Source organism: Xiphophorus maculatus, chromosome 16 (assembly GCF_002775205.1).
Source record: "Xiphophorus maculatus strain JP 163 A chromosome 16, X_maculatus-5.0-male, whole genome shotgun sequence".
NCBI lineage: Eukaryota > Metazoa > Chordata > Actinopteri > Cyprinodontiformes > Poeciliidae > Xiphophorus > Xiphophorus maculatus.
This window is the reverse complement of record NC_036458.1, coordinates 17,570,403-17,631,350: the sequence shown is the minus strand read 5'-3', so window position 1 is coordinate 17,631,350 and position 60,948 is coordinate 17,570,403. Positions and strand designations below refer to the sequence as shown.

The window sequence follows — 60,948 nt, the reverse complement described above, 5'->3', positions numbered from 1 at the left end:
ACTACTAATAAGACCTGCTAGATTTTCAGAACAGGACAAAAAACAGGTTCATATGTTTTTCAGATGTTTATCTGAGTAGCTTAAATTCAGGGAAGCCGTCTGAGCATCTGTATTTTGCGGAATCCATAGGATTTCATCTAGAGAATGACACTTGATTAGTAGTAATATATTTTAAATCCATTTTTCTTGTCATAAAGAAAATGTTGCTTTCGTAGTCTTGCAAATTTGTATGTTTCTCTTCATTTAAAAATCTAAAGTTTCATTTAGCTGTACTGAGGAAAAAGGGTCTTTTGGCTTCCTATCGGTGCATACTCCAGTCCAGTAGGTGGCGTCCACACATTGCGCGGTTGATTTGCCAGCGGCCATTGAACGTAAATAGAATAAGAAGAAAACCCGGAAAAAATCTGAGAGACGAAGCTCAGAGGTGTTGTTGAGGTATTGTTACAGTTAGTAAATTATTTGACTAATAATTTGAATGTTTTTGAAATACAGGTACTTAAGGTAGAACGAGCAACTTTGAAGCTGTTGTACTTTTCTAGAAGCATCTTCTCCACCGTATCGGAAATGTATGAATAGAAGGAAAACTGTTGCTCTATAATGTTATTTTGTGCCATCATCTTCTAACACGTACAAGTTTGAAGCATCATTATTTTACCCATTGAAGTGAAACGAGAGATTCGACTGTAAGTGAATGTGTTTGTTATGCTTCAAAACGTTTCTTTAAGGACGTCTGTGAAAAGCAAAGATATATTTCTAAAACTGTTGTTCTGGAAAGCTCCTTCTCCATCTTGCAAGTCCCCATGTACTGCCTGACTAATAATGTCTTTCTTATTGAATCTTAAAGCCTGCCTTTATTGATTGAAAATATTTTAATGGCGAATCAGGTAGTCATCAGAACAACAACAAAAACAAGAACTCAAAACGTCTGAGATACATCAGTGTTATGATTATAAATGAATTTCAGTTTTTGAATTGAATCACACTGGGCTGCATAATGGCACTGTTTCCTTGCAGCAAGAAAGTCCTGGGTTCAAATCCTGGCCCAGGGTCCTTCTGCATGAAGCTTCCATGTTCTCTCCCTGTGCATGCTCGGGTTCTCTCCGGGTACTCTGGCTTCCTCCTACTGTCCAAAAACATGACTGTTAGGTTGATTTATTGCCCTGCGATGGATGGACTGGCGATTTGTCTAGGGTGCAACCCGCCTCTCGCCTGTTGATGGGCTGGAGATAGGCACCAGCATTTGTTGTAACCTCACTAGGGATATTGGACATATACGACTTTACTGAGATGCCCCTTTACGCTTTGTGCCTGATGTTATGGGCTTCTGTTTCCACAGTACACCAGAGACTTAACCCAGCATGTCATCCACACCAAATCAAAGCCCAGCTTTCACTTGCTCTAGCGAACCTGCTGGTCTGTCAGCTAAACGTAAGAGAATGAAACATTTCTCCAAAAAGCAGTTGAACAGCTTACGGAGAGATTGTCGAATAAACATTGGCGGGGCCTTTCAAAGTTGGCGCGACCTCAAAGATTCACATGGATTCAGGTCTGATGCAGAGGTGGCCTTGCATCTTCTTAATGAGTAAGTTATCTGTGTGAAAAGCTTCCTTAGCTGTAGTGCAAGCTAAACTGCAAACATCGCAGCTTGCAGTGTGACGTGCATACATACCATTCTAGCTTGCACTTTCGCAGAGATTGTCTCTTTTGCTTTCTTTGTCTTTATTGATGTCTGCACATCTCTATTTTTGGGCTGTAAAGAGAGCTTTGACTGTACTGCTCTGCTTGGATAGAAAATATACCAAAGAAAAGTGGTATTGCTCCTTTATAAGAGCTTTTTCTCTTTCACTTACCAAAGTAATGGTTTCCTGGGAATTGTTAAACCTCTTCTCATAGAAGAGATGTTTGGGTCAGTCTTGGTCACAAGAGCTTTATTAGTGTATTTCTGAGTAGCTTTGCTGCTGACGTGATATTTTGTGTCTTAAGTTATTGTCAACAATTGTTGCCATGCTAACCTTCACTCTTCTTATGATTAAAAGATGAATGAAAGATTGCATTCCTTTCAAGCATTCATTCAAGACAGTAGAAGACACTTGAAAGAACATATGCTCAAAATATTTTATTTATATTTGTTTACTAAAGTTTTTTACTGACTTCCTCTTATTCAGGTTTGTGACAGACATTTACCTCCAGCGTTACAGGCAGGAAGTAAAGAGGTCTGGTCATGTGACCTTTCACACTAGATACATGAAATTTATATTGCTTAGAGTAGACACATTACTATTTTATTTTAAAACTTCAATTAGTTGCCAAAAGTCAAAACAATTCTTTTAGAGCTTCTGGAAGTTAGAAAAAATGTCTGGCAATAATTGTTGCAGGTGGGATTGAATGAGTGAAGAACCAAATCTGTAGTTAAAAAAATTTTAGTGGAAATCTTATGTTTATTAAGAACAGACCTCAAGTTCAACATTAGACAACAAGATGGGACTAGGGAGGGATCCTTGGGGAATGCCGTGTCTAAGAAAAAGACAGACAAATTGAACTTTTTATGTTGCACTGCAGTCTGAAAAAGGGTTTGAAAACATTTCTCTTTTTTTATCAACCTGTTCTTAATTCCTCTACTGTTTGTCAGTTCTTCAATGTCGTATGTTGCCCATCTTGCTTTCTGGTGCTTGACTTTCTCTCACAGTGATGTCTGCTCGACGCAATAATTCTTGCTTTATAGTTTTTGTTGGTAAATACAGATAAAGGCAAACTTTGCTAATCTCTAATTGTTTCTCTTTACCTTTTGTTTCCTTGAGAAGAACAGAGACATTTCCTCCTGTGTCTGGACCTGCTCAAGCCGGCAACATGAGGCTAAAGATCTCCCAATCAGAAGTAAGAAAATACTTGATATTTTGAGGTTAATATTAATTTAAGAATGCAATTAATAAAAAAAAAAGCTTAAGCCAAAGCTTTTAAAACTATGAGTGCAATTGATTCCTTTGGACATATCTCTCTAGACATTGCATGTGCAAGATATTTGAAAATGTCCAAATGCAAATGCAATGAATTTGTATTCTTAATGACATTCTGTGTTTCCACAGGTGCAAGCTCTGATAGAGCAGGAGGTCCATAAAGCTGTGGGAAATAAAGAAAGGCAGATTGAGAGCATTATACAACACATTCAAGACACAAATGATGAAGCCAGCTTCGTAACGTCCATTCAGAGACTAGAGGTGGGGGGGAAATGTTTTGTGTTTTTGTTGTACACATCTGTACCGTCGGCAGTCAGGCCAGAGAGAAGGTTAGACATCTGGAATGATGCTCTTCACATGAATGAGTCTAAAATTATTTTACACAAGAACAGAGAGCATACGTGGCATAAACAAAGTACAGCATTCTAGGAAAATAACCTCTTACCAGTAGCGAAGGAAGATGGTCGGGGTATCATGGCTTGATTATGCAGCAGGATGACACAGTGTATCGGAGGGTGTTAAAGTAACTGAGACTTGGGGTTGCTGTGGCGGCACAGGGCAAAGCACGACCCATATATTGAGGCCATAATTCTCGTGGTAATGGTGGCAGGTTCGATTCCTGGCCTCCAGACATTTGCCGCATGTCTTCCCCCTTTCTCATTACCCTCTTTTCTGTCTAACTACTTTCAAATAAAGGCCACTAGAGCCAACAAAACCTTTAAAAAATAAAAAGTTAATGAGACATTTGCAAAAAAAGGAGCTGTTTTTACTGAACGCCTTTTTCTTTCTTTATTAGAGTCGAGTCGATGCCATAACGAGGAGAGCGGAGGTGGCTCTCTCCCACTTAGCAAGTATTCAGGGACAGGTTGGTACAATCTCATAGTCTCCACTCGTAGTCTCCTCTGTTTATGGGTAAATTTGATCTTAATCTTAATATTTTAACAATAATTCCAATATATCCCAAATTTGAATCTTAATTTTCAACATCCTTGTAGAGTTCTGCGGCCTCCACTGGTAACACTGACATCCTCGGGTACGTTCAGCTCATTTAATTCTTCATCAGAAAAAGACCCTGAATTTGTTTTCTTTGAATAAAGGTGGAAATAATGAGGTTTGTTGTGAACTTTGTAGGAAAGGCCCAGAGCACGACCCTCTGGAAGCCTCGTCACGGAGTAAGAGCTCATTCAGCAAAATTGCTTTGGTATCCAAATTTACATTGCATTTGTTTTTATTTTTGTGTGCTTGTTTCCTTTTAACCACAGTAGACTCAATCAGAACAAATTGTGAAGCAAAAAGTGGGGAGCTTCTCAAAATGATGGTAAATATGGAACAATTTATTCCTTATTAGTAAATCAGTCTGTTTAGTCTTGAACTATTTAATGCACAGTTTCCAAGAAGGATAAGTGCATCAGCTCAGATTTGCTTTACAAAACCTGCACGTTGGGGTACAAATAAAATATTTTGCAATATATGTTTTTTTTTATTGCAATGACAATAACATTGTTGGTGTAAAAGGTATTAATATTTCGTCTTTTTAGCCATAACTCAACCAGTTTAATCATTTGAATTCTAACAAAGTGGAGAACATCTTCAGCGTGAAACATGTACATTATCCAATAGGCTACACTGTTACATTAAGTGCTGCTATTTTACTGCTAAATCGCATTAAGTGAATTCACATTTTGAAACACATAGGCAGCATTTACTGACAGTCTCAGAAGGAAAAATGTTTTCTAAAACACATATTTGATTGTGACTTCTTCTGTTCATAAAACGAATTTACATATTTTTCTCAATAGATACTAAAAAAATACACTAATACCCATATTTGCTGTAAAACTTAATTCCTCTCTTTGCCCAAATTATTATAGTTTGATATTAAAATTAGTTTGATTACACACTGTAAAAATATAATTCCAGCAGCTGTGATTGCCAGAATTATACAATTTTTATATGATAAAATTAGAGATGTAAATTCCTGTAAATTAGAGACTTTTCTTTTTTGACAGTGCAGGCAGCAAATAGCCAGATATCATTTTGTCTAATAATTGCTGTTTGACTCATAATAAAGCAGATTTGTATTGGTTTGTTTTGTTAAGGACACAACAAGAAACGCACTGAAGAATATTCGTGCTGACAATGAGGGTAAGTTCATGTCACAGCAGCAAATATTTTAGTCTTTAAGGTAAAAATTGATTTCTGGTATTTGGTTTATAGAATAAAATATGGCTTACATGTATTTTTAACTATTCAAAAATATCTACAAATATAATATTATATTTATTAATTATAATCTTTTCATTTTGCGTACTGTCTCTTCTGATTTGTGCGAAGTGTTGACCACTGCCTTGGCAGATTTAGATGACCCTCCTCCTGTTCTGACGCCTCTGTGTTCTCCTGTTTCTAAGGTAAAATGATATTTTTGCTTGTTTAAACATATTGATTTGAGTATTTTTTTAACCATTTAGAAATTCATTTCAATAAACAGTGTAGGCTTTGTGTGGTCAGAAGTGATGCATTGTGAGTTAATCTCTTAATTTATAATGCATGATTATAAAATGTTTGTGTACAAGCAATTTTATACAGCAGATCATAGTGTGGCTAACAATGCAGAAGCTGAAACAACTTCTTTTTAAGTATGACATAAATATACCCTCTGACGTCTAAGTAGATATATTTTCCTTCATAGGAAAGAAAAGTGGGACAAAACAATCAGTGGTCAAGTAATGAAGGTAAGCTGCTGTGCAGATATTTGACTACACCAGATAAATACATTTTTATGACTGCACATGTATGCTGTGTGATTCTCACACAAATCCACACATACTCCCTGGCACTGATTTGATATATCACAACATGTCCCAACATTTACAGTTTATCCATGTTTCTTTTACGCCAGCATCTTGTATTTCTAACGGATTAGCTGGAATACAGTGTAAAACAAATACTAAACAACAGGCACACAGTAGATCCTCCTATCCTGAGTCACATACACAGTGGCTTTCGAAAGTATTCTGTCAGGTTTGACACCTATTAAAGACAAATTGAACAAACACAGAAAAGACAAGAGAGTTAGATCCTTTTGATCTCGCGAGGAGAACGGACAGAAATGTGTTTACAGTTACAAATCTCCAACCGCTCTGAAAACACATGTGTCCGCTCCTCTCTTTTTATTACTTTCAGAGTCCCTATCACAGAGAACACTGCAACTCTAAGGGGTGGGGGCAAAACATTTCATCACTTAGTTGCAGTGCTAATGGCAATCACTAACTAAACACATGTTATCTTGCACTAGATTATTCGGTTCCAGACACAGGGTAAAACAGAGCAAGTTGTACATCTTCAAGGCGACGGTTTTATAGCTATCTAACAGCTCAAAGGAAGAAGACGTTCCTACTGAGTAATAAACCCTGTGAGCACGGTTGTCACTGCTTTTCTTCAGGGAGGGCCTCTTGTAAAAAGGAAACAAAGTAAATCAACAACACAGAAACATTCTTTATGCTGAAAGGAAAGAAAACAATAAAGGCATATAAGACAGAACATCATATAAGCAACACTATTAGGATAAATGAAACAACAAATATTTGATAATATATATATATACATTTCATCTAACATATTCACACCCCTTTTTCATATGTTGTCACATTAAACCATAAACATAAATACGTACGTCTCATTTGAATTTAATGTGAAAGACCAACACAAAGTGGTATACGAGAGTGAATTACGGTAGAAGGAAAATTACACAATTCAAAGCTTTTGTTTTACAAATAAAAAACTGAAAAGTGCAGTGTGCAAAAGTTTTCCAATTGATTAGATTCAATTGAATCAATCTGCATTTGAATAGAAACTAAGCTGTTTGTTGTTATTCCCTCCTGTTTATCTGTGACTGGGCAGATTTATGTGAGAGGCCGCCGCCACCGTGTCTTAGTCCCTGTGACTCTCCAGAACTTAAGGTAGGATTAGAGTCTGCTTACTTGTTAACACTTACTTTCTTATATGCTGTTTTAAAAAAAAAATACTTAGACTTCTTTATCATAAAATTGAAAGAAGATTAAATTTCATCACCCATTGCTATTGTTCTTATGTCACCCCGTTGGTTTTTCTGGATGCACTGATGATCAACTTCAGTGATTTTGCAGAACAAGTTAGTGCATGTAAATGGAAAACAAGAATAATTCGGATGATTTAATTTTGAACGTAGAGGAACTCTCAGTCCTTAGCTTGAAACCCTTCCTAAGTTCCTGCAGGGTGAAAATACAAGGAACATAACATAAATCTAGCTACAACTGCAAGAAGCAAAGTTAATACCTTTTTTTTTCAGGTCATACAAGCAATGTATCTTTGCGTTTTTCTGATATTAAAACAAGTAATGATACTTGTCCATGTGGACTATTTCAATTTCCACAAGTTTGAAAATGTCAATTTTGAAGTGGGCCGTATTTCTTGGTCAGTTTTTCAACACCCTGAATGATTTGCTTTCACTGAAGGGTATCATTTTGAATCACACAATGAAAACCTGGGCACAGTTAGTGTTGCAGCATAGAGCCCTGAAACTCATCAAAACTAGTGGTGGAATAGGAATAGCAGCGTGGTGTTGAGCTGTTAGAACGCCCTCCTCAAAGCCCTGTTAAAAGATGTGGACTATGTTTAGATTTTGGATAAAACTTCCAGGAAAAGTCGCTGCGTGTTCAACGCAAATTTTGCCGTAAGCTTATCTGTGGATATGCAAAGGGTGAGCCTGAGATGCAAGTTGGTAGCAGCCATTTAAATGTGTAGATCTGTTTTTATATTACTGTGTACAGTATACATAATTCTGCCCATATGGGCTTAAAGCAGAAAATAAATTTAAATCTGCACACCGAATTCTTTTATGGTTCTGTTTAAAAAAGAAAAAAATATTGAACATGTTTGTGTCAGTATCACTTTAATACTTGAGTAACACAGGAATTGTAAGCATCTTGCCGACACTGTAAATGTTAATGCAACTGAGAAATCAACCACACATTTTCCATAAGATTTTATTTTGTTTTTGTTGTTTTTTTTCCCTTTTGGTTTGTCAAATTCAGAAGATTGCCAGTATAAAAACAGAAGCAACAGGTTCCCGCAACGAAGACCGCGATAATGAGAATCAAGACCATTTCGACGAGCCCATGGCTAAATGGTTAAAAAAAGAAGCTTCCTCTCCTCACCACAGTAGGAGTCCCACATCCAATGATTTGGAAGGCATAGAGTCGATGAACAATGCGGAGGTATTTCAGATGCTCCACAATGGAAGACAAATAACTTTTTGCAATTCTCATCACATCTCTTTAACCCCCACCCCTTAGGACATGCTCATGTGTCCACCTCTTCCCGACATCCCCTTCCCAGCCGTCCTGAAGAAGGAAGCAGCTTCGTACAAGATGCCTCCGAGAGTAGACGTAAATCTGGCCTTCATCAGGAATCCGACTCGAGTCTCCGTCCTCTGGAACGTGGAGGACAAAGACCCCAATTTGCCACCGATGGAAAGCTACACGTAAGAGACGGCACTGAAAAAATAACCCTGTTGTGAGGAGGGAGATAGTTGCTATTATTAAAATATATTGAAAATATTGTGAAGGAGAAGAGTTTAATGCCGCACGTTTCCTCTCTCTCCCTGCTGCAGCATCCTGCTGACGATGGAGACCTCTAAAGGGAGCGGCGTCTTCCTCAAGTGGGATACTTATGATAAACTGCAGGCCAAGTCTCTGCCCATGTGCGCTCTGATCAATAAGTTCAAGCGTGGGCACAAGCTGTGTGCTGTTGTGGTGGGCAAAGACATATTTGGTCGCTACGGACCCTATAGTAAAGTTGTTACGGCGATCCTACCGGACTAATTCAGAAGAGGATGCAGGCAGGACGACTTTGAAACCTAAAAGCTTTCATTTGTTGCAGAACTATTTGTAAGTAAAACAATATGCACTCAAATGCCTGTAAAATTAATTAAACACTGTAGCCTTAGAAAGAGGTCTCTTAAAAGTTTTAGTCAGGTTCTAGTTTTTTAAAATAATTGCAGGCAATCAAGATTTTAACAAAATGTTGGATTTTGTTTATTTGCTAATAAAGTTCACTTTTAAATGTTACTTTTCATCAGCTGTTACATTTTTTCCGTTGTAAAGTCAAAACGATTTAACATATTTTAGCATAAATTTTGTTGAATAAAATCTTTGTTACATTTTACTTGGATAATTTACTGGCGTTTTTTGAATCTTATGAACGCTAAATGTAATTTGTAGCACAACATCAGCGAGTGCCTTTCTGTGTGCTTAAAAGGTCAACCTGTTCATTTCCTTGTTTTAAACCAGTTAGAACATTTGCATTTCGGGTTTCTACACTAACGTCATTGTGCTGAGCAACAGCCTCTGCTTTGTTTGCTCGTGTTTGAGTTTCGGGCTTTCAGCCTCTGCTGAATCCAAAAGATGACATCCATTTTTCTCAGTCAGGTCATGTTTTTATTCAAATTTGATTTAGAGAAATCCGATCTGACTAAATTGATGACATTTTTGTGACATTATCAGTTCATTTACGTTAATTAATTCTCATCCAAATAAAGGTTTTAGGAGAAAAAAAATTGTTTTCTAACAGAGAATATTAATTAAATGTTACAAACTTGGATTTCTGTAAATTGAATAATAAACACTGATAAGGGTAAGTACATGTAAATTGAACATTACATCTTCATTGTGCAAAATTCAGGGCATGAACCTCCGTTTTTTCGAACACCTCGTATGCAGGGATGTCTCTCGTCAGAGTCCAACACTAATCAATAATCATGACTGCATCCCAAACTAATATGTAGCTTAGTTCAGAAAGTTGACCTGATTGAGAAAAACCAATGTGATTTTTAGATTCAGCACATCAAAATCACCCTAAAACAGCTGAAAAACTCCAGACAATTACTTGACTGTTGACCAGTGGAGTTTTTACCTGTTAACCCAAAAATCTGTTTACAAACTTTGTAGATTTAAACACCTATAACATCCAGAGCTCATACGGATCTTTTTCACATCTTTCACATTGCAACCACAATATATTTAAATACTTCAATGTATTTTATTTGGATTTTATGTCACAGACCAAGACACAAAAAAAGCATGATTGGCAATTAAATGAAAGGTTTGCTTTCTTCCTTTTCAAATGGAATTAATAAAATGTAAATATGTTTTCCCTTCTTACATTTCCCAAGTGGTTTCCAAGAAATACTAGCCAGGCGTTCAACAGCTTGCCATACGAGGAAAGCAAAGTTATCATGTACTAGTTTGTATCAGTAACACATTGAGTGAGCAATTATAAAGAAATAGAAAGTGTTGGGCCTGAGTGTCGCCTAGTGTGAAATGTTTTTCCTAAAAAAATAAAAATCGAATAATAAAACAGTACCTGTTTGATTAAATTCTTCATATTTTGACATATGAGGGACAGATAAGATCTCCAGCTAGCAACATGACTAGCAGCAGCTCTGTGTTTGCAGTAAATACATCCATAGTAACAAAAAAAGAAAAGAAAAAAAAGCGCTTCTTTGAGTACAAGGAAGTACAGTATGAGGTCATGTATCTGGCTCAGATTTCATTACATACAAACATCCTTTTTTGTGTAAATACTGACCAGGATACAAACCTGTACCCTCTCCTCCCATTGGGTTGACTAAGTGGCCAATCGTAAATGGTACCATCTGCTGTTCTGTCCTGTAGTGTTTGCATTAGGTCATTGATGAGTAACCAACTTTTCAGGCTGCAAAGATGTTAGATCCGTTATTGGGACTGATTTCAGGTGAGTAAAATATTTAATTTAGAATAATGTATTATTAAAATGTTCAATATAGGAAAATTGTAGAATGAACGAATGAATGTGTTTTTGCTCTAGTTTTTCTGAATTAAGACAAAAGTAACTTATAATGAGTTTTTCAGCAAGACAGTGGAGCTTATTGATTAAAAAAAAAGTCCAAGTTCCACTGGCAGATTGTTTCACTTATGTAAAGCACGTCTTGTAATAAGTAAAATTATCTGCCAAAGGAAATGGTACTTTTTGATCAATATTAAGGAATTACTGACTTAAAACAAGCTTTAGTTTTATTTTATTTCAAGTGCACCGAGATGCAGTAGAAACTAGACCAAAAACACTTGGTAAGATTTTGTGCTTTTGCTGTTTAGTTGGACCAAATATTTGACTGGAAGGATTGTTCTTTAGATTGTAATACTGAACAATAGACATAATGAGCAATAAATTGTGGTTTGAATAAACGAAATTTATTGGATATTTTGGACTTGGACTTTTTTAACAAATAAAAAACTGCAAAAGTGCGGCGTGCAATATTATCTGGCCCCTTTACTTTCAGTGCAGCAAACTCATTACAGAAGTTCAGTGAGGATCTCTGAATGATCCAATGTTGTCCTAAATGACTGATGATGATAAATGGAATCCACCTGTGTGTAATCAAATCCCCGTATTAATGCACCTGCTCTGTGATAGTCTTAGGGTTGTGTTTAAAGCGCAGAGAGCGTCATGAAGACCAAGGAACACATGTTTTGTTGTTATTTTCTAAATGTTCTGTTGAGAGAAGGGAATTAGTTTGTCTGTTACAAGAAAATATATTACAGTTAAATATACAAGATATTTTGGACAAAATTTCTACTTCTAAATATTTTTGTTATTTAATAAATTAGCTTAAGAAAACTAAACTGATAGAAAGGATATAAGTTTTATTTATTTAATTAATTAATTTATTTATTTTAATTTTTTTTTTTGGGGGGGGTTGAGGGGGGAATATATATGTAGCATCCCGATTCACACTCCATTCCAGTTGATGGCGGTAATGCACATCAATAAGTTGCTTGCCAACCGCCATAAAAAAAGAAGACCAAGGAACACACCAGGCAGATCCGAGATACCGTTGTGGAGATGTTTAAAGCCGGATTTGGATTCAAAAAGATTTCCCAAACTTTAAACAACTTAAGGAGCATTGTGCAAGCGATCATATTGACATGGAAGGAGTCTCAGACCACTGCAAATCTACCAAGACCCGGCCGTCCCTCTAAACTTTCATCTCGAACAAGGAGAAGACTGATCAGAGATGCAGCCAAGAAAACTTGTTGGGGTCTGCAAAAGACCTGAGACTGGGAGGGAGATTTATCTTCCAACAAGACAATGATCCCAGACATAAAAACAAAATCTACAATGGAATGATTCATAAATAAACGTATCCGGGTGTTAGAATGGCCAAGTCAAAGTCCAGACCTGAATCCAATCGACAATCTGTGGAAAGAGCTGAAACCTGCTGTTCACAAGCGCTCTCCATCCAACCTCACTGAGCTCGAGCTGTGCAAAACTGATAGAGACATACTCCAAGCGATTAGCAGCTGTAATCACAGCAAAAGGTGGCGCTACAAAGTATTAACTCAATATTATATTATCTGAACAGAAATATTATTTCTCTTCGGATAATATTGCACGCCCCACTTTGCGGGTTTTTATTTGTTAAACTTTAAAATATCCATTAAATTTCGTTTAACCTCACGATTGTGTCCCACTTGTCATTGATTCTTCACAAAATAATAAAAAGTTTAGATCTTTATGTTTGAAGAATGAAAAGCGGCAAAAGGTTGAAAAGTTCAAGGGGGCCGAATACTTTCGCAAGGCACTGTAGCTGTGAACTGTGATTTTATTATGGTAATAATGTATGTTGAAGAGCAGTCATTGTATATCTTGAAAGATGCTGACATGTGAAGAACTCGTCAGAAAAGATATACCAAAAACATGGCCAGTAAATGCTCTGGATTTATCAGAATCTTTATCAAAAATAGTATTTTTTTATGTTTTCAAAGCTTTCCTGGTGTTTTATTACTTTGTTCTCACACGACCAAGTGTTTTTTTCTCTCTCTCTACTACAGTTTCTGTTCTCCTGTGCCTATCTTCAGCTGCTGCAGGTCAGTCAATATCGCCAACTTTTGTAGTTATTGTTTGTATAATACTTATTTTTTAAGTGATTATTTATTGTTTATTTTGTTTCAGGCAACGTTGTCAGATTGGTTGGTTCGAGGTCAGATGGGTATTGCACTGGAAGAGTTGAAATCTACCACAATGGAGAATGGGGAACAGTCTGTGATGATGGCTGGGAATATTATGATGCTAATGTAGTCTGTAAACAGTTAGGCTGTGGTCCACCATTCACTGTTCATGCATCCGCTTACTTTGGTGAAGGCACAGGAAAAATCTGGCTGGATGATGTTGGCTGTTCAGGAAACGAAAAGTCTCTTTCTGAATGCTACCACAGAGGATTTGGAACCCACAACTGTGAGCATGTCGAGGATGCAGGCGTCACTTGTTACCGTAAGTGTATATACTGTAGAAATCCAATGTTTTAGGTAACACACAGTACTCAGGATTTCTGATAAAGTCAGTTCAGTCCTGTCATAGTGATGGATGTGAGATTAGCTGTATTGAGAATAGTAGCCAACTCACAGTTCTCTTTCGTTAAAGTGATGTAGTTATTCAGAAGTGTCTTTCTTAAACAAATATGGCTTGTTCCTGCTTCTTGTTGTAGCCACACCTATGTATACTGCTGTAAAGTCAATAAAACAGCATATGCTTATTTCTTTTTATCTTCTTATAGCTCAACAGATCTTGCCATTTCAATCATGCAATGGATATGTCCACTTATACCACAATTGGGGATGGAGCGTACTCAGTTATAACGGCTTTGACATGAATGCTGCAAATGTGGCCTGCAGACAGATGGGCTGTGGTCCAGCAATCTCTCACTCAGGCTACTCTTCAGGCAGCGCATTGCTGCCTGATTTGAGCTGTTCAGGAAGTGAATTTTCTCTAATGGAATGTCAGCACAGTTATTCTTGGACATACCAATATGGTTACTATGCTTATGTCTACTGTTCAGGTCTGGCTCAGTTTCTTTGTACTTTCCATAATTTATTATTAATTTCTTCATGATTATTATACATCAACAGTTGAATCTTATGCACTTGATAGATTATCCAGTCCGTTTAACGGGGCCGTCTCGGTGTGCTGGACGAGTTGAAATCTACTATAATGCTGCCTGGCAAACAGTGTGTGATGATGGCTGGGACTTGAATGATGCTCAGGTGGTCTGCAGTCAGTTGAACTGTGGCGTAGCCGTGGCTGCTCCTCACTCGGCGTACTTTGGAAAAGGAGGAGATAAAATCCTGCTTGACGATGTGGCCTGTATGGGGAATGAAACACATCTGACTCGGTGCTCACACAGAGGATACTTAGATCATAACTGCAGTCATAGTCAGGATGCTGGTGTGATCTGCTCAGGTGAGAAAATGTTCATCACTGCTCTCTAAATGTAGTTTTAGTTCAAAACCAACATGGAAACATGAATTCTAGTAGAACAGCTTTGTTCTCTGGCTTGTCTTTCTAATACGAGCTTCTATTAGAGAAAAGACTTAATGCAGCAGCTCATCATTTGTTTTGTAATAAACCAGTGACCATCCTTTAAACTGCTCATATATACATTTTACCAAATATTTTCCTTTCAAAAACTGTCTTTGTTCCTATTTTAAATAGCATGTTGGATGAAGGTTGAAAATATGCAAATATTTGGGGATGTAAAGGTTTTCCACAAACTCAGAGGCCAGCTTCCTGTTCAGATGTTTTACTGTGATAAGCAAAATTTTGCTATTTGTTTTGAATAGAGAGCATATTTATTAAACTAATACTCAGTTTGAGCTACTTTTGATTAGTCTCCAGTCATCTTTAGCCCCTTTATTGTCGAATTTTCCTAAAATGTGTTCATTTGCGTCATTTTGGTAAAGATCTACTTTTTAGACACATTTCAGAACAATGCCATTAAACAAAAGAATCAGTCAAATTGCTTGTATTTGTTTTATTACGTCCTGTTTTTCCCATTCAGCATTTGCCTATTAATTGTGCCTCATGCTTTCATAGCCGGCCTGAGCAGGTTAATTGGGCCAAGTAGATGCTCTGGAAGAGTTGAAATCTTCAACAATGGATCCTGGGGAACCGTCTGCAATAACAGCTGGGACATAAATGAAGCTCGAGTGATTTGCAGACAGCTGGGATGTGGCACATCTCTGAGTGTCCTTCACTTTGGAGAGGGAATAGGAGAAATTAATGAAGTGACTTGCACAGGGAGCGAAAGATATCTGCCTGAGTGTTCGTACAGTAGAGATGGAGCTCAGAACTGTAATCACAGTCAGGATGCTGGTGTCATCTGTTCAGGTAATGTATTTTTTCTACTAAACGTATTGGTAAAAACTTACAGTAGTTGAACCTAATTTAAATCCTCATTGGGAAAAAGTTCTACTGTAGTCATTATTTTATGAATTCAAATGTTTTGCAACCCTTCAAAAAATCCCTACCAATGTAAGTGACAATGAATTACACATTGACTGTACCTCTCCATAATTCTGGGACTGATTTAAAAAGATATAAGCAGTATTTCGGGAAATAAATAAAGCACTTTAAGTAACTTTAAGGGAAAACTTAATGCAATATTTTGTATATTACATCCAGAAACAGTGCAGTAAGTGCATCCATTGTGTAATAAGTCAATCACAAGCCTTTTGTTGACAAAGAAATGTATAAAAGTGCCGAAATTAATACAAGAAAATAGAATTTGTGTTGTTATTGTAAAGAAATGATGCCAAATATGAAGCTTGTCAGTCCTTTATGAAATGTATTTACGATGTTATGGTGACACTATGTGACTCTGACACTATATATTGTGTTTTTTGACAGGCCCTATAAGGCCCACTATTGGACTTACTCCTCAAGGTGACATCACCTTGGGTCATAATGTTAGCATCAGTTGTTCAGTCACTGATGCACAAGTAAGAGGGATATTTGTCTTGACGAAGACCACAGGCTCATTCAGCCAGGCCGTGAACTCAAGCAGCAGCTCTGCTACTTTCTATATCCTTCAGGCCACTTTCATTGATCAGGGTTGGTACAAGTGTCAGCTTCAAATCATACTTCCCAATGAAAACTTCACCACTCTCTTTAGTGACACAGTCCAGCTAAGAGGTATTACTTTATTTCATCCATTTACTCTTAAAACTCTAAATAAATGTGCCAAGACAATAACAACTGTGTCATTTCTTTAGTGATCTTTCCAGCACCCACGATCAGCATTGAACCCTCTGGAGTGATTACTCTCGATCAGGATGTTAGAATGGTTTGTTCAGTCACTAATGAACAAGGAGGAGGGTCATTTATCTTCAGGAAGTCTTCAGGAAGTTTCAGTGAGACTGTGAACTCAAGCAGCAACTCTGCTACTCTAAATATCCCTAAAATTACCTTTACCGATGAGGGAGACTACAAGTGTCAGTTTAAAATGAGGATTTCTAATGAAGACTTCAGCACCAACTTCAGCAGCAATGTCTCACTCTATATAAAAGGTGTGTTTTTATTTTTATTTTGCAGATTAACTGAGCTTACTATAGGGTTGAAAGGATTATAACAGGTGACCAATCTTTGCATAATTTTTCAGGTGAAATTCCAAAACCCAACATCACCTTGCAGCCTACCGGTCTGGTTTCCTGGGGTCAGAGTATCAGCATCGTATGTAACGTTATGGATGGATTGAATGGATCATTTACGTTCACAAACCCTCCTGGTTCTGTCATGCAGACTGTAAACTCAAGCAACAACTCAGCTACTTTCCATATCGGGCAAGTCACTTTGGGAAATGAGGGATTGTACCAGTGTCAGTTTCAAAGAACGGTCTCTGGTGAAGTGTTTCACACCAACTTTAGTGACCCTGTCTGGCTAACTGGTAATTATTTTTTAATAGCTTTAGCCATTTGATTAAACATAGGAAAGACATGATATTTTTGTTGCTTTTTAGTGAACCTTTCACAGCCGACCATCACCTTGGATTATGCCGGTGGGGTGATGTGGGGTCAGGATGCCACTCTCACCTGTTCAGTCATCGAGGGACGGGTAGGAGGATTATTTGTCTTCAGGAGAATGCCTGGTAATTTCATCCAAACTGTAAGCTCGAGTAGCAACACAGTTAGCTTCCATATCACTCAAGCTAACTTGAGAGATGAAGGATTATACCAGTGTCTGTTTCAAAGGAGAGTTTCTGATCAAGACTTCAACACCAGCTTCAGTGATTCTCTCCAACTAACTGGTATTTATGTATTAATTTACATTTGCCACTTCTTATGAGATCTCTAAAATTTACTGTGACATCCCCTCACTGTGAATTATGACAAAAGTCTTGGGGCTGTAAAGTTTTTTTCTTGTTTTTTTATTTTTTTTCAGTATTTCTTCCAAAGCCCAGCATCACTTTGTATCCTGCTGGTGTGGCTTCTTTTGGTCAGACTGTCAACATCACTTGCTCAGTCTCTGAGGGTCAAGTAGGAGGATCATTTATCTTTAAGAAAACATCAGGACCAATCATTCATGTTGTAAATACAAGCAGCAGCTCGGCTTCATTTCAAATCAATCAAGTCAGCTTGGTGGATCGTGGATCATACCAGTGTCAGTTTCAAAGAAGGTCTTTTAATCAAGACTTGAGCACCAACTTGAGTGATTCTGTCCAACTAAATGGTAATTTCACCCTCTTATGTTTGTGGATTGTTTATAAATAGAAAACTAGCCTTTAGGTGCATGTGTGTGGATTGAAAGGATTATAACAGGTTTCTAACTTCAGTTATTTTCTGTTTTGATCATTTCTTTTATTCATTTTCTTGTCTTTACTTTTTCTTTGTGTTCAGTTAGGCTCATTGTTTTGTTCCTTTAAACTGGTGTGTCCTGTTCACTGTTATTAGCTGAAATATTTGTTCCCCTTTTTTCATTCTCTTACTTTGTTTATTTTTCATTTCACTCTCTTTCTACCTGCTCCCCTTTCCAGCTGTTATTGATTTTCTCATCTACTAGCTGGATCCACTGTCCTATTATTAACTTATTTGATTCTTTTGTCATATTCACTTTCCAATCAGTATATGATCACTTTTCTCCACTTGTTCCTCCTGGATTACTCCATTTCCATTTATTGTTTCCTAAATCCTCTATTGTCAGCATTATTTTTAACCTGTTGCTACCTATCTGGCTATGTCAGTATTTTTTTTGTTATTTATGTCCATGTGACTCTTTAGTCTGAGCTTTGGTGCTCTTTTAAATCTTCCTAATTTAACATTGTGTTATTTTTCAGTGAGCCTACCAAAGACCAACATCATCATCCAGCCCATTGGTGTGTTTATGTGGGGCCAGGATGTCCACATTACTTGTTCTATCACTGGAGGGGAAGTAATAGGATCATTCATCTTCACAAAGACCCAAGGTTATTTCACCCAGACTGTGAACTCAAGCAGCAACTCGGCTACTTTGTATATCCCTAAAATTACCTTTACCGATGAGGGAGACTACAAGTGTCAGTTCAAAGTGAGGATTTCTAATGAAGACTTCAGCACTAACTTCAGCAGTGATGTCTCACTCTATATAAAAGGTGTGTTTTCATGTTTATTTTGCAGATTAACTGAGCTTACTATAGGGTTAAAATGATTATAACAGGTGACCAATCTTTGCATAATTTTTCAGGTGAAATTCCAAAACCCAACATCACCTTGCAGCCTACCGGTCTGGTTTCCTGGGGTCAGAGTATCAGCATCGTATGTAACGTTATGGATGGATTGAATGGATCATTTACGTTCACAAAGCCTCCCGGTTCTGTCATTCAGACTGTAAACTCAAGCAGCAACATGGCTACTTTAGATATCTCGCAAGTTCGTTTGGGAAATGAGGGATTGTACCAGTGTCAGTTTCAAAGAACGGTCTCTGGTGAAGTGTTTCACACCAACTTTAGTGACCCTGTCTGGCTAACTGGTAATTATTTTTTAATAGCTTTAGCCATTTGATTAAACATAGAAAAGACATGATATTTTTGTTGCTTTTTAGTGAACCTTTCACAGCCGACCATCACCTTGGATTCTGCCGGTGGGGTGATGTGGGGTCAGGATGCCACTCTCACCTGTTCAGTCATCGAGGGACGGGTAGGAGGATTTTTTGTCTTTAGGAGAATGCCTGGTAATTTCATCCAAACTGTAAGCTCGAGTAGCAACACAACTACCTTCCATATCACTCAAGCTAACTTTAGAGATGAAGGATTATACCAGTGTCAGTTTCAAAGGACAGTTTCTGATCATGACTTCAACACCAGCTTCAGTGATTCTCTCCAACTAACTGGTATTTAATTTACATTTGCCACTTCTTATGAGATCTCTAAAATTTGCTGTGACTTCCCCTCACTGTGAATTATGACAGAAGTCTTTGGGCTGTAAAGCTTTTTTCTTGTGTTTTTTTTTTCAGTATTTCTTCCAAAGCCCAGCATCTCTTTGTATCCTGCTGGTGTGGCTTCTATTGGTCAGACTGTCAACATCACTTGCTCAGTCTCTGAGGGTCAAGTAGGAGGATCATTTATCTTCAAGAATAATTCAGGAACAATCATTCATGTTGTAAATTCAAGCAGCAGCTCGGCTTCATTTCAAATCAATCAAGTCAGCTTGGTGGATCGTGGATGGTACCAGTGTCAGTTTCAAAGAAGGTCTTTTAATCAAGACTTGAGCACCAACTTGAGTGATTCTGTCCAACTAAATGGTAATTTCTGCTCTTTATGTTTTAGATTGTTTTTCACTTTCACAGAGTATATTTAAGTTGTTTTTTCTCCACTGTCTCTTTCTGGTTTACTGCATTGTCATTCCTTGTTTCCTGGATCCTCCATTGTCAGCATTATTTTGTTCTGCTTCGACCTATGTCAATAAATTATTTATGTCCATGTGAGTCTCCAGTCCGCACTCTGGTCCTCTTTTAAATCTTTCTAATTTGACATTGTGTTATTTTTCAGTGAGCCTACCAAAGCCCAACATCACCATCCAGCCCACTGGTGTGGTTATGTGGGGCCAGGATGTCCACATTACTTGTTCTATCACTGGAGTGGAAGTAATAGGATCATTCATCTTCACAAAGACCCCAGGTCCTTTCACCCAGACTGTGGACTCAAGCAGCAACTCGGCTATTTTACATATTCATCAAGTGAACTTTACAAATGAGGGATCGTACCAGTGTCAGTTTCAAAGAAGAGATTTTAGCTCTGTTTTTAGTGATAATGTCAACCTGAATGTGACAGGTAAGTGTTTGTGATATTAGTTTAATCAAATAGTTCAAAATGACATAAATAACATTCTCATTATGTTTTTAGTGATTCTTCCAAAACCAAGCATCACCATGGAGCCTGCAGGCGTGGTTACTTTTGGTGACCTCATTGCCATCAATTGTTCTGTCTCCACTCAATATTTAGGCGGCTCATTCACCTTGCAGAAGACCTCTGGATCATTCAATAAGACCCAACAATCAAGTACCAACTCCTCTACGTTCAGATTTCTTGAAGCCAATAATAATCATGAGGGAGATTTCCGCTGTTATTATGAAAAACTTGTGGAATATAAAACTTTCACCTCCCCTCTAAGTGACAATGTCACAGTTTCTGTTACTAATAACTGAAGTTCATGTGTGTGACCCTTCCTCAATCTCCTATTATATGACTATCCTAGACTAATGTAATCTAATGAATGTTGCATGACGTGAGTGTGTAAGTTGTCACTTTGTAATCAGTAACATAAATCATAGTGCTGATGCAAAGAGCATGTAATTATTTACATAACTGTTGAGATGAAAGAGCACAAAATAACTCGCATATAAACTTCTATGAGGGAGAAACGGCAGATAGGTTACCGGGTGTAATGAAAAAAAAAGGATAAGAAAAAGTTTTAAAAGTTAGTTGAATAAACTAGAGGCTTTCCCATGACTTTGTTGAAGCATTTCTGTAGTTAGTGCTATCAAGTACCAACTCCTCTACGTTTAGATTTCTTGAAGTCAGTATAACCATGAGGAAGATTACCGTTGTTGTTATTATCAGCAGACTGTGGACCATCAAACTTTGGCCTTGCCTAATAGTGACAGTGTCACAGTTTCTGTTTCTGACAACTTAAGTTATGGTGGAATTAGTAACCTTCCTTCCTCAGTTAACATGTGCCTTTTCTTCAAGTTAACTATTTTTACCAATGGCTTCCCTAAACTAATCTAATCTAATTCGTGTTGTATGAGACAAGTGTGTAAGTTTTCACCTGTTTTATCAGCAAAATAAATGTTGGTGCTTATCCAGAGCAGAGGCGGTAGGTGCTATTCTGTAAATAGAAGCAAATAACTGTTTTACAAAATTGATGAGATTAGAATACATAACATAATCCACATTGAAACCTTTATGAGGAACAAACTTTGTGTCTACATCATTGGCCTCAAAAAAATGTGTTCCATATTATAAAAAAAACAAAGCAAAAATCAACAACAAGCACAACACTCGGTTTAAATGTATTTTTGTAATTATGGTAGATAACCCAATGAGAGCAAAAATAAAAAGAAAATTTGTTGCATAGTGAGTTCAAAAAATCTCCTGACTTGAACTTTTCCTGTGACTTTGTTCAATCATTTCTGCAGCCATTGATACTTAGAATTTTTCTTCATAATTCATTTCATGTAAAATCTTCTATGTGTTAAGATATGATTGTTTCATTTTTAGATTTTGAGCCTGTTTATATTTCTGACTTCATAATGTAATTACCATTGGTCTGTATTTGATGGCGTTCTTGTCTGGTGGTTAATTTTAATAAATTACATATGTAGCCCAAAATATGGTTGATATTGATTCTGACATTTAAATACTTGTAAGTGTCAACCCTCTAACTTCCTTAAGGTAACAAACAGAGTAGAACCGGATGAGTAGGAATGTACAGTACACTTCAAAAATGAGCATATCTGACTTTATGCGAGTTATTTTTAGTTATTTTGGGGGTATGTCTTCACATCATACCAAAACTAATACCTTTCCCAATTTTTACAAACTAACTCAAACTCATTCAGATGGGACACAGAGAGTCTGTGAACATTCATTTTCAAGTCTTGCCACATATTTACAATGAATTGTGGGGCTTTAATTATGAATCTGATTGCATGAATCGAGGCTTAATTAAGTCGGGATATGTGGAAAATCCCAACTCAATCTGCTATCCCAGTTTTGCAAAACACCCCTCTGATTTTGTTCTGGTTAGCCATCGTTTCTGACATGTGTGGGAGACGGTCTATACTGCCATCTTGTGGAGAGAGTGGGCAAGCTAAAATAACGGAAGGAGTTTGGTTCTCTTTACCAGTGGTTTCCACTGGTACATAAGTATATTCATTTCCTTTTTATTTTACACGTATAATCAAAAGGTCTCAGCACATATAAGCAGGGTTGGAGTGAGGTTAGTCTGTTAATGTTATTTTTAATCCAATATTATGATTAAACCCTCAACTGTAGTGATATTTGTGTTTGCATCCTTTATTGCATAAGTGCTACATTTTTTAAGTCAGTTTCTGCACGTCTCTGAACACAACAAAACAATAAAAAATGGTGATAGTCTGAAATCTTAAAATGTAGCCTGAGAGACATGAGAAGCCAGAGCAGATATCTTAATATAAGATTTACGCAAGCTTTTTTCTATTGTCCTTATTGACAAACGTTCTGTTAAAACCTGTTGTGGCAGAACAGTTACAGGAATAGTTCTTATTATGACACGAATTTATGTGGATAGCCTGAAACATCCCCTCCTCCCACCACACACACACACACACACGCACACACACACACACACACGCACACACGCCCCCCCACACACACCCACACACACACAGTCTTACAGCTGGGTTTTCACTCTGTGAGTGACTATTTCCTGTCTCCGGAAAAAATAACTGCTCTCAGGCTTACAAAGACTAAACAGGTTATTTGACGCCCAGATTTTCTGCTCTTGCTTACTAGATGATCTCAAGGTAAAGTATTTTACCACATGTCTCAAATGATACATTGATGTTAATTATTAACAGCTAAAATAAAACAAGAAGTATGGTAAATTATTTATCTTCACTTGTAAAACATGAGACGATCAGAGATCAGAAAACAAGACTTCTACTTTCACTTTTAAAGAGCTTGTTTAAGCCCTTTGTAAACCTTGATGAACAGCATGTAAAGTTTCTTTGTTTGGATTGGTTTTTGCTTTAAAATATTTCATACCTGACAGAGTCACTGTGGTGAAGAAATAACATGGGGAACAAGTGCTGTGCCACCACGAGGGATAAGGAAGTGACAACAGGAATCCGTAAAACTGATAAAAGGAATGACGACTCTGACAAAGAGAAACAAGGAGACACTTCCTCAGCTGCACAGCCATCGCATTTAGAGGACGTGAGAGATGAAACGCAAACATTGATGGGAGAGACTTTATCTAGTCAAGCAGAACATATTTCTTTTGAGACAAGGGACTCTACTGAGAACTTTATCAGTTTGGCAAATGATGCATCTCATGAACTTCCCAATCCAAGGTAAGCTTTATTATATATTTTTTATCCTGCTAAGGATTATTCAAGGTGCATTTATCATTATACATGCAGGGCAAGGGTTTCCAAGTCCAGTTTTTGAGAGCTGCCTACCTACCAAATACCTACATTCCTTTCCCAACACATCTAAATCAGATGAGCTGCTCATACCATGACTGCTGCTGGTGAGGGAATTCAGCTATTTCATGTGTGGGAGCAGGAATGCATTTAAAATCTGCAGGATGGCGCCTCTTGAGGACTGGATTTAGACACCCCCGACAAAGGGTGCGACTACACATCCAGCTGTATAACTGAAAAAATGCACAACATTATAGATTAACAAAACTCAAACAAGGTGTTATACAGGATTTTCTAAAAAACAACAACAAAAGAACAATTATTTCAATTTGCTGCTTTATTATGCGCTGCAAGACACTCACTTGGATTTGATTCAGAGGCGGCTTTGTTCTTTGTCATTTAATTTATTAAAACTACTGAACTAGATCGATAGGCAGATCTATATAAAAATATTATGTTTCTGTCTCATATTTTTATGACTTTTAGGGAACTACCTGCACTTATTTGTTCCACTTAAAGCACTGCAATAAAACTAGCTTGAAGCATCTCTAATTTCTATATAGTTAAGTTGCTCTTGTCTTTTGTCAGCTCATCCAAACTTGTATCAGCTGAGGAGAAAGGTAAGTAAATAAGATGAAAAGTCTAAATACATTCTCCTAATGCAGAATTACATAATATAATTGATTTGTTGCTATGTTGTGCAATAATCTTTTTTTTTTTTTTTTATTAAAACAAGCAACTTGGGTGGACAGTAACATGCCGGAGCTTATTCAGAGTGTAGTTCCAGTGATGACCATAGCTGACCATATTCTCAAGTTGAAGATAATCCACCAGGAGACGTATGACCAAATCGAAGCCTCCTCTGTGAACCAGGATCGAATGAGAAAACTCTTTAGAGCACTTAATTATCCAAAGGCAAAAGCAGCTTTCTACGATATCCTTTGGAAAATTCAACCTGAGACTTGTGAAAGTATGTTATGTTTACTTCATGTCTATAATTTTTTTAATAGTTATGATGTTTGCCAAAGGTAGCTGTTACACTGTCACATATATGACTTCTTTAACTTTTTTTTTTTTTAACAAAAATATATAAACACCATTCCTGGTTTATGCACTGATTCCAATAGCAGCACATGTAAATCCATTCCTAGCTAAGTCAAGCTTCCACAAAGTAAAATGCTTTTATATCTATGTCCCACAAGTTCCCAAAGTTAGGACAGACGTGGCTAAGTGAGAATTGAAATATGCTGCCCTCAGTGATTGAAATGATTTTTCTCAAGACTATAAATTGACACAGCAGGTGACATTAAAAGCACTGCTGAAGGACCGTGAAGAAGTGAGTTTTGTTAAATGCCATTGTTGTTGATAGTCATGTTTTTATTAGATGTTTTTATTATTTTATGTTTTGATGCTTTTAAAGCTAAAATAATGTAATTCTATGAATATAAATGGTGATAATCTCTACAATACTTTTTATCTGGTCAAATGAAGGTTATTATTTCTATTATTATGAGAAATCTTGTGCTGTGCACATCGCAACTAATCTCTTGTTATGCTATACAGATGCTTTGCTGGCACAATTAATTACATACTTTGGGATGCTGTACTGACACTCAGTTTAACCCAAGTATTTTTTAATTGTGCTAAAAATTTGACCACATGTGGGCACTTTTTAAATGTGCAAACAGGAGAGACCTGGCTTACCTGAACTTTCACCCCAAGATGATCACACAATAGAATACAATGTGCAGTGTATAGTAGGGGCAAAATTTTAGCATAAATACTGTGCAGCTTATAGCGTACTCTGCTCAAAAGGAATGTGCGACTGTGTAAGTTCATCTAGAAGAATTATCAAAATGTACACGAGTAAATAACATGCTTAAAAATAAAGTAATGATACAATGTAAAAATAAAACTTAACATTTTTTCACTGTTTTTCCCACAGCTGAAGATATCATTAAAGACGTCATCAAAAATAACAAAGAATACTTGAGGAAAAAGTGCGCATGGGAGTTGGAAGGCACCGAAAAAGATAATAAAGAAATAAAATTATTGGATCAGATTTATACGGAGCTTCACATTGTTCAAGGAGAAAATGAACATGTCAATAAGCAGCATGAGATTTGGGAGATTGAAGACAAGTATAGAACTCAAGCAACAGAAGGAATTAAGATAAACTGCAACAATATCTTTCAAAGCACACCAGAAATGAGAGCTATTAGAACAGTGATGACCAAGGGGATTGCTGGAATCGGTAAAACTGTGTCTGTAAAAAAATTCATTCTTGACTGGGCAGACGGAAAAGCAAATCCAGACCTGGACTTCATCTTCATGATTCCATTCAGGGAGCTTAATTTGGTCAAAGACGATGAGTTCAGTCTTGAGACTCTTGTTAAAGAATTTCATCCTGTACTCAAGAACATAGCAGTTGCTAAAAATGTTGCTAATTACAAAGTTTTGTTCATTTTTGATGGCCTTGATGAAAGTCAGCTTAAACTGAACTTTCAAACAACTAAAAGATTGACAGACCCAACAAAGGAATCATCTGTAGACATCCTGGTGACTAATCTCATTAGGGAACATCTTCTGCCCTCTGCGCTTGTCTGGATAACTTCAAGACCAGGAGCTGTTCAGCGCATCCCCAAAGAATATGTCTATCAATGGACAGAAGTCAGAGGTTTCGATGATCCACAGAAAATACAGTACTTCAGGAATAGAGTTCAGAACACTATGATCGCTGAAAAAATAATTGATCATATTAAGAACTCACGGAGCTTATTTATCATGTGTCACATACCCATCTTCTGTTGGATTGCCTCAAAGGTTTTTGAGTACTTGCTTTTAAAAATGGAAAGCAGCCGAGAGAAAACCACTAAGATACCCACAACTCTTATTGAAATGTACACACACTTCTTTTGTATTCAGATAAGGATCGCTGTTGAGAAATACGACAAGGAAAACGAGTTAGAGATCACTGAAATCTTCAGATTGAATGAAGATTTCATCTTCAAACTGGGCAGAATGGCATTTGAAAAACTGAACAAAGGGGAAATTATATTCAGCAGTGATGATCTAAAAAGTTATGGCATTGACACAAAGAAAGCTGGAGTCGACTGTGGGTTGTGTACCACAATATTCAAGGAAGAGAGCATCTTTCACTCAAAGAAGCTTTACTGCTTTGTGCATTTGACAATTCAGGAGTACTTTGCTGCTCTCTTTGTGTACAGGAGTTTTGCAAGTAAAACAATTGACTCTCAAAGCCTTAGAGATTTCCTTCTGATAGGATCTGAGGACGAGCTGAAGACAATCTTGGATGTTCACCCAGTTGATCTCCCTTTGGATGAGCTAATGGAAATTTCAATAGCTAATTCAACTTCGAGAAAGACAGGAGAACTGGACATGTTTCTTAGGTTCCTCATTGGCATGTCCTTAGAGTCGACACAAAAACAGCTTCAAGGGCTCATTCAGCAAACAGAGGACCACTCTGAAGTTGTTGAGAAGATCAGGACAAGTATAACAGAAATTGATCTTTTGGACTGCTCTCCAGACAGGTGTTTGAACCTTGTTCACTGTATGACTGAACTGAAAGATGATTCCCTGTACGACAGCGTGAGACAGTTTCTGAATCCAAATCAGTACCCAGAAACACAGCTCACCCCTGTTCAGTGTTCAGCTTTGGCTGACTTAATGCTAATGTCAGCTACACCTATTGAGGAATTTGACCTGGCGAAATACACAACAAAAGTAAAGGGCATTTTCAGGATTGTCCCAGCTGTGAGAAACTGTAGAAAGGCCAGGTGAGTTATCGTTTGGTTTTTGGTTAGTGATACTATTAATTGATTAGGGTTAAATATGAATTGTTTAAAATGTATTTAAAAGTAACTTTCCAATGAAAGTATGTGTGGAAGTATTTGAACTGCTTTGTAATATTACAGTGTGGGTTTGCTGGGTTTCAGTTAAAAAAGGACTGCAGTGATCAGAATCATTTATATTGGTCAAGATTGTGAGCAAAAAAAGGAACTTGACTTTTTTTTCACACACTCACAGGGTAAAAACTACAAAGTGTGCATATGTAAACTTCAGAGCAAATTAATTGAATGATAGAAGAACTATGTGTTTCAGCCAGTAATAACTTACTTAGCTCAATAAAATTATTAATAAAAATTTTAGATTTAAATCTGTCACCACAAAACTTAAATAACTTAATAAATAAATAAACATTGTACCTGTGCGAGTTGGTATAATCAACCAAAACTGGTCAATACAGCAATATATCATGTTGGACTTTATTATATACTGTATTTAAACAAAAGATGCATGGATAACAAATTATAGCTCTTCTAGAATAGGTTTTTAAGGCAGTGTCCTGAAACTCTAGTGCTCAAGGGCAGGTGTCCTGCAACCTTTAGATGTCTTTATGTGTCAGCACACTTGGCTCAACTATGAACTCATTAGCAGATCTCTGTAGAGTTTGACTGCATGCTATCGAGGCAGTTTCACCATTTAATTCAAGTGGACAAGTCTAAAAGTTGCAGGAATCAAGAACTGCAGTTAGAGACTGCTGTTTTAAAGGTAAATCATAAAAAAGTACAATTTTAATTTACTTTCTTGGGTAATCATGGAACCACATGCCAGTTTTACTCATGCAAACCAACAAAGAGCATCAGAAACAAATGTTTACTCAAAGCTTGAAGTCATAACAGGGGACCAAGGACTAGGTCTCTCAGATGAGCAGATTCTTTAAGGTAGTGATCAACTATAACCACTTCATAGAACCCCATGTTTCCTTTTAAGTGGCATATTACTTCTTTGTCTGTAAAACATAATTCCACTTTAAAGGCTTGTCTCATTTTTGCAGAATATCAGGTGCAGATCTTGACCTCTGGATTTGTGAAACTATTTCTTCGGCTCTGTGGAGTCCACGCTCTCCACTAACTGAACTACATCTTGTACATAACACTTTTTATGATAAAGGTATTACTGTACTGATTGATGGACTGAAAAACTCTCCATGTAAACTGGAGGCTCTCAGGTCAGTGAAAGTTATATTTTTATTGTTGTTTTTCTTTTTTTTTTACTGATATAGAACAAAGTACAAAAGAAACAAAATTATGACTTTAAATGCATTGTTCTGACTGTTACTATAAAGTAGGTGAGGTGTCAGAGACATCTGATGCAAGCTGATAAAGGCTAAATTAGTTGCATTAAAGGTGTCCGAGAAAGAACAACTCAAATACTTTAAATGTTGAAGGTAACTTTCCATAACTTATTAGAAATATTGCTAAGGCAAGAAAAAGGTTCCAAAGCTTGAAAAAAGAGATAATTCCACTGTCTGGGTTTTGGCTAAATAACACTTTGCACAAGTTGCTCCCCTAATAGTTGTTAATAATTTTGACACTGCAGGAGCCATTATTTTGCCAATAAACCTTATGTGGAATAGGAGTCGATTATTACAAATGGAAGTGTTTACTGAGTAAATTGTATACTGTTGCCAGTGGTTATATTTAATTAACTTTTTGAAAAAAAAAAATTACAAAAACAAAAAAACACTCTACTCTAACTTGAGGATATATTGGGCTACCCTACTATTGTAAGTCACTTCACCGAATGAAGACCAAGCATGTTTTAACCAAAAATGCTCCACACACAGGCTTGCACCTCTAAGGATTTCTTTTTCTTTTTTCTAAAAGAGACTTCATTGATATGATGTTTTCTGTCTGCTTATGCAGCATGACATATCAAAACAAATGAGGAGCAGTCTTAGGGGTTTGAGGCTTTTATGGCTGTTGTCACCTTGTTTTTGTGTAGAAGGCGCCAGTTAAATAATGAATAGTTCAAATTGATCCAAACATATTGTGTTTATTCAACAGATTTGTCTTAGTTTTGCTCAATGTGTTGTGCAGTCTTTCAGGAAACGGACACTCAATGTCAGTGACAGAAGAGTTGGCCTCGGCTGTAACATCAGTAATCTCCAACATAAGAGAACTGGAACTGAGTGAAAACGTGCTGGGAAAATCACTACTGCCGGTGATCTCTGAGGCGCTTCAGTGCCAGAAATTGGAGAAGCTCAGGTCAGTGTTGAAAATGTGTTTTACTGGACATAGTTCCCTATGAATTTCTCCATATGGTAAAAAAACAGATTTATCCTTTGTAGACTGATGTCTTCAAAGCTTTATTATTGCAAGTAATGTTCACGCTGCATCAAAATTACTTAAATTTTATCATCCACTATATAATTATCTTAGATTATCATGTTGGTATTACCTGTCTGTACATTAAATCATGACTTTTATTTTCCATTTCAAGGCTAAGGCTGAACAGAAATGGTGAGATTAGAAAAATCTGCAATGAGATAGGGAAGGCATTCACAACCAACTCGACAAATCTGAGAGAACTAGAACTGAATTACCTCAATTTTGCCGACTCAGAACTTGAGATCCTATCATCGTCATTGATGAGCACAAGCTGTGCACTGGAGACCCTGAGGTAATATCAAAAATAAACTGCATACTTTTCTTTACTCTAGCACACAGGTGAAAGACAGATTCTCTCCAGCAACTGTGGGATCTACTGAAAAGCGTACTTCTTACCACAACATACAGTCTCAATTTCAACATTATTGATGTTTGCAATGTTATAAATTAATCAGTGAATTGCAAAACAGTGCATTGTTTCTCCTTTGAAATGTTTTAATGACTACTCAGTTTGATGAGATTTACTTTTTATTCAGACTCAGTCACAACAAGTTGACTGCGAGAGGTTGTGAGACCCTGGCTTTGGCACTCAGTTCCAGACCTACACCTTTAAGAGAGCTGGACTTGAGCTACAATGACCTGCATGATTCTGGAGTAGAGAAACTCTGTAGCGCACTGACAAGTTCACATTGTGGTTTAGAGACATTAAGGTTAGTCTACAACACAGGTGTCAAACTCCAGTTCTCGAGGGCCACTGCCCTGCAACCTTTAGATGTGCCTCTGCTGCACCACACCTGAATAGAATAATTAGGTCAGTAGCAAGGCTCTGGAGAACTGATCTACACAAGAAGGAGGTAATTAAACCATTTCAATCCAGTGTTTTGTACTTGTGGCACATCTAAAAACTGCAGGACACTGGCTGTTGAGGACTGGAGTTTGACACCCCTGGTCTACAAAATGTTGTTTCTCAATGCTATCATTTTAAAACACAAAGGATGATAGACATGGTCGATCTGAGATTATGTTTTCTGAAATGTCAGCTGGTTGATTTCTCCAGGCTGTCTTTCTGTAAAGTGACAGAAGATGGATGTTCCTCCCTGGCAAAGGCTCTGATGTCCGACTACTGCAACCTCAGGGAGTTGGACCTAAGCTTTAATCACCTGACAAATCAAGGAATCAAAACCCTGACTGAGAAACAAAGAGATTCACACTGCAGCCTAGAAAATCTTAAGTAAGAGCTCACTTGAGTCTGAACTTATTATTTCAGCATTAAGATGCAAGATTGAGTTTGGCTTTTTTGGTACATGCATCTTTTATGTGATAATTGTATATTTTATTTTTTTTACTGTATTCCCTGCCATCAGTGTGGACCATAATGAAGAATGCTGGGTTAACCATAAACTACTGCGAAGATGTAAGTATATAGCTTTTTATTATAGACATTTGTTTATCTTCCACTTAGCAGTTTCCAATATTATAAGCAGCAGCTTATAATACCTTCAAACCTTCAAGAGCTTTGAAGGTTTGTCTCCTTATCGGTGTGTTGATAAGGAGACAACACACTGATAAGGCCTGAACCCCTTAGATTACAAAATTGGTTTCTGTTTTGCTCAGTCTAAGTGACCCACATTATTGTAGGTGCTGTTGCTTTTCTGTCATTTCAAACCAATCTGCCCATTCTGCTCTGACACTAAAAAGGCATTTTCATAAAAATAACTGCTGCTCTGTGGATATTTTCTCTTTCTCAGCTCATTGTCTGTAAATCCAATTGATGGTTTGTGTGAAAACCTAGTTGATCTTTTAAAATACTCTGACCAGCCTCATCTTAAAAGAGCATCAGTCAAGACATTTACACATGTAAATGTATTTAGTTGCTGCATTACTACATAATTATTTGACTCCAAATATTTATTTTTAAATAAATTTGAAGTAAATAATCGTTTACTTTTCCAGGTCGCCAGGTTCTGGCACCTTTATTTTGGAGGTCTTAAGCTAAATACTTAGGAGCCCCTTTGACAACCTTCAGATATGTTCCACGGCACCTGAATGTGTCTGCATTGGTTTGACAGCCTGAAAGCAATCTGTCTTGGAAACATTAGAGAACCACCTTTTAACATGGCAACAAAAACAATCTTCTCAAAAACAAAACAACAACAAAAACAATCTTCTCAAAAACAACAAAAACAATTACTTCTCAACAGTTTGCTTACTGAGAAAAACACAGTTGATCTACATTACTAGTCATTTTTGGTCCTGCAGCTTGAATGTGGCTTAAAACCTTTTAAAACCACATTTTACGTTACATTTCACCGTGACTTTGCTGACCCCGCCCAAAATTGCTCTTAATAAATTTGCCTGTTTATGGTCCCCCCCAATAATGAGATGGAATTTAGTCCCTTGACTGCAGACAGCTAATAACAGCTTTCTGGAATTATCTGAAGGGTTTCTTTCAGATTAAATCTTTACTCGTTGGTATCCTGCTCATTAAAAGTTGTGGTTTCATGGATTGAGAAAATATCTGGACTATAAACTTCAATATAATTTTGCACAAATGCCTGAAATGTCCAGTTTATACAGCATCACAGACATCCACTAAAGAGTTTTGCAAGTGTGTGTTGGACCATTTTATTGAGTTTTTCTATATGTTAAAATCTCAGTGCGCTGTTGCTGAACTTGTTTACATGTAAGGCAGGCAACTGGGATTGGATTACTTGGACAAATTTTAGTTCTGCGTGTAAATTAGCGTTGCTAGACTTGACTACTTCGATTAGTCAGGATGATATTACCAGATTTTAAATGCGATGTTCAAGAATTAATTATGTTTATAATGCTGTTTATAGATGCCTGTGATCTGACGCTGGATGAAAACACTGCTGGGCGAAGAATCACTTTGACGCAAGACAATAAACAAGCACATTTTGATCAAGAGAAGCAACATTACCCTGATCATCCAGACAGATTTGATTTGCAACAGGTTCTTTGTAAAGAGGGTCTGACAGAGCGCCATTACTGGGAGGTTGAGTTCCACAGTTTCTCAGACGGTGAGGTGGGAGTGGCATACAAAAGTATCGCCCGGAGTGGAGACAATAGTAGTGAGTTTTCTTTAGGAAGGAATGAGAAATCTTGGTCCTGGTCCACAGATGGAACTTTTTGGCACAATGATCCCACTGAATGGATTTTGACTGAGTTTAAAACACGGAACCTTGGAGTGTATTTGGACTGGCCAGCAGGTATTTTGTCCTTCTTTGAAGTGTCTCCAGATGAATTGACTCACCTGCACACAGTATGCACAACTTTTACTGAACCACTCTATCCTGGGTTTTATTTAAGTCATGGATCAATGTACATTAAAGAAATAGAAATGGAGTAAAGAATGGACATTTGACTAAATAAGGTTGCTGTGAGGCATAGACAATGCATGAAACAACGTAGCACAAGAATGCTTTTATTCAGTTTCTATAAAGGGAAGGTTTTTCTGCTTTGCCCCAAAGCCTCAGCTTTCTAAATATTGTGTGCTGTTTAAACACATTTCCATGTATTAATATTTAATTTGTTGAAATGTGCTGAGCTAAGATGACCCTGACTGTGCTCAGTGCATTGTGTGTATAAGGTTAATAAATAATAACAAGATCATGTTGTGGGTTTAAACTGCCTCCTTAAGTCTGTTACGCCTCAATGCAAAATTTGATTGGGGTAATTTTACTTCTTTAATTTTCATTTTTCGCTAAAAAATGATTGCTTTTCTTATTTAAATGAACAATTATCTCGCCATCTCAGGATAAGTTTCTTTTTTTTTTTTCCTGTCATAGCAGTTTCATTGCCTGGGGGAATTGCTTCGTTTTTTCAGCTCACAAAGTGACAAATAGACTCAAGTGAGAAAAAAAACTCAGTTTTTCTCATTAATTCAGTTCAATGCATCTGCATCTCTTTGTTGCAGCCTGGTTGATCTTTGTTTCCTCTTTTGCAGTGATGTCTGTGGTTGTTCAATTAAGCAGGAAATACTGGTGCACTCATTCAATTCAGAAAAACAGCATCTGTACAAAACCTTAAAATGATAAAATTCTCAAAAAATATTACAGTACCTGCCTTTCATTAGTCTAACATTACAAATTCAAGAATATGATGTATTTGAAATGTTTGAAAACAAAAAATTGTGATATATCCCAAGAAAGAATCTAAATGAGTTAATCTCACTTTATCATGAGGTTAGGTCGATTTAATAATAGGAAGACACCAATACACAACTCTGTGCTATAAAGCCCATGGAAAATGTTTCCTGTACACAACAAAGGCTCTGTATTCAAACGAGAATTAAGGAGTCCAGCATAGGGATACCGATTAAACCGAACAGACAAAACAAAAACAAAAAAAACAACTGATTTTTAAACCATTGTTACTTTATGACCTCTGAAACAAAGCTTTTTCTCTAAAGCAATTATCATAAAATTACAGATTGTTTTTGTTTATTTCAAAATAACTAAAATATGTATATTTTCTTGATGTTAAGTGCATTGTTTTTTCTTTTGTTTGTTTAATGGTAAAGTTTAAAATAATGTGTTTTTATTATCAGAGGTTTTACAAGGAAAATTACAAAGGGATTTTTAACTTTTGGACTGAGGGAGATAATATATGTGGTACAATAACATACTTAAGCTATGTCAGTATCTAAATCCATCGTAGTATGTATGCTTGTTCAGTCATTCCTGTTGCAGTTATTTTACCTTTTTTTAAAAAAAACTAAATCTGTGAAACATATAAACTTGTTTTAGTTGAGAGGAATTTTGTTTTGACATTTTATCTTGTATAGATATATAGATGATGGTAACTTGAGGTCCAAAAATCTTGCATCTCAATTATTTATGAAGTTTAGAAGTTGCAGCGTATGTGATGAAATACTGTACAAGTGTTGTGAGATCTGAACCCGCATTTGAAAATCTTCTGTGTTCACTTAACAAAGTCAAACTGACCTTCACAGTTGAAAGAGGAAAAAATAAATGAAATTGGTGAAAATTGAAAAAGCTTTAACACGGATCTGACTTTTTCTTTTGCTCTGAGTCTTGAACTCTGGTTTGTGGTCATTTAGTCACTAACATATTTATATTTTTGCACCTTGACATTATCTCCCATCAATGACAGAAATGACAAAATTAAGGACCAAATTTCTGTCATACCTCGTGGTCTTTTAAAAAGACATTTTGTTTGATCATTTTTAAAACAACTTGGCAGGCAGTTAGTAGGTTCATAACGAAATACCTTTATAAGAATAGATCACTCTTAAGGTACAGGCAGTTTGCAGGTTAAACACAGCAATGGGTAAAAGTTTTGTTTTCATAATGGACCATACAGTAATGAAAAGAAGTCTTTATTCAATCATTTATATTTTGCTTCCACACAATGACAATTACTAGTAATCTTTCGAAGACACCACAGTTAATAGTTTTACAGACTTAAGGTTTACTTCTCTGGTCTCTGGCTGGTATAAGAAGCCTCACAAATTCTTTATTAGAAGCAGCCTAAACGTTAAAGTCTGAAGTCAAAAACAATGAAATGGTATCACTATGCAGTTTGGTTTTTATACCCTTCCTACTCTAGCCAGGCAGCAAACTGTGTTAGGCTGGGAAATACCCAGGAGCACATTTTGGATACCCCTGTCTTAAAGGGACAAACAGTCTTTTGTTTGTCAACATTACACAGACTGCATTCATAAATAAAGATGTGATACAGAAACCTACTACTATCAGACATTCAGAGAGTCTCACCTGTTCTGTACTGGAATCCATTCATCTACCACTAGAGGGCAATGTTTTAAAGGATATGACATTCCAGCATCCTAAAAGTCTACTGGTGGTGTGGAAAACTGTAATCAAAGATGCATTTGCTGAATATACACAATCATTTTACAGAATACAGTAAGCACTAAGATAAACTCTTAACTAATTAGAATCTGAATCTGAGAATCTAAGACATGTTCATAGGCTCCTGTTTGATTTTTGGGATGAAGTGCATTTATCTGTACTTTAGAAGAAGAAAGAAAGCTAACACTCACTCACACGCACGTACACACGCACACGGCATGAAATATATGGAGCTAAAGCCTTTTAAAAATGACAAGACCAAATCCTTCACGCATGAGTCCCCCCTATTTTTGCATATCATTTATTCATATTCTCATCTTGCTTCTCACCATATGTTTTAAAGGTGAAGGTGTAGAAGTGTTTCAGGGGATTAAAAAGTTAGGGACATGACAACAATAACCAAAGTTCTCCTGAGACCCTGTAGACCTTCAGATTATTCAGTAATAGATTTGGAACTGCCCAGTGTTTAATAATAATAATTATTATTAATTATAATTATATATATATATATATATTATATATATATAATTATATAATATATAATTCACAACACAATTAATTCTCCTTATGATTAGCATCAAACAAAGCAACATGTAATAATAAGTGGTCAAATTGCAATTTGCATGATATTTTAAAGTCATATTTTCAGTCATGAAATGCTATGAATCCTGTTTTTTTTCTCTTTGTTTGCTTTAAAAAGTGGGCTAAGTGTTTAAATGTTCAAAGCACACAAGCAGATCATATTGAGAGCTGAAATAGATCATTTTTCCCCAAAAGACTACAGAATATACACATCATAAATAGACCATATAATACGTGGAAAATGATTGCCAAAGAAATAAAAGTTGTGACATGTAATGAAGTTTTATTTGTAGTCTATGCAACTGTTGGGATGCAATTTTAAATCATCTTGTTAGATTAGACCTTGTCCACACTATTATTGGATGTTTTCTGCACTGCCTGCTCTCCTGTCCACAGGCAAAACTGAGTTTTTCATACCAAACATGGAAGATTTTTAAACATTTTTTTGAAAATGAATAGACCCACGTCTTGTACACTCTGAAATGTTCTAGATAATCAAATATTTTCATGTCAGACAGATATTCTGAATTGACAAATAAGTTGTGAGTAACCATGTTCCAGTTTGACTAGTTTGCACGGCCCTCATTGTAGTCAAGAGGTCACTTAGACAGAACCTGTTAACATGAAATATCCTAAAAGATTTCTACATATCATATCATCTTTGATGTAAAAAAAATTCAAGAATAGGTAACAAAACAAACACTTTCAGTCTGTAAAGTGTTACAAAAGCGTGTATTTGCTGTTGTAATGTGGCTTACAACAGCACATTACAGTTGTAAGCCACTTTGCTCATGCACTCAATTACAGCAAAGCAGTTTTTAGGTCTGTTTTGCTTTATCAACTCTTTTTTCCCTTTAAACTTCAAAGGAAGCTCAATAACAGAAACACAGAATAGGTGTTTTTCCAGTTTTCATTTTTGTTAATCTTATCTAGCCTAATGTCCTTTAACTGTGCTCTGAATATTCCTTCTGTATTTTTAATGCAGTGAAATTGATGTTATTGCTACCTGCTGGCAGACGGCATGTATTACAGCATTTTGATTGGAACTCAACAGTGTAGATAATTTTTTAATTGTATAAAGATTTGTATCAAAACAGTCTTGCTGGGACTTTTTCTTAACTTAGACAAGAAAATATCAATTAAAGATCTAATCTGTTATTTTGCTTCTAGTTCAATGTGGAACTCAAAGTGAATCGGCATAAACTTTGCTTTTTGAATACAAATATACCTTAAGCTAAGTTTTGTTCCCTGAGCTTTTTAAAATACAGTACAGTTAAATTCTTTTCAGATGGAAATTGTAAATACAAGTTATTTATATCTATTTTAAATCTTAATTGCTGCAGGGACTGGAATATGCATATTTACAGAACTTCTTCTCACCCCAGTGTATAAATTTTTCACTCTGATGAAACTAATGAATTGTTCTTTTCACTCCTAAAATACAGTTTGAATCGGTGGTAAGGTGGAAAAGAACAGTGAAAGGTGATCTTTCTTAAGAATGTTAATGCAGCAGTCTTGTTTAACAGGATGAAGCATCAATATTTCAAAAAGCAAGCTTTCAAAAGTAAATGCTGAAGGTAAAAGCCTACATTTTTTAGGCCCCTCGAGCAAACAGACATGGGCCTAGATAAGAAAAGAGGGCGGGCTTTCTTCACACCTAATGCACAGTGGAAAAATGCCTCAGTTTCGATGGAAAAAAAAAAAACCTTTTATGTTCTTTTTATTTACAGATGAATGGATGGAAGAACAATAGTTTATTTCTGGATGTAAAAGTGTCTCATAAGCCCCACTTCAATTCTTCACCACTTCAAAAAAAAAGAAAAAAAAAAAGTGAGCCATACACATGTGCGCTTCAACATATTTCATTTTGATTCTATCACATGGCAACCGTGTGCACACAGTGTGGCGCGCGGGGAGCGAGCTTGTAGAGTTTGATGTTTCCCTTTCTTTGCCATCATGAATATTTGATTCCACCCAGAAGGTTCCATCCAAGAGGAAAAGCAAGAAACACAGCACGAACAACAACTTCAACACCAGAGATGGTAGCAGCCGCTATAAACATGCAACTAATCATCAACAGCCGCACAGAGGCAAGGCGAACGCCGAGCTTTCTCTTTCTTGTTTATGACAGGGTCACAAAAGGATGCAAAATGAAAGCAGCAACAGAAAAAAAGAAATCCTTTTTTTTTTTTTTTTTTTGAGGGTCACTGACAGAAATACTAAAATGGATGCTTTGAAGTCTCTAAAACGGAACAGAGACCTGTCGTGATTAAATTGTCTGTAAACATGCACCAACAAAATGGAGACAAATGAAGAGGTGAGAAAAAAGATGAAAGAAAAAACAAATTGCGTGCAGACGGCAAAGACAGAGAGCATAACAGACATTTGCAAATGGAGCTTTAATCGCTAAAGCACAACATGTGGAAATAAACGAGAACACGTGCATAGCAACATGTATGAAAATATCCATGTTTCTGAAAGACTGAGAATGCGGAGGCACAGGTGCAAGTTTGAGTTAAGTTTCTGCTGTTCCAGTGGGTGAGTCCTTGCTGACTGTGTTTACAGGTTTATTGTCCTTGAAGGAAATAAGCTGAGAAAGCTCCATGGAGTGATTGCAGAGCTGCGGATATGAATGACATAATGGGTTTTGAAGGAGAGTTTAGGAAGTGAGAGGAACCTTTAAAAAAAAGGGGGAAAAATGGGAGGGAAAAGATATTACTTTATTAGAAGTCACAGAGATAAATGTATAACTCTTCTTTTTGTTGTTGTTTACTGCTGACATTTATGTTCATCTCTTGAAATGACAGCTGATATAATCAAACGTTGCCAAATAAACTGTGTTATTTTTTGTGCTTAGCTGTGACAGGCACCTCTGTATCAGACTTATGTAACCAGTGAAAATAGAGGAAGCTATACCAAAGGTGGCTTATTTCTATATTCAAAGTGCTTTACAGGAAAAATGTGAAAATGTCAACAATTAAGCCAATGAAAAGCTTAAACTTAATTGAAGTAAACTCAGTGGAAATTGTTTATTCAACCTTCATAATAAACCTTATATATATATATATATCTATCTATCTATATATATATATATATATATATATAGATATATATATATATATATATATATATATAGATGTAGCAATACCAAGCGACTTCAACATCAGGAAAAAGGAGCACGAGAAACTAGAGAAATACCAGGGCCTCAGGGAGGAACTGGAGAGGGCCTGGAAGGTGAAGACCACAGTGGTGCCTGTGGTCATCGGGGCCCTCGGGGCAGTCACCCCCAAACTGGACCAATGGCTACAACAGATCCCAGGAACAACATCAGACATCTCAGTCCAAAAATGTGCAGTCCTTGGCACAGCCAAGATACTGCGCAGAACCCTCAAGCTCCCAGGCCTCTGGTAGAGGACCCAAGCTCAGAGGATAAGAACCACCCGCGGTGGGTGAGAAGGGAATTTTTTATATATATATATATATATATATAGTACAGACTATATATACAGTCTGTACTGTATATATACAGTACAGACCAAAGGTTTGGACACACCTTTCTAATTCAATGGGTTTTCTTTATTTTCATGACTATTTATAAGGCAAGAAATCCCACTTATTAACCTGACAGGGCACCTATGAAGTGAAAACCATTTCAGGTAACTACCTCTTGAAGCTCATCAAGAAAATGCAGAGTGTGTGCAAAGCAGTAATCACAGCAAAAGGTTGTTGCTACTTTGAAGAAACTAGAGTATAAGGGGTATTTTTCAGTTATTTTACACTTTTTTGCTTAGTGCATATTTCCACATGTGTTATTCATAGTTTTGATGCCTTCAGTGTGAATCTACAATGTCAATAGTCATGAAAATAAAGGAAACTCATTGAATATGATGTCTGGTGAATTGGCGTCACTGACAAAGCAACAGTCAACTATAACAGACTTGCTAACTGAGATCAAGCAGCTAAAGATACAAACTGCGGAACAAGCAAAGAAAATTGACTTTTTGGAAAACAGAGTTGCAGACCTAGAACAATACTCTCGGATAAACGATGTCTTGATAACAGGACTGGATATAAGATCAAGCTATTCTCAAGCTGTGAGAGGGAGCAGGTCTGATACTAACTCTGAACATGAAGCTACTACCGAGGAGCAGGTTATTGCATTCCTGCAAAGTAAAGACATTGACATTGAAAAGGAGAATATTGAAGCTTGTCATACTCTATCAGTTAAAGGTCAAAGAGGGAAGAAAGTACCATTACCAATAATTATTCGGTTCACAAATAGAAAACATAAGATTGAGCTGCTTAAACAAGGAAAAAATTTGAAAGGTACAAGTGTCTATATAAATGAACATCTCACAAAAAAGAATGCAGAAATTGCAAAAAAAGCCAGAATACTGAAGAAACAAAATAAAATTCAGGTAACATGGACGATGAATTGTAAAGTTTATATTAAAACAAAGGATGCTCCTGAAAATGCTCGAGGTATATGGATTAGATCCTTAGAGCAACTGGACAAGTAAATAGTGGATAAATAGAGGATGTCCAACAAACAGTGAGGTGGCTTTATGTTAACATTATGGGTTTATTAAGTACTTTTTTATTTTTTTATTTTTTTCCTTTTTTTAAATTGGATTCTTTTATATTAAAATACAATAAACAAAAATAATGAATGATTATGAATTTTCAGATTCTAAATTGTATGATGTACAGTTGTGTTCGAAATAATAGCAGTGCCTTTAGAAAAATGAGTAAATGTCAAAATTCTTCAAAGAAATTGTACTTTAATGAACACAGATACATTGGGGACACAGTACATTCTATTCCAAAGCAAAACAATTGCGCAAAGTCATCAAAACTTAAATGATAATAATAATATTTCAAATAAAGTAAGAAATGGCATGTTCAAAAGAATAGCAGTGTTGCCATCTTTCCTTGGAAACTCAAAAATGTACTGTACAAACAAAGAAATTCTTGATAAGTGAACCTAGCTGAGTATCCTAAACTAATATTTTGTTGCAAAACCACGGTTTCCAATGACTGCTACACATCTGTGGTGCATGGAGTCAACCAACTTCTGGCATCGTTCCACAGGTATTGCAGCCCAGGATAATTGCACTGTATTCCACAATTCCTCAGCGTTTCTTGGTTTTGCCTCATGCACTGCACTTTTTATGTCAGCCCACAAGTTTTCGATGGGATTAAGGTCCGGGGATTGTGCTGGCCACTCCATCAGTTGAATCTTGTTCATCTGGAACCATGCTTTTGCTCGCTTGCTGGTGTGTTTGGGGTCATTATCCTGTTGAAAGGTCCACCTCAAAGGCATTTCCTCCTCAGCATATGGCAGCATGACCTCTTCCAGGATCCTGATGTACTGGAACTGATCCATGATCCCTTGTATGCGGTGAATCGGACCAACACCATAGTATGAAAAACATCCCCATATCATGATGCTTGCACCACCATGCTTAATGGTCTTCAGTGAGTACTGTGGCTTGAATTCTGTGTTTGCAGGGCGTCTGACATACTGCCTGTGACCCTTAGACCCAAAAAGAACAATCTTGCTTTCATCTGTCCACAAGATATTATGCCATTTCTTTTCAGGCCAGTCAATGTGCTCTTTGGCAAATTGTAAACGCTTCTGCACATGTCTTTTTCTCAGCAGTGGGACTTTGCGGGGGCTTCTTGCTGGAAGGTTAACCTCAGTAAGACGTCTTCTGATTGTCACAGTACTCACTGTCAACTGAAGGTCTTGCTTGATCCTCTTGGATCCCATCATTGGCTGAGTCTTCGCCAGTTTGGCTATTCTTCTGTCCATTCGAGGGGTTGTCTTTCTTTTTCTTCCTCGTTTTTCAGTTTTTTGCTCCCATTTCAGGGCATTTGAGATCATTTTAGCTGAACAGCCAATGATTTTCTGCACCTCTTTGTATGTTTTCCCTTCTTTAATCAATTTTTTTATTAGGAAACGCTCATCTTCAGAACAGTGTCTGGAACGACCCATTTTCATTGTTTTTTCAGGAGAAATGCACAGCCAGCATGCCAGTTGTCTTGATCCTTAAATACGGATCACCTGTTAACACCCTTTTTTCCCAGAATACCCTCCCTAATTGATGCCCTCTCTAATTGGACTCACCACTGCTATTTTTTTGAACACACCCTTTTCAGTTAATCATTCAATTTCACAGACTCCACAGTATGCATGGCTGTCCTGTTGGGTTTGTTGGTTTTCTATACCTTTATTTTAGCCCCCAGAAACTTATCTGGGGTATAGAGTTTGAAATGTTAATAAAACCAGTGATTTTCTTGCTGCTGTTGAGGCACTGCTATTATTTCGAACACAACTGTAAATTTGATAACTGCAGATCCCTTTCCAGATATCGAGTGTGAATACTATGATGAGGAGAAATTTAACAACAGTAAAATGATAAAAGCAGGTTTCTCTGTAATTCACCTAAATAGTAGAAGTATGAACTCTAATTTCTCAAAAATAACAGATTACTTAAAACGGTTAAATGGACAATTCAGTATAATAGCAGTTTCAGAGACTTGGTTGAATGAGGAAAACAAAACCAATTTTCAAATAAATGGATATGAATTACATTATGTGAATAGAAGTAGTAAAAGAGGTGGGGGTGTTGCTTTGTTTGCTGATAGTGAAATAAGATGTAAAATAAAGGATACTATGTCAACAACTGTTGAAGGTGTAATGGAGATGATTACTATAGAAGTGTTAAGTGAGAAATCGAGAAATATAGTGGTGAGTTGTGTGTATCGAACACCAGGATCTAACTTAGAATTATTTACTGAAAAATTAATAGAGCTTATTGAAATGAGTAAAAATAAAACATTATTTCTGTGTGGAGATTTTAATATAGATTTAGGAACCCAAATTGATTTAAATAGGATGTTTGTTGACACAATGTGTAGTTTGGGTTTCTTTCCATTGATATCAAAACCAACAAGAATTACGACACACTCTGCCACAATAATTGATAATATTTTTACTAATATTACGGATGGAGAGGTGCTGAGTGGACTCTTCAAAATCGATATAAGTGATCATTTACCAGTTTTTGCTATTTACAAAAATCACCAGAAAATTATTACTGTACCTGTGCCAACAAAAAAAGTGTTCAATATGTCAAAAAAAAATTTGGATAAATTGAAAAATGATTTGTGTCAACAAAATTGGACTAATGTATATGTGGATGATGTACACAGAGCATATGATGAGTTTATGAATATTTTGGGAGTTCTGTATAAAAGACATTGTATGACAACAAATTTTGTTAAGAAAGATGCTGTTGACAAGCCATGGATGACAAAAGGGTTGAGAAATGCTTGTAAAAAAAAGAATAATTTGTATTCATCCTTTTTGATGTTAAAAACGAAAGAAGCAGAGGATAGATATAAGAAATATAAAAATAAACTGACATGGATTATAAGAAAACATAAAAAAGAATATTATACCGACCTATTAACAAAAAGTAACGGTGACACAAAAGCAATATGGACAGTTATACATAGTGTTTCTACAAAGCATACAATAAAATCTGGTATTGCAACACACTTTTTAAAAGAAAATACTGAAATTTATGATCGGAATGAAATAGCAAACGAATTCAATCATTATTACGTAAATGTTGGTCCAAGACTTGCTGCTCAGATACCAAAAGATGATAGTGATGTTACCCAAAAAATTGGGAGTTGTCCAAACAGCATCTTTCTTGGAGAAACGGATGAGAAAGAAATACTGAGTATTGTAAACAAAATGGCGGATAAAAAATCAAAGGATTGGGTAAATATGGATATGAAATTTGTAAAGGAAATTATGTCTTATGTAATTAAACCATTCACCTATATCTGTAATTTGTCATTCTCATCAGGAAAATTTCCAGACGCCATGAAAATAGCAAAGGTAATTCCCATTTACAAAAATGGTGAGAAATGTATGTTTAGTAATTACAGACCGATATCGTTGTTGCCACAGTTCTCAAAAATTTTGGAGAAACTATTTGTAAATAGATTAGATACATTTATAGATAAAAATAATATATTAAGTAGTAGTCAATATGGATTTAGAGCCAAAAATTCGACATCAATGGCCCTTATGGAACTGATAGAACATATAACAAATGCTATTGATCAAAAACAATATAGTGCTAGCATTTATGTCGATCTAAAGAAAGCATTCGACACGATTGACCATAGCATTTTACTCAAAAAACTTATTAAATACGGGATTAGAGGGCCGGCATTACAGTGGATTTCGAGCTACCTGGAGAATAGAAAACAGTTTGTACAAGTACATGATACTAGATCCGAATTTTGTGAAATTACATGTGGAGTTCCACAGGGCTCAGTACTTGGACCAAAGTTGTTCATTTTATATGTAAATGATTTGGTAAAGGTATCAGGGTTTTTCAAATGTATTCTATTTGCGGATGATACCACTTTTTTTTGTCAGGGCAATGATATAAAAGGGATGTTAAAAGAAATGAAAATAGAATTTATGCAAATACATAAATGGTTCAAACTAAATAAATTATCTTTAAATTTGGACAAAACAAATTATATGTTATTTACAAGGAGACAAAGAATTGTAAATACTCCATTTAAAGTTGATGGTGTAGAGATTCGTAGAGTTAGTGAGGTGAAATTTTTGGGTGTGATAATTGACGAGAAATTATCATGGAAATCCCATTTGAATTATTTAAGAACAAAATTAGCAAAATCAATTGCAGTGCTTTATAAAGTACGGGATTTTCTGAATGATCATGCACTATTTATGTTGTATAATGCACTAATTGTTCCACACTTGGTTTATTGTGTTGAAGTATGGGGAAAGGCATGTTATACTAGTATAAAATCTGTTTTTGTTTTGCAAAAAAGGGCAATAAGAGTTATTGCTCGAAAACATGGTAAATATCCAACAAATACATTATTTTGTAATTTGAGGTTTTTGAAATTCAATGATTTAGTTGATTATAATATTTTGTTGGTTATGTATAAGGCACACCTAAAAACATTACCCTTTAACATCCAAAAAAATTTTGAAAAGAGAGAGAGTGGTTATAACCTTAAGGGGACACAGATTTTTAAGAAACCTAAATTCAGAACTTGTTTGAAAGAACGATGTACTTCGATACAAGGAGTCAAACTGTGGAACGACCTGCAAAACGATGTTAAAAATGCTAAATCATTACACATGTTTAAAAGAATGTTAAAGATTGTTTTTTTGAAGAAGTATGAAATAGTATAAAGTCAAAGTATAGTATTGTTCAGTTGAGATTGATGATTGACCTTGTTTCTTTGTTCTTCCTTTGTTTTTTTTTTTGTCACATAAGACAAATCAAAAAAATTTTAGTTTTTTTTTTTTTTTTTTTGTTTGTTTGTTTTTTGTTGTTTTGATCCATAGTTGAGAAAAAGGGGCAGATATTATAAGATTATTTTCTTCTTTCTGCTACCTTTCATTTCATTTTTTTTAAATTATTTTATTTTTTTCTTTGTATTAAAAATTTTTTTATTTGTATTGAATGAAATGAATAAAAAAAAGAAAAAAAAAAAAAAAAAACTCATGACCAAAAGTTTGGACACAACTGTGTGTCCAAACCTTTGGCCTGTACTGTATATATATATATATAATTTTTTTTTTTAAAGTAGATAGATTTTAAAAAAGACACACAGCACTCCATTTGCTGTGAGTCTTCCTCAGGTAATGAGTTCTTTCACCTTGTTGTAATATTAATGCATTGCAGCTTGGTGGCCAAAAACAGAATGTAAAATTCAACCAGTTTTCCTTTGAGCACATCAAAATCTTGTGCTGTAATAACAACTCAAAGCTTTTTCTGCCAATATGTGATTAAAACTATATTTAGTTAATAATTTACATTTATTTAACCTGCAGGTTGGAGGTTGTTGAACATCCGTTTTTCTCCATCAGGTCAGGTTTTTATTCTAATTTGATTCAGGAAAATCCAATCTTCTGACTAAATTGGTTACATTTTTATGACATTATCAGTTTATTTCTGTTAACATTTCTCATCCACAAAAGCTTTTAGGAGAAAAAAAACGTTTTCTAACAGAGGGTATTAATTAAATATTACAAACTCGGATTTCTGTAAATTGAATAATGAACACTGACAGGGGTTAATACATGTAAACTGAACATTACGTCTTCATTGTGTAAAATTCTCCATCTCTTTTATGTCCTGAAGGAGTCTCTCCTCCTGCTCATCACTCATTGAACTCAGATTCTCAGGAAACCGATCCATACGTGAGAACAAGTCATGCATTTCAATGCTCATGTTGCGGCCTTAGCTCAGAAAGTTGACCTGATGGAGCAAAACCAATGTAATTTTTGGATTCAGCACATCAAAATTGCCCTAAAACAGCTGAAAAATGCCCAATATTTTTTTTGGACTGCTGACCAGTGTTATAACTGCTCTTAAACTTTCTTTAAAAATCCTAGAAAAGCATGCTGGTCAACTGTTGGATAAAGGATATTACATACGGCACTAGACTCGACACAATGTGGTCCATATGTTTTGAGGAAACAGTTGTAACCATGACAGGAAACATGGAACTTTACTTATTCCACATTTCAACTGCATCAAAAATATGTTCCAGTGTGCTTTGCCAGGTTGATCTGAATCAGCTGACGGCGTGTTTGCGTGTGTGTGCCAAAGTGTACTTCCTGTGGTGTCCTAGTTTTTGCCCAGCACTCTCTGGGGTCAAGTAAGGAGCAAACCTTCCGCACTGCTAACAGAAGAATCATACCCACAGGCATGCTCAGAGACATGCGTATACGCACAGACAAAACACACGCTTGCACAAAACAAGACTTGTACACAACTATTATAAATTCTGACTGGTCGTGCTGTCAGGATACATCTTCATAGTTGCAATAACAGCAGCAGCATCTTCCACAGATACTGCAAGCAAAGTAAAAAAGAACGGCATTTATTCCATATTTGGTTGTTTCCTGAATTAATGCACAATTCATTGGTCTGAGACGTCTAAGACGTGCTGCAAACATGCCGGACGCACAGTCAGAGGACTACACCGTGTCACATATCATCAGCACGGACAATTCTGCATACGATGACGCAGCCAAAACGGACACCACCACTGGCAGGCATGTTGTTGCCAAACATCTCCACGTAGAAAACACACACAACCACACACACATGCGCACAATTTAATGCGAGCAAGGAGCAGACATCATGAAACCTGACGTGGGCCGGGGGTTTTCATCTGATTGGCCGTCAAATGCACTCTGGTTGTCTTGACAACGGTTGTCCCTGCAGGACAGTGGCAGCCTGAGCTCTGCATGGAACCAAGCTGTGACACTGACGGGGGAGCTGGAAACTTTTTAAGCCTCCGTGAGGATTTCACTCAGTGAAATTCACTTAGATTTGCATCCTCAGTCTCCCCCTTCCTTAAATATAGAAGATAATTGCGTGAACTACTGAATCATAAACGCCGTTAGACTTTTGATACTGCAATTTACGTCGCTTTAATAGGACTGCAAATACAACGCTTCAAGAGAGATTTATTCACCTTGACCTTTTTCGTGTTTTGTCACATTACAACCACAATGTTGGATGTATTTCATAGGCTTTCTAAGTAATGGACCTGAGAGGAGTGTGAGGTCCATCCGTTCTTCTTTTGGGGTATTTCTCTACCAGCAATGCACACATTAAGACTAAAATTTCCCCCATAATTATTAGTAACTCAGATTCAATGAGAGGTGATGGAAAATGCTTGTAAAGAGCTTCTCAACTGGGTTGGAGTCTGGATTTTTGCTGGACAATTAAAGCACATGAAACTATAAGTTTGGAGTTGTTTTCCTACCACAATGCAAACTCCATGCCCCAGTTTTAAGTCTTTTGCAGCGTGTAATTAATTTTCATCCAGGATTGACCTATATTTAGCACTATTTTCTTTCTATCATCTCTTATTAGATTTTCTGTCCCACAAGATGATGCAACAACAACCATGTTTAATCACTGGGATGGTTGATCAGGTTGTTAACAGTGTTAGTGTTTTTTTTTGTTTTGCCAAAGACAACAATTTGTATGTAGGGCAAACATTTTAATCATAACTTTGGTGTCTTCTTAGCAGATCACCTGCTGTGTCTTTTATGTGGCTTCTGTGAAACTACAAAAATGAGTTCTTATTACCGCTGGCTCCCTGCAGCTCAGAAAATAAACTTTAAAATACTTCTGACATTTATAAATCAGTGCATTACATTACAGACCTGTAGTCGTATCAACCTTTCAGACCACTCACGCCTTCTGTTTCATGTCTACCCTGCATCCCCAGAATCAGAATCAAACATAGAGAAGCAGCATTCAGTTTTTATTCTCCACTAATCTGGAACAAACTTCAAGAAAAGTGCAGAACAGCCCAAAAAACTGAGTTCGTGTAAATCAAGGTGCCTATTTGGAGCTGCTTTGAACTGGAACTTCAGATTTAAATCACATTGTTCTCCATTGAGCAACAGAAATCCTTTACTTCTGTGATTAATGTTCACCTCACCTACTCTGTCAGATTAGGTGACAATTCATCTCATAGTTGCTGTATAGTTCTTCTGTACTTTTTCCTGATTCTTAAAGAGAGACTGAATAATGTTCCATCAGATATTCCAACATGCAGTTTTAAGACTTAAACCTAGTTTTAACTTTCTCCACATTTTCCTGAACACTCTCTGCACTTTGTAGATTTTCTTTTTTAAAAAAAGGTTGAAACTGTTCATTATTTTCTTTTGCTTCATAATTATGTGCTATTTTTTTAGGTTATGACATTAAGTTATTAAGTTCATTCTAATAGAAAAACAAAGACCTAGAGTTTAAGTTATTCCTTAAAAACAAGAATGACATAGTGCACATTTGTCAAACTCAAGGCCCGCGGGCCACATGTGGCCCGCTACGTCATTTTATGTGGCCCTCTCCCCCCCACCACCGTTTTACAGCCCCATGGGCTCTTTGCACCTGCCACGCTGACGTCACAACCGCATGCGCAAATGCGGCTCTCTTTTTTCCGCTTTGAGTTACCATGACAGCTTGAAAAGACAAAGTCGTATTTCAGACGCAAATAAAACAATACTATGAACATTGCTGTCTTCCTAATATAATAGGCTTTTAAGTTTTCATGGATTTCCAAACGGTCCTGAATTAAGAAGACGGTGGCTTGTAAATATTCGTCGCTACCAGTTAAAGCTAACGCTGCACAGCAAAGTTTACAGCCTTCACTTCACTCCGGATCAGCTTCTTCAGCCTAAAGAAGAAGGTAAAGGAGCCTCCTGTGTTATTTCCATGGAATCACTTCTGTATTCAGCTGAAAGAGAGTTTATGGGAAGGAGAGAGCAGACCAGAGCCAGACAGCCGAGCTACTGATCCGCCTGTACTGTACACACTGCTGTAAACACCGTCCTGCTTCACAAGAAACATGCAAAACTAATAAAGGAAATAACACGGAGACCTTAAGGAACACGGTTATATTTTTCTAAAAGCAACAACTGAACCTGAACAGTCAGCTGAACTAGAACTCCGACACCAGAACTGCTCTACTGTTAAGCTATGGGCTTGTTGTTCCTCAGGCTTCAGAAGCAAAAAGCCTGAACCGTAAAATCCCTGTTACTTGGTCTCTGACACTAACGACAATAAACGCTCGTAATATACTTGAACATAAGGTAAAAACATTGTCCGTTAGAATGGATGAAAAATGTTTAGATACGTAAATAGCACATTTTTACAAGAAAAATGTCCGAGAATATTGCCTACTAGCATAAGCTTAAGCTAATGTTAGCCACAAAGTTTAAAGAAAGTAAAACTCACCTTCGTATCTGTGTATAATGAGGCGAACATCTTAAAACCTTTCTCCAGCTTACTTGTTGGGGCTTCGGATCGATGTACATCATTAATTGTTACCTTGGACAAGCCCTGCAAATACTGAGTGTAAAGAGCCTTTTTCAATAGATCGGAAAAGATTGAGCCGCTTTTCCCCGAACGCGGAAGCTGAGGTGCAAAGAACCCATTGATTGACTTAAAATAGGTTTTGAGCACGAATTGACTACAAACTACATCTCCCATAATGCCTTCCGATTCTTACCAGCCAACATTACGGCTTCTTGTCACCTCTGCAGCAGAGTCACCTCAAGCTGATTATTAATTTTCCCAGCGAATAAAACTGAAACACCGACAAGCTAACAAGCTAAAGAGCGAAGTTCCGTGATGTTTCAATGGAGGACATTTACCGTCTCCTGCCCCCTGATTTGATGCCACAGCTGCGACTCCATGTTTTGTCCATGTTTGGAAGCATCTATCTGTGCGAACAGATGTTTTCAAAAATGAATGTTAACAAGACCAAGACCAGACCGGCGTGTAGGTTTTCGCGCATTACTGACGAAAACCTACACGCCGTTTTGCGATTTCCTCAGCACAAGAACTAAAACCAGACATGGACGAACTGACCAGGGGAAAACGGTGCAGAAATCCGGCCAGAAAACATTGGTAAGCATGAACAAACTAAATTTAAATAGAATGAATGTAAAACCAAAACTCAGTATACTGGAATATGCATATAGTTTATTGATTTTGCTTGTGTTTTGTTTATTTACAGAACACAACACAATGAGGATGTGTGAGTTGGTGACGGGGTGAAGAGGATCAGCTTTGTGTTCAAGGACAGGCAACATCACCTCATTGTTTTGTTCTTATGTGAAATACATGTTCGTTGTGTAATAAATAACGAAAAAGTTTTGTGAATGAAGTTGAGAGTTAATATCAAAACTTGTTTTTATTCTTTGTCTGCTCATCTGTAAAGCAGACAAAGATTAATTTTCCCAGCGAATAAAACTGAAACATCGACAAGCTAACAAGCTAAAGAGCGAAGTTTAGCTGAGCAGTTTAAAAATACTGAGCATATTTTTAAACTGCTCAGTTTAAAAATATTGTAATTTTTAAACTGAACAGTAATTTTACATCCATGCAAACTCAAATGTAATATTTAAAACTTGAATACATAAAATGAGTTATTTAACAAGATGAGGTGTTGTTTAATTTATTTTTAACATTGTATTTTCATACATTTATGCTAGGGTTGCCCAAGTCTAGTTTTCCAGACCTATCAGTCTGCAACTTTAGATGTTCTTTCTCTAACACACCTGGATCATTGACTCATTCATAGGCCTCTACAGAACTGAGTTGCTGCTAATGAGGGAAGTCAACTTTTTGTCTGGGGTATGTTTTAGCAGGGACGCATCTAAAAGTTGCAGTCTGGAGGACTGCACTTGGGCATTCCTGATTTATACCGTCAATGTGGCCCGTTGAGGGTGGCCAATATGCTGAAGTGGCCCTTGGTGAAATTGAGTTTGACACCCCTGACATAGTGTGTTACTTACTTGGTAAGCATTGGAGAGTCAAACCCACAAATGGTGCGTCAGTCCAGCTTTACTGATAAGACGTCTTCTCTGGAAATGTCATATTTCCGCCTCCTCCAAAACAGACACAATAAAGCATTTACTTCTTCTGATGCATTTCAACAAACAAAAGTTGCCTATCCATTAAAAACACTCAAACTGAATACAAATGTGCTTTCACATGTTAATTATTGATGCAGTCTGAATGAATGTTCAGACTAATTGTGTCCTCCATACAGGGGGATAACTAACAGTAATACTAGAAGTAGAACAGGTAACATTATTGATAGTTGTGTTATTGAAGTGTACACTGTGTAATGTTTCTTCTCCATTTCGCTGCAACTTGCCCCATTATAGGTGACTTTGCTGCCTCAGTGTGCGATTCTCCAGCTTGGATAATGAAGCCGCAGGGGAGGAGCATTCAGAGGAGGGTTAAGTCATTTCTCTCTCTCTCTCTCTCTCTCTCTCTCTCTCTCTCTCTCCCTTGCTCTCTTTGTTTTACACACACACACTCACGGACAAAATGCGAATACAGTCTGCAATTGATGTTACACCACTTGACTTCTGACCTCAATCGAAACCAGAGAAAAGTACGCAGGCCCTCAGGTGAAGCCCCAACAACAGCCTATAAATAGGGAGGCAATTACAAACTTAAGACCAGGGGGGCATTTCAGAAATGAATGGCTTTGTCTCTCTGTGCATTTCAACACATTTTTATTTAGTCTCGTATTGTTTTTCTCCCCCCCGCCTGTTGTTCTCATGCTATGAGAGTTTAAGCTGAATTGTTTTCTGCTCTCCCAGTGGTAAAACAGAACTTTGTAAAGTCACATTATGTTTTGGTTGACGTAGCAATACTACTGTATATTATACTGTACTGTACAGTACCATGCTGTGTTGTGGGATGCTATTCTAAGCTATACAATAAAAAAAGATTTACACAGTGAACAAACTTTGGACATCCCATGCAGAAAGAGTTACATCATTTTTCCTGAAAGTGTTCACTCAGTGTCTGTGTGTGTCTCCACTCAAAGCAGACACACAGTTCACACAGATTTTCTGAGACCATCCTGCTGGTAAGTACCCAAAATAGCAATAAATTAATTTAAATGATTTAGTATTTTGTCAGCTGTGGATAAAGATAAAGATTCTGTTATGTTACCTTCTTAATCACAAAAAATATATGGAAGGTATGTGGATTTTTATTTTCCCTTTGGTTGTACAATTATTGAAAAAAAATGCATAATAACTATGGTTCTGCTCCAACTTTCAGTATGTGGCAGTTTTTAAGTTACCTTATGTTTCTTTTAGTTCTGCAATTACTCCAATAGTAAAAATAAGTAAGAACTCCACTGCCACGTCGCATGTGCGATGAGATTATGGTAATAAGATTTTAAAAACTGAAGAAATGACCAATTTCAAACATGTTTTGTCTTCTGGCAATGAAACATTAACACATCTTCCTGAGAGAAGCTGTTTTGGGAATTCAGATGGTGCAAAAAATGGCCTAGGTTTGCAAAGACAACAGGAGAGAATAAAACAGACGCTAGTAGTAAGCAGAAAATCATAATAACAGAACCAAAGACTAGATACACAAACCCAACAATTAACTTGGGCTTGGCTGTCAAAGACTTAAGAGTTAACTTGGTCATGAGAAATATGACTCATTAACATCTCAGTTATGTGCTATTGGTATGTAATTTACTGCAAATATTGGGAAAAAAAAAAAGCAATTTCAAATGTTGCAGCAATCACCCAACATTACTTAATCTATGCAAACACTTTGTATGCACCAATGAAGATTTACTTACCTTACTTACTACATGTAAGTAAGGATGATATGTGAAATAAATAATTTAGCTTTTTTTTTGTTGTCATTTTGGGTAACTCATGGAGGAATAAAATTTCATCACATGCATAAAAAGACATAGTGACATCTCAAGAGATGCAACAAACCTGCATCCTTATGCAGCAGAATACTTTCAAAAATGGTGGGCATAATGACTGATGCATATTTCATATTTATGACATTACTTGATGTTCCAAGAAATTCGCTTCATTACCTCAGATTTAGACCCACTTAAGTTGTATTTTTCAATAAGCCAACACAACATGGCAAAATAGAAAGCAGTCTGACAGCAACTGAGCAGGAAAAAGAAAACTTCTCTTATTTTAGTGAAAGCTTGCCACTGACCCTGTCAAATGTTGTATGACACATGTGGAAGAAGAAGAAAAAAAAGCACACTCAAAAATGTGCACTCTAACGGAAATAAGGGTTATAATAAGCTATTACTTTGGCCTACTTTTACTAACGACCTATTTTTGACATTTGGCGTGGGGGATCCGTGACAGCCCCCCCGATGCACCACCAGCTCACTGAATCATCATCTCACTGCATCTTCTTCGGTTGCATCTCCCCTCCTTTAGAGCTTTGTAATGTCTGTAGGAGTCAGTGTGAATAACACTGCATCGCATCCTGACATTCACTTACCTTTTTTCTTTCAAGTCTTGGGTCATTTTTCAAGAATCTTTTGGGGGTTTCTGAGTCTAGATTCGTCCTATTGTAAATCCCACACCTGTTCTTGCAAAATCTATCTCCCCATCTGTTCCACCATCTATTCATGTAAAAAAAGATTGTACTGTTTTCTTGTAAAAGCTTTACAAATCTCATGATATCGCAATCATAAGAAACATGGCGAAGCATCAAGCTAAGGCTCTCAAACTTAAGCACGCTGTAGAAAGAGAAAAACATGGCAGTGGTGACATCATCTTCTGGGTTTGGTGGTGCTGCTATTGATTGCATGTCTCCCCGGATTGAATGATTAATCAGTTGTGATTTTGTTTACTGATCTATTCAACAAACATTGAATAATATAGTTTTTTTCTTTGCTTGTTCAGATTTTTTTTTTACTTATCTAAAATATGCAAAACACCTATTGATTTCGGCTTCAAAAGAGTGATGAAAGATTGAAAGTAAGATTGGTCATTGAGCTCTGTGTCTTTTCCTGAAAGTGAAAGTGAAGTGAAATGGAATCACCAATTAAATAACTTGGCATATATGAATCTTTGATTATTTCTCTTTGCACAAGCTCTCTAGATTGTCCAGAGTCGTCTATTGTGCACCTCACATGTATTATATAGGATCTGGTCCAGATAACCAGATGCACTCATTCAAATCTTAAGGTATTTGGACTGAACACCTCTTTATTTTATATTTCAGTTCAAAATCCCGACTTTAACTTTCCGAGCTCAGAGGGGCTTTCATATATGACTGAATTGTTAAAGCCACTACTCCAACTTGAGTCCCCAAGAACCAGTTATAAAACCTCAGAGGATAACCTTTTCAGAGTGCTGCACCTTGGTTGTGGAATAAGCTTTATATGTTTTTATGCTGTCCTTGGAGTCCTGACACATAAACGCATCAAATGTACTTTTTTGTGAAGATCTTCTTAAACCTTATTGTGACACGTGCGACACAATTTATCCCTCATTTATAAAGAAGGTTTCCAAGCGTGCCCTAATGCTGTACTGAATAGAGCCACGAACCTCTGGCTATGTTTACTCAAAGCCGACTTTGGGAAAAAATTCCTAAAAGTCCCTCACTATTCTGCTCACAGCGCACCAGATAAATACTGGTTCTGGTACAGCCTTGTGATCAATGGCTGAAAGAAATGGGCCTGTGTGTCATGTCAAATTTATACCCAGAGGGAGCAAAATGCATGGTTTTAAATTTGCCAAGTGTGAGATTATGCATCTGTGGTAATGAATTTATTTTAGATATTTCTACATGTCTCTACCCTGAGTGCCAAACATTATAAACACATATGTTTAACACATGAAAAGTTTGATATGAATAATATTTGGTTGACATGGAGAATTTCTGGATCTAAGACTACAAATGTAACTCCCTAATGAATTTCACTATTACCTGCATGGGGTTTCCAGAAATATGACCACCTTTAACCCATTTCTTATGTTCTATTGTTGAACATTGTGGGCTGTACAAAAAAGCAGCAACTGCATTAAATGTTAAACTTTATTGCTGCCAGAGTGCAGGTATAAAAATGCCTATGTTGCAACTTTTAAATATGATCAGCTGCTTTCTATGTACAGCAAAAATCAGGAAACTAGTTTTTCCTATTATTTTGTTTCACTCTATGTCCTTGTAACAGCCATTGTTTGACATTTCATGAAGGTTTTTTTGTTTTTATGGTGCAGCTCTTTCTTTAGTGAGGCAGGCTTAAACCATAGCCAGAACCAAAAAGACTGCATCTCATTGGATTTGTAATGTCTTGCTTCAGAGACTGTGTAATAATAAACAAACAGAAAAACGAGACCAAACAATTGGAAATAATCTACAGTTTATGCTTTATTATGCAATGGAGCATTTTGTCTGATCAATATTCCCTCTCTTCATGTGTCAGGTGTCTATGAAGAGGTTAATTTTCCACTCCACTAATGAGCTCAGCTCGTGACAGACCGTCTCTCAGGGGCTTTTCCGCCCCCGGCCCTCCATGCCCTCTAGGCTTTTTTTTAGTATTTAACATTACAGAAAAGTGCAGTGATTAAAGCGAAGTCGGGGTGGATTTGATTAAAACAGACACAGAGTGGACCTGACTCAAGGGTTTTATTTTTGTTTTTTGTTTTTTTTTTCTCCCTCCCTATTCTGATTAATTAGGATATTTCTCATCCCACTCCAGAGGCCGTGGCAGAATGCAGCGTCAGAAACTACAACCCACTGAAGTGAGCTTGCCGAACCATTTGGGTGCCTAAAGTGTGGCTTTAACGCAATGCTGAACAGATGAGAGACGATCAATATCGAAAAGGAGGCGGAGGAGGAAGAGGAGGAAGAGGAGGAGGAAGCGCTGGCATATCCCCAGATTCAGTGAGTGAGGGAAAAGTTCTTAAAAGTACAACAGTGCAATAATGGAGACCACAGTAAACTGAAAGCATGCTCATTCTACTTAAATCCAAGGTAAAAAAAAATAATAATATTGTGACCTGTATAACGCAGAAGATTCTTTCAAAAGTGTGTTTTATGATGAGATATTTGCACCTCTGGAATATGTTTTTGTCTGCAGTATTGCTGAAAAGTAGAATGGTGGCTTACCTTACGCTAAAGATGGTTGCTCTTAAATTAAACATTTTTACATGAGCTCACCATGTGATATTATCTAGATATGACCAGGGATGTCCTGTGTGAAAATGTGATTGAAACTCAGGGCTATGCAGGTCATGGAGTTATTAGTATCTCACAGCGGTTCTGGCAGTTTTAAAAATATATACTGTATGTTGCTGTACAATAAACAATGTGCTAGGCTATGCATACAAAGGTACAACAACCATGTTTTTCCTGCAAGACTTGCCTTACTGTTAGCCCTGAGTTTTGTAATTCCATACAGATATTTTGGATCTATTGCACTCCCAGAGAGTCTTGTGTTTTGTAGCTAATGTACCGATTTAAATGATTACATTACAAAAGTAAGACAGCCCTTCTTTAACTTTTCTAAGAAAATCTGACTCCAGTGCACCAATAATGGGTCACAAGCTAGAGTTGTCTTTATTCAACATTAATTACTATTATTAGTCTTTACATTACTGAGATTAAAAAAAAAATCCATTAACACTAAGAACATAGATTTTGATAAATTGGGAAGGGCTAAAATCATACAGAATTCAACCTTTTTTTTTCTTTTACTGTGTGATCCACAACAATTTAGGGTCAATGTTCGGCAAATAAAAGCTTTGTTGGAGATGACTATGATATTAATTTATCTAAGATGTCAAAATAACATGATTCACTTACTTTCAGTCAACTTCCCAAACTATGCGAGTTGTTCTCTTCTCAATGAATTTCAACGTTTTGTCTTGATCTCTTTTCTATCTTTTGTTTTTTTATGGTGTCCTGATTTCCCTTGCTTAGTGAAATAAATAGCTTTTTCCTGCCTTCTGCTCTTCTGACAGATCATTCAAAACCTATAATGGAATTGAAATAAACCAATTGTATTTCAGGGATCTAGGAAAACATCTGTGCTTATTGTTGAAGCAAAATTCTGCTTTAGAAATACTTAACTCAGACAGGGTGACTAATCATTATCCGTCCGTCCGTCCGTCCATCCATCCATCCGTCCACTTTCTAACACCCTTGTCCCTAGAGGGGTCAGGAGGGATGCTGGTGTCCTTCTCCAGCTAACGTTCCGGGCGAGAGGAGGCGTTCACCCTGGACCGGTCGCCAGTCTGTTGCAGACTAATCATTATGAAATTAATTAATTAATTCGAAATAAAGGAAATAAAAAACCCTTTTCGTCTCTTTCCGTGGACATTAGCTAAACCCTGTCCCTATAGGACACTCTTTCCTTTTTTAAAAACTGATACCAACACTCTGTCCTTCCACTCTGTAGGTGATGTCATAGCGTTTCACGCAACACTGCAGAAAGTTATCAGCCATAAGAGCTCCACGCTGGCATTCTGGGAGATTTTGAGGGTGTAAGGCACTGACTGCATACTTTAATGAAATAATATTACATCACATGGAGCAAGTTTTGATAATAAAACAAGAGGAGTTAATATTTACAATGGTTTTCTTAAGATTTTCTCAGTGATCCCACACTGAGTGAGCAAATAACACTTTAATGTAAAATACCAATTTGGCTTCCACTTAATGGAGAACCCACACTTGATCTTGCATGCTTCATTGGGACTTTTGGTCCTAGGAGCAACACTATAATGGCTCAGCAGTTAATAAGGAGATGTAACAAGACAGACTCAGGATCAAAAGCCAAATTAAAACGGGAAAAACAAACCTGTCTTGAAATGCAGATTTAAAGAAAATGAGCTCTGAGGAAAAATCACCACATGCCACCCGGATTTTGCTTGCCACATGCTGTTGTATTATAACTAGCAGGCTACGACTAGTCGTAATATACATCAGTGATAAATACTGAAGGGTAAATCTGAAAAACAACAAAAGAAATGATGCTTTCACAGACACAAAAGCCGAGACGGCCAATTAGAATCAAAACAGCAGAACGAGAGAGGCAGAAACAAGTGTCAGAGAGAAAGAAAGAGGGGCTAAATATTGAAACTAATTGGTGTAAGGTAGGAGGATGTGTGTGTGGCCGTGTGCATGCCAGCTTGTATAAGCAACAGTAAAGCAAGTAATTAGGTCTCAGAAAGCCCCTCATTATAAAAAGGCTCTCGCATCCATAAAAGCAGAGGTCTCCCACAAAGTGACACGCAGCAGCATTGCTACCAATCACTGACTGATGATTTATCAAGTTCACAAGCAGTAAAGTGAGGCGACGGCTTCCCTTATCCTTCTGAAAATGAGATTGAATTTTCCTCAGATCGATGACCACGTCCAAAGTGCCACCAGAACTTTTGTCTTTTGTCTCCACACAGAAATCAATCCTGAGTGAAGGAGAAAGAAATCATGCCGCATCTAAAATGTATATAGAGTGTCTAAATACTGATTTTTACAACGGTTACTTTTTCGATACATCATGTTAAGGATCATAATATGGTCATTAATATTGTACTGAACAAAAATACTTGATCATAGGATCTGGAAATTATTTCAAGAAGGTTAAACTGTACACCATACACACAGACTGAAGTTTTTTTCGCTCTTATTATTATTAGCTCTAGTTCAGTCAGAGGTGATGAATTCACCTCTGTCAGATTTTCAGGTATCTCTGAAAATCATGCGTCCATTGGTTGCCACAGATTCTCAATTTACTTCAGGGACAAACTTTGACTGTGACCATTACTTTGCAGCTCAGGTACATTTCAAGATGTTTGAACATCTAACCCAATTGCTAACAGTTTTTCTTCATATGACTTTATTTTCAATAAAGGTTTTCTTGATGTCACTCTTGCATGAAGGTCACGTTTGAGGGCTTATGTAACCATGGGTTTATTGGTCACTTCTCCGTTTATTGTTCTCTCTAGCAATGCTCTTAAAAATTTGCTTAAAGTTAAAGCTGACCTGGGTGTTGCTGACTTGTTTTAGGCTTATGTCCTGTCCACACTAAAAAGTAGTTTTAATGCAATATTTTCTGTATAACCAGTTGGTCATGCACATTTTAATAGCTCATGTGTTGTTAAAGTGAAAAAGTCTTTGTAATGAGAGTAAATGATTATACCGTTGGTTAAGTTGATGGATGGACTGTGTATATTATGAGTGGTTGGACAAGTTTTTACTTTTGAGAGACACTTTATGTAAACAACCAAGAGGCAATTTTGTGAGTAGAAAACCAACATGGTATTTTTTTACAAATATAATGCTTAAAAACAATCTGTTTTGGTATCACTGGATGTTATTGCTGCGTTTTTTGGATCTGGTGGTCAAAACAGAAAGGTAGGCTGTATTTTCTGGTACTCTGCTAACACCTATTTATATCATGGATGCCAGCTGTTTCCAAAGAGACTACCAGTTGGACTGAAAGGCCCCAACATCCTTCTTAAGACGCTTTGGACAGTAGTCTTCATCTCCTTGTCTTTCGCCCCCTCATATAACTGCCATGTTCTTCTCCAGTACTCACTGTTACTCTTTTTCATAATCAGTCCTCCTTACAATCAATGTCATTATGGCTACCAGTCACTTTTCTCCACTTTGGTTCAGTCTCTTTGCATCTTTTAGGCATGACTAACAGTGCTGTCATGTTCAATCATAATACAAATGTGTGCAATAAATCATCCAAAAAAACCCAAATTAAAACACATACAAAGCAATAAACATCCAAAATGAACAATTCCCACCATCGTAGCACATTGTGAAGCTTAGATGGAATGGGTTGGCCACATTTTAAGAGAAAAAAAGAAAAAAATCAGTTTAGCTATGGACTGTTTCTCCATTTGGCTTGTATGCAGACATTCATTTCAAGTCTCCTTTTAGTTGCTGGTGCAGGGAGTGAAAAACCCCCAAAGGTCCATTATCCTTTGCAGAGCTCTCCGGTTTAAATAATTCTCTGTTAACCCTTAAAAGCCTTTAGACGAGTAGCAGCTAAAATTTGGAACGCAGCTCAGGAAGAAGCTATTTGCAGGTGTGAAAAATAAGTTATTCAGTTTAAAGAAAAGCCTGGTGTCACAAAATCTTTTTTCATGCTTTGGTTGCTGACAAGCCATTTTGAAAATATCTGAGAAAGAAATACAAATAAAAAACTGGGAATTCAAAGTGACAGCTATTTTCAATAGAATTTAAAAACAAGCAAAAAGAAAAATGAAACAGAAGGAGAAAGGAGAAGACGAAAGAAAGCAGCAAAGAGGAAAACGCAATTGTGATTACTGTAATATTTATAGCTTAAAGTTATTGCACAGATGGCATAGAACACACATAAACACTCACACACATAGCAGTCAGCCCATGTTCCCTCTTCACCTCAAACATTCCCTTGTGAACTCCTGAATGATACAATACAAAGTGCACTCGACCTTGT

At 36.7% G+C, this 60,948-nt stretch overlaps 3 protein-coding genes across 9 annotated transcripts; all 3 read left to right on the top strand.

Annotated features, from left to right (window-relative positions):
* The first annotated feature begins 365 nt into the window (after positions 1-365).
* atf7ip2 (activating transcription factor 7 interacting protein 2) lies at positions 366-10,383 on the top strand. Of its 6 annotated transcripts, none has more exons than XM_023349444.1 (15): positions 366-435; positions 1,337-1,582; positions 2,802-2,874; positions 3,084-3,215; positions 3,751-3,819; positions 3,950-3,987; positions 4,086-4,126; positions 4,217-4,272; positions 5,054-5,099; positions 5,289-5,362; positions 5,644-5,686; positions 6,855-6,913; positions 8,027-8,209; positions 8,288-8,475; positions 8,605-10,381. In XM_023349444.1, the coding sequence occupies exons 2-15, from the start codon at positions 1,359-1,361 to the stop codon at positions 8,813-8,815; spliced, it is 1,437 nt and encodes a 478-aa protein (XP_023205212.1). In that variant the 5' UTR covers positions 366-435; positions 1,337-1,358; the 3' UTR covers positions 8,816-10,381. The 6 variants fall into 6 exon arrangements, with proteins under 6 accessions (XP_023205212.1, XP_023205217.1, XP_023205215.1 ...); XM_023349447.1 differs by having other exon boundaries at positions 388-683; positions 8,030-8,209; positions 8,605-10,383; XM_023349443.1 differs by having other exon boundaries at positions 388-683; positions 8,605-10,382.
* Positions 10,384-10,502: 119 nt separating this feature from the next.
* LOC102216426 (immunoglobulin superfamily member 1) lies at positions 10,503-21,656 on the top strand. 2 transcript variants are annotated; one of them, XM_023349442.1, is made up of 17 exons: positions 10,503-10,745; positions 12,863-12,898; positions 12,984-13,301; positions 13,585-13,866; positions 13,959-14,267; positions 14,901-15,194; positions 15,714-15,998; positions 16,079-16,372; positions 16,465-16,749; positions 16,822-17,109; positions 17,244-17,531; positions 18,136-18,429; positions 18,522-18,806; positions 18,879-19,166; positions 19,290-19,577; positions 19,825-20,106; positions 20,179-21,656. In XM_023349442.1, exons 1-17 carry the CDS (start codon positions 10,715-10,717, stop codon positions 20,478-20,480), a joined length of 4,449 nt encoding a protein of 1,482 aa, XP_023205210.1. In that variant the 5' UTR covers positions 10,503-10,714; the 3' UTR covers positions 20,481-21,656. The 2 variants fall into 2 exon arrangements, with proteins under 2 accessions (XP_023205210.1, XP_023205209.1); XM_023349441.1 differs by lacking the exon at positions 10,503-10,745 and having other exon boundaries at positions 12,628-12,898.
* A 1,092-nt stretch (positions 21,657-22,748) lies between these two features.
* LOC102216682 (protein NLRC3-like) lies at positions 22,749-33,289 on the top strand. Its single transcript, XM_023349579.1, has 12 exons — positions 22,749-22,841; positions 23,090-23,390; positions 24,051-24,082; positions 24,199-24,432; positions 25,408-27,259; positions 28,321-28,494; positions 29,366-29,533; positions 29,769-29,948; positions 30,193-30,366; positions 30,714-30,887; positions 31,021-31,070; positions 32,497-33,289. The coding sequence occupies exons 2-12, from the start codon at positions 23,113-23,115 to the stop codon at positions 33,024-33,026; spliced, it is 3,846 nt and encodes a 1,281-aa protein (XP_023205347.1). The 5' UTR covers positions 22,749-22,841; positions 23,090-23,112; the 3' UTR covers positions 33,027-33,289.
* Positions 33,290-60,948: the final 27,659 nt, after the last annotated feature.

Excerpts from the sequence above, each read along its gene's own strand:
- LOC102216426 (XM_023349441.1), top strand. The coding sequence starts at position 12,685 with ATGCTGACATGTGAAGAACTCGTCAGAAAAGATATACCAAAAACATGG. Across the intron at positions 13,867-13,958 it reads TGCTTATGTCTACTGTTCAG|ATTATCCAGTCCGTTTAACG; the intron begins GTCTGGCTCAGT and ends TGCACTTGATAG. Across the intron at positions 15,195-15,713 it reads TGCTGGTGTCATCTGTTCAG|GCCCTATAAGGCCCACTATT; the intron begins GTAATGTATTTT and ends GTTTTTTGACAG.
- LOC102216682 (XM_023349579.1), top strand. The coding sequence starts at position 23,113 with ATGGGGAACAAGTGCTGTGCCACCACGAGGGATAAGGAAGTGACAACA. Across the intron at positions 28,495-29,365 it reads TGTAAACTGGAGGCTCTCAG|TCTTTCAGGAAACGGACACT; the intron begins GTCAGTGAAAGT and ends TGTGTTGTGCAG. Across the intron at positions 29,949-30,192 it reads TGTGCACTGGAGACCCTGAG|ACTCAGTCACAACAAGTTGA; the intron begins GTAATATCAAAA and ends CTTTTTATTCAG.
- atf7ip2 (XM_023349443.1), top strand. The coding sequence starts at position 1,359 with ATGTCATCCACACCAAATCAAAGCCCAGCTTTCACTTGCTCTAGCGAA. Across the intron at positions 1,583-2,801 it reads GCCTTGCATCTTCTTAATGA|AACAGAGACATTTCCTCCTG; the intron begins GTAAGTTATCTG and ends TTCCTTGAGAAG. Across the intron at positions 3,988-4,085 it reads GGTAACACTGACATCCTCGG|GAAAGGCCCAGAGCACGACC; the intron begins GTACGTTCAGCT and ends TGAACTTTGTAG.